The sequence below is a fragment of the Ruditapes philippinarum genome, unplaced genomic scaffold (genome assembly GCF_026571515.1).
Source record: "Ruditapes philippinarum isolate M1 unplaced genomic scaffold, ASM2657151v2 ctg8214_1_1_1_1, whole genome shotgun sequence".
Taxonomy (NCBI): Eukaryota; Metazoa; Mollusca; class Bivalvia; order Venerida; family Veneridae; genus Ruditapes; species Ruditapes philippinarum.
In genome coordinates, this window is record NW_026863322.1 from 88,422 (window position 1) to 141,490 (window position 53,069).

A 53,069-nucleotide genomic window follows, 5' to 3' on the forward strand; every position below is an offset into this window, starting at 1 on the left:
TTTTCTAGATACCAAACTAACCGATTATTTATCATTCTCTCGAATGTTTTGCAGAGGCAGCTTGTTAGTGAAATTGGACGATAGTTAATTAGTAGGGTCGGTTGAATCTTTTCCGGGTTTAGGGATAGGAATAACCAACGCATTTTTCCAAGTGTTGGGAAATTTACCAGATACCCAAATTTTGTTAAAAATTTCAAGAAGCAAGTCAAGAGATTGGGGTGGTAAATGTTTAAGAAACTGGTAGTAAATTTCGTCCGGGCCTGCAGCACTATCTTTTGCAGTTTTGATTGAATAAATTAAGTCATCAATAGAGAAAAGGGAATTATAGTCTTCATCGTTTGTTGAAGTAAAATTAATATGCTCTTTCTCAGCTTTACATTTATGTTGTTGAAATTCATTTGAATAATTGTTTGAAGAAGAGTTCTTTTCAAAAGTTTTAGCCAAAGTTTCTGCAATATCCGTTTTTGTTTTGGCATATTGGCCATCACCAGTTTTTAAGTGAACAGTTGGACTCTTTTTATACTTACCACTTATTTTTCGTACTGCATCCCAGACTTTCCTAATAGGAGTATTTGAATTAATATTTGAAACATATGATTGCCATGATTGGCGTTTAGATTGACGAATTGATCTTCTAGCTTTGGCTCTAAATATTCTATAATTTTCAAGGTTTTCTGTTGTAGGGCGATGTTCAAACTTTTTAAGTGAAGCTTTACGTATACGAACGGCTTTTTTACATTCATCGTTAAACCATGGTTTTTTATTTTGTTACTTTTATTATTTTTTGTTAATGGAATAACTTTGCAGGCAATCGTATGTAATGCTGAAGAGAACGTTTCAGCTATATCAGCAGAAGTGAAATCAAATTCATTTTTTGTTAGATCAATAGAACAGAGCCTAGTAAATGTTTCCCAATCTGCTTTCTTAAATTTAAAAATTTGACGTCTTTCATCTGGTATAGAGTCATTTGATGTTAGTAACAATGGATAATGATCACTGCCGTACTGGTCATCTAAAACTTTCCAATCGAAGTCCAAGTATATAGCAGAGTGGACAATCGAGAGGTCGATGCAAGAAAACGTACCTGTAGCTGGATGTAAATATGTAGGTGACCAGCTACAGGTACGTTTTCTTCTTATATTTCTACCGCGTTACTAACGCAGTAAGGGCTTATTTTGCTCATTTTGACCTCTTTTTGTTAATTTATGTGGATTGTAAGAGCTGTTTGAAATGTGTAAATTATTTTCTTTGTTCACTTCACAATATTTTACTTTTAAATACATTTTTGAAATTTTCATGAAAAATAGCATGAATCTGCATGGAGGCATGCTGCTTTAAATATTTCCCGCTTATATCAATTTTGAAATTCTACATGCAAACGAATTTTCGGATCATTCACCTATAAAAATTGTTTTAAAAGCAAGGTAAAGTTTAGCTATTTTTAAAGGGATTCCATTGAGTTTTTTTAAAATAACAGTACAGAAGATATTTTCCTGATGAATTTAACTAAGTCCAAGATTTGATCTAGATGTAGATGAATAAGTTTTTGATATATTTGATCTGTATATGAGCTGTTTTTAGTTAAATAATATTTTATTCTATATTTTGTACATGATAAATTTACACAATCTAACATCATTATATTTTAAAAGCATAAATATAATGTACATACAAAAGGGTTGGACAAAAAGTTATACCAACATTATCTAGGGTCCTCCCCTAAAGGTCTGTCTTGTTTGCTTAATGGTTACACAGTGAATTAATCGTAAAAAAAAGAGAAAAAACCAGCCACATTTTTTTAATGTTAACAACAATGTCAACAACATTATACTTTTTTAGTTTTTATTCACGAAAAAATTATTTTTTGTACAGGCAGTGAGCATTAAGAGGGTAAAAACAACACACAGAGCCTCTTTGAGCCCACCTGTTTTCAACGCCAGCCTTACTGTTATGATGCTAGGACCACCAATAGAAAAGGTTAATAGCTATTCCATGGTGAAAATCAGGCACAAGGAGAAACCTAGGCGTAGCCATCCCTAGGCAAAGTCATAAATTAACTGATATAATACTATACTGTTTTATATTTTTGTATGAAATATATTTTTCTGTTAAAGTTATATGAAAAGACAATAAAATTATGTAAATACTGATGTTTAAACTCTCATTAAACATGCATCAAAATACACCATTCCATTGTAAGGTTAAAAAAAATCGACACACCCATCCCCTCAAAGTTGCGCTTACAGAAATTTCTGGGGAAGGCCCTGATAAATATAAAATGCCATTGACAATTTGCCATTAGAATAAACGCACCGAACCTTGATTTGCAACATTTTCTTTTTCTTTTTGATAAACTAAATATGAAAATAAATATAGTACATGCATGTATAAGCATAATTAGGTAAATCTTCTACTACTTTTGATGAAATCGTGCACTTCATGAAATAGTCTTCTGCAAGTCCATTAATACCGTGTAATAATGTGTTACTGCTGAGAGGATGGAATGACCTGGTACTCAAAAAAGTATATGTACATACGTCTTTGCATTGTGTATAATTGACATCGGAAAAAATAGTGCTCCGCATTTTCAATGTCTGCGCCACATTGGCATATAATTAATGGACTTGAAACTAAATGGTTAATAAAAAGATTATTAGTTAAGTTGCTACAATTGCTTCGAATTCGGGTTTGGTGGACATTTAAGAAACGATCTCTGTATAAGAAAAAAGATGGAACTACTGGTGGTTCATATAACTGTTTAATCTTGTTTTTTAAATGTAGCTAGCGACTGTGATTCGCGAAGATTATTCCATAATTGAATAGCTAATGGAATAAGAGATTTTGAGTAAATTTCGGTTCGTCTAGCTAAAGAAATAAAGTCACTATTATTTCTTAACGAATAGTGGTTTTCTAACGCCATCTCGACAGATGTTGGAAAAAGTTGCATAAGATATTGTGGTAATAGATTATTAATATATTTTCCTTTATATACATTAAAAATCTGGAAACAAAGTGATCCCTCGGAAGCATTAATCACAACAAAATTACATGAAAATCTCAGAGTCGGTTTGATTGAGTCTGCACATAAAAAACTAGTTTTTGAATTTGTCGTAAGTGAAACACATCCTATCTATTTAAGTAAATTTTGAATTGATACGGATCTATTTAAACCAGTTACTACGTGAGCTGCTTCGAACTGAATTTTTCTAACGCTTTTATTTCAAACTGTGTACAGTTATCCCATACTATTAAAGATGCATATTCTAAATGTAGACGTAAATAAGATATGTAAATGCTAGTTAAAGTATTTTTTTAACTTAAATTTTAGCATTTTCGTTGAACCAAGAATTCTTGCAGCTTTGGATAGGATAAAAAGATTTTGAGCTCCACGTCCCACGTGTCTGTGACTGTACTGGGCATATTGTGACTATTGGATACTGAATAATGTGAATGAAGTAGTGCTTGTAGAGAAAACAGCAATTCATTTTGATCGTGCATCAGAGATACTTACAATATTTATCAAGAGTTGATTTTTACTTATGACAATCCTACGATTGCGATTGTTAGGTCAGGGTCTTTGATAGATTTAGATCTACACATTCAAATGTGTGTAAAACATGTTAATATGCACTTATCTTATGGGCCAATAGCTGATTGTATAAATGGTCATTTTAGTCAAGCACATTTATACAGTTCAACGATTAATAGAACTTCTATGCTTAATTAGTAATTATAGTTATTTATTAACATCATTAGTCTTTGTCAATGTGCATCCCCATGGTGGGTTAATTATTTGATGAGGCTTTTTTAAAAATTCTATTTCTTTTATGTGCTGTCATTTAAAATGCCTTTGTTGAATGCATATAGTTACTAGTCCTTTTTTTAATTGTGTTATCAAATCAGAATTAGCTTATGTTATCTTATTGTTTTGTTTATGTACATTTAATGTACCGATATTTATTTTATGTAATTGTATGCCTGAGAAGGCCCATGATTGGAAATAAACACTATTCTATTCTATTCTATTCTATTCTATTCATCAAAATTGTTTACTGTTACAAAAGGAAGAAAAAAGTCATCTCACTATATCAGTTTCTATTAAAATAAAAGATGTAATGAATACCTAAAAATAAAGGTGTTTTAAATAGTGAAAACAATTTTTTATTACAACTACACCTCAAAATAAATATTTAGTTGTATAAGACCTTAAAATATTTCACACAATTAAAAAATTCTTACGATAAAATTCCCGCGAAAAAGTTTGCGGCAATTGTCAGCTGTGCAGCAGCCGGACGAGGAAGGTTATCCAAATCACCCAATAAGTCATCCAATGCATAGGTCTACTGTTTGTAAGTGACTGTTAACTGAATATATAAAATCTACGAAGTGATGTTGGCTATTTTATTAAAATCTTTAGTGGCCGGGTAGCCTCATAATTCGGCGTCAATGGCTCGACACATTTTGTTATTTTAACAGACTTTTTCCGTACTGAGTAAATGACAAACCGTTGGAAAAAACCACCGCTCGTCCTAAATTATCTCGATGTCTCTGACAAGTGTAATAAGTTGGACTAGCGACTGGTCGTGTACCATCAATCGGACACTTTCTTAAATATTTCATACAGCTTTCACAATTTTTGAAAATTTGACACAGAAAAGCAAGGATCTTATTCAAGAGATAGCTAGTTTGTTTATATCTGATATTGTTGACACTTCTACATTTATTTGAGCCGTATTGAGGCCTCTATAGGGGGGCATCAAAATTTCCTAAATTGCCCTCACAAGCATGCATGTGTTGGGACAGATATTTATAACTTCATAATCTAATCCAGATAATGGCTTTAGTTTTAATTCTAACCTAAAATACATTATTGCATATGTTACTATAATGAGTAATAGAAATGCGTTTCTTTTTTCTGAATATGACATGCGAAAATCCCGTATTTGAGCAAGTGTGCCAATAAGCCATATTGGCGCACTTGCCAAGTGTGCCAAAATCCCATATTGAGGCTATTTCCGGTTATCACGCACCTGTTGTACAGTAACGGCAGAATGTCTGCGCGTATACACGTAACGTAATTGACAATCGCATCACAAAAAAATGGCCGTCGAAAGGACGTTGAAATCTTGAGCAAATCGCTTGATGGATTTAGATAATATAATCGAACAATACGGACAGCCAATTAATAAATATATTAGAACAATTACGTACGTTATTACTTGATTTTATTCCAGTCTGAAAAACTGCTGTGGAACGATATGCAATAAACAGGTCATAACATGGGGCAAGTGTGTCTTTAGTCCATATTGGCACACTTGGTTCAAAATTGCCCTCGGGCTAAAGCCCTTGGGCAAATACGTCACCAAGTGTGCCAATATGGCACACTTGCCCCATGTAATAACCTCTACATATTCCTGCAGCATATGCTGAAATTTTGATTATTCTATATTAGAGGTGTAACGATTCATCGTTGATCGCGATCTGCCCTGTCCTCAATGTATGCATCGTAATGAAATTACAAATTCTAATATATTGCGATGCAATACATATTTCACCTCCCAATGTATCTATATAGCGGGAAAGTATCGCAATACACTAACAATATCTTCCAGGAAAATAAGGACAAATGTATTTTTTGAAAGACTGAACAGGGTTTTACATCTCTTTGAAATTTTAGGGGTCCAGTGGATGCACAGCCTAGATAAGTAGGGGTCCAGGCCTGAATTTTAGGGGTCCAAAATTACAGTTGACTCTCGGTAACTCAAAATCCAAGGGACTGGGCATTTTACTTCGAGAGAAACGGAATTCTAGTAACATGGAACTACCGCTATTACGTTGACATTCGTACATGCATATACATGTGCCTGATTGAATGTGCACAGAAGTAGGTCTGTTATTGTTGTTAGCGGCAATGCTGCAATATTTAACCATTGAAATGACGATAAATCACTTACAACTACAAATTATAAATGAACAAAAATATATCATTCAAAATTTAATACATGTATATTAATAGTGAAACATAAACACACAATTATATTTGATTTAATTGATCATCGGACGAAAAAAAAAAATTAGCAACTATCGTGAACCGGAAGTACATATTAATGTATGTAATATGATGGAACATTAATTATACAAATGTCATTTACGTTGATAACACACATCAATACCTAGGCTATTATTTGACAAACACCCGTCAGACTGGCACGAGTCAACTGTCTTAAAGAAATGTACATTTTAGTTATCTAACTGTTAAAACCAATTAAGTCCTGAAACGGATTAAAGCCACTTTAACGACGTGTTAATAATACATGATGACCGGCAATTAAAAATTACTATGAAACGTGTAAATCACGAGTGACAACATCTCACCTTGATGTCGCCGACCTTTGATCAGTTGGCTGTTTTCACAATTCGATTAATTAAGATGAAAATATGTTGGACTTTAATTGACGGGACCAAATTTTCTTTTCGACTAAACAGGAGTCTCGGTATGTCAAAAATTGACCTAAGCGGAGTTAAAATACAAAGATAAAGAAGGAAATTTGACGGGACTTTAGAAATTATTCGACTAAGGCGGAATTTTGAGTAAAGCGATTTTGACTTATTGAGAGTCAACTGTATTTTCACTATAAAAGACTATGAAGACCACTCTATTTTGCTTAAAATCATTTATTTACCCTGTAAGAGATATGCATGTATATTGTACTGTTTTCATAAGAAGTATATGATTTCAATATCTTTTATCACTAGGTTTTTTTATAGCCCTTTAGTAGCCTTTTACAATAATATCATGTGCTATTTCCAAGGCTTATAAGTCTTTGAGTGGCTGGAATGTCAAGTTTTAGTAGCATATTTTGTTCCAACAGACTGAAAATTTGTACTGATCTATTTGTAAATATTTTAGCTGAACTAGTAAACACACTATATATAACTTTACAGACCAGTCAGCTAAATATGTTGCATTTTAAAAAATATCATATAACAAAAGGCTGACGAAACCGCTTTTGCACCTCCTCATAAGCTTGGACATACTTGATGTCCCAGTCAAGTTAAGTTCGCCGAAACCATTATATTTATAACACCAATGATAATAACATACCCAGTGACTTAATTTCTATAACACTATGAAAATAAGTTTGCAAAAAGCACTGCCTTTTTTATTATCGCCGTTCATGTACAAAATACATTCGCATCGACATTGGATACGCTAACCAATAGTAATTGCTTGTTATAAATAGTCCGTCTAAATATAGCAACAGAAAAACCAAAAACAGCTACCTAAAATAGATTTTACGGTAAACGTCATCAGTTACTGTAGCTTGCACGATAAACGTCATCAGTTTCTGCAGTGGGCACTTGCTAATAGCATGCGCAGTAGATTTCAATTATGTTAACTTCCGAAATAAACAATGCAAGCATTTTCTGCTCGCTGTATTAGATTTAAATGGAATTTTGTGAGCTTTGAGAAGAAAGAGATAAATCATGTCGGGGCCAGAAACAATAATATCTATTGTCTAGGATTATTTTTGTGCGTACACTTGAACGCAAGTGGATAACTTATATGCGTACATGTCAAAATTTATGCATATAGGGACGCAGAATTCTGCGTCCCGTAAAACCCTGGACTGAAGAAAGAAAAATAGCTCGGATGAAAACAATGAACAAGCGCGACTATTATCATATCATCGTTGTCATCTCGTTTCCCCATGTCCGCAATCATTTAACGGTAACTAACCAAGTTTTATCAATTCCATATAAATGGGCTGGTGTTCTTTGAACTTGTTCATAATAAAAAAAAATAATAATTCGAGATCTATGCGTTTTTAAGAAAAAACAACCTACAAACATGAATTTGTAATTTTATTTAGTCGCACTTGATGTCGGATTAAAATAGTGATGATGACAACATTCCCATGTGATATTCGTCACGTATTTATATTTTCATTTCCGTTGACATCATTTTCCCGTAAAATAACAACAAAACAAACAAACAGAAAACATGTAGACGGCAAAATATTTAGAAGGGGAAACTATAGTTAATCCTCCCTGGTCATACAATTCACGAGTTTTGGGAACATTGTAGTTTTTGGGGAACCAACAGACAGCGTTGTATAATGTGGAAGACCGGACGTGGAGTGTTTGCAAAATTTGCAAACTCAAAATAAAATACGAAATATTGAGAGTGAAACTGATAAACTGTTATTTACACAGTTGTTGACCTAATTGTAAATCACTTGTTACTATTTTTTCACAAGAAAAATCTTTAGTGGTGTATTGTAAGACTGAAATTGTTAAACTGCCATATTTACAGTAGCGGACGTTAGTGTTAGAATAGTAGATATCAATTTGCTGTTATGGTATAATTAACAATACCTTTAATCCTTAAGTAATCAGAAAAGTAAATTTTTGAAAGATCAAAATCGGAAACCAAGTTATAACAACAAGTTAAAGAGTTTAATGTTTTTGTTATTGTAATAGTTTTATATTATATTCGTAATTATGCTGTAAACAAATGGCCAAATTTTTATATACTTAGTCTGAAAGTCAGTATCGTGATTCGTATCGCATCGCAACATAAGAATCGCAATATGTATCGCATTTCTTCAAAGTATACAATACATATCGTGAATCGCATCGTTTTGAAAAACAAATATCGTGATACGCATCGTGACAGAAATAAATGGCAATGCACAGCCCTATTCTATATTGTTTATTCGCTAGAGAAAGAGGTCAGGTATTGCACTTTTGACAGAATTTTTCAACGTCAATATGTTTCTGTAATAGACAAAAAACTATTAGGCTAACATTTAAGAAGGATCAAATCAATTTAATTAATTAATTTTAGATGAAACTTTCATTAATTGTTGATATTAGAGCGGCTAATTTATCGCCAACCACTGGGCAAAGAAAATAATTAATTGGTGTTTTTCATTGGGCTGTCTGCGTTTGATGGTTGTCCAGTTTTGGTGTTTGAAACTAGTAAAGTACCTGTGAATTTTGCACAGGAAACTGAAATTTAAAAATGAAAATTGAAAATCACTGCTTCTGTATGCAGGGATTTACATCAGGCCATCCTTAAAAAAATGTTTGTTTGCAGTAACCCGACCCAGAATTTTCAAGGTGGGTAGGTAGGTCGATTTTTTTTTTTTTTTTTTTTTTTTTTTTTTTTCCCAAATAAACATTGAATTTCAAAATGCAGGACAATATATGCTTTGATAACCTGGTAACAATTAATAAATTGATAACTTAATTCTAATTTAATAAGAACTACATTTTATTTCTTCTATTAACCTTTAAAAGAACGAAAACAAAGCACAAGGCATAATTTTCTGATCAAAAAAAAAAAAAAAAAATTATTCAGACCATGAAAAAAAAATTTGAGTAGGGGTAAATTTTGTGAGTCGGTCGCGTTACTGCAAACAAACATTTTTTTAAGGATGGCCTCAATTTAAATTTCCAATAGATACAGGTTCTTTAATAGTATAGGGGTCCAAGGACAAATTCAAGGGGTCCAACTATTAATTCATGATGCCCAACATCTAATTTAAGCAATCCGACTCCTTTCTAAAACATTATACCTACTATATATATATATATATATACATGTATATATATCAGGTGTTGTATTGTCAGTTATGGTCAAATTATTAGTCCCCTACCGGTTTACCGGAGGGGACTTTAGGTTTACCCTCCGTCCGTCTGTCTGTCCGTCCGTCAGTCCGTCCGTCTGTCCGTCCGTCAGTCCGTCCGTCCACAAAACTGGATCCCGCGATAACGCAAAAAGTACTGAAAATATTTTAATGAAACTTGATATATGGATAGATGGCAGTATTGAGATTATGCACGTCTTTTTCTTTTCTTCCTATGTTGAAAATTCTGGTTGCTATGGCAACAAATAGACTGAAAATATGGCAAATTTTACACATAACCTGGATCCCGCGATAACGCAAAAAGTACTGAAAATATTTTTATGAAACTTGATATATGGATAGATGGCAGTATGGAGATTATGCACGTCTTTTTCTTTTCTTCCTATGTTGAAAATTCTGGTTGCTATGGCAACAAATAGACTGAAAATATGGAAGATTTTACACATAACCTGGATCCAGTGATAACACAAAAAGTACTGAATATATGTTTATGAAACTTGACATATGGGTAGATGGCAGTATGGAAATTATGCACATCCTTTTTTATCTTCTTATGTTGAAAATTCTGGTTGCTATGGCAACAAATAGACTGAATTTCAAGATTTCTGATTCAAGTTTTTAAGTTTTTTCACTATAAGTTCTTTATTTCTTAAGGTATTTTCTTCAAACTTTAAATATAAGTTGCTTGTCATCAACCACATCATATGTGACAAGGTTTACAACTCTAGCACAAAATTTATCAGAATTAGCTCCCTTGAACTTAAAATTTTCATGAAAAAAAAACATTGTTTTTTTTAATAACTTCGTTTTCTGAATGTATCTACTTCAAACTTCATGTAAATGTTTCTTATTGTCACTCAACATTTGTGAGTGTTCAATACTCTACCAAGACTATTTCCAGAATTATGCCCCTTTTGAACTTAGACTTTTTTTTGAGAAATTGGTAATTTTTACTCCAACTTCTTCAATCATGATAGGATTTTAAAAATGTTATATTTTGATAACAGGGATGTTTAAAAAATAACTTTAGAGTGTCCTTCAGTCCGTATGTCTGTACATAAAAAGTGTTTCCTGTGATCACTTTTAAAGAACTTTTTCAACAAATTTACTTAAAATAGGAACCTAAGTGAATGGCCAATGGCCGTTCAGAATGTTGCTTGGGCTCTTACCGGTAGGGGACTTATGGATTGCTTGCAATACTATGATAATTGCTTGTCATAAAATATTACTATCTGGCATTTGTTTACTGTTTAAAATATATACCTAAGGTATATTATTCAACTCGCCATAACGTATTTCCTGACACAATATTTTGCTATCGCATTTTAAAAAGAAAATAAAGACATATTTTCATACCTATGTATGCAAACATAGCACAATCTTTTAATAACAGTGAAAATACTTCAGCAATCTATCATTTACGATAAATGAAAATGTCAAACTTGAAAAATAACCTTAAAATTGCTAGGTTGGCATGTTTTGTGCCATGAAGGAAGTTTCCAATATAAACATCTCCACTTCTGGGATTTTTATCTTTAAATGGTCTTGCTGATGCTTAGACAAGAAAGTTACGGTTTCAAGCCTTTGTTTATTCTAATTTATTTTAGTTTAATTATGTTGGAAGCTATAATTTGTATAATCTTATTGAAACACTCTCGAATCTGTTCCTGGAACCAACCAGTACTAAGCAATGAGTGTACAGCTTCTTGGTCATGGAAACAATGGCATGAATATTTGTGGTCTAAGACTTTAGAAACTGAAAAAGACAGGACCATTTGTTGATGAGGGTAAAGTCAAGTTTGAAGGAAAGTAAAGATAAAACTTCAAAATTTCAAGAAAAGACAAAATAAACAACAAAAAACAGCTTTCAAGATCTATAGTAGTACATGTGTTTAGAAGTCTCTTATGTTATACACTTGTGATTTTTTAATTATTTTCTCCATGCCATCTGACATTTTAGATTGTCTCTGAAAGAAATAGTGTACAGGAAAAAGAATGGGTCGTTGGGGGTGGCCGAAAAAAAGATCCTTTGGCAGATCTCGCTTCTCCAGATACCAGTATGATCCAGAAGAAGATTCTTTACTTAATGACATACTTGCAGAACGGCTTATGATGGACTTGATAGGTAATGTTATATAGTTTACATACATTGGGGTTTTTCAGTATCCAGGTCAAGGTTATTCGATTGTGTCAGGTTTTTCAGTACAGTATTTATTATGTACATGAAACATGAAAGCATTATCAGCAAACCAACCAAAGAGTCAGAGTGTACCATTCAGAAACATCAGTTTAAAAAATATAATTGCAATGCAGGGCTCAAGCTAGGTTCAAAATTTAGGGAGAAGTCACTTCTCCCTCCAGCTGATTTAGGGAGAAGTGGGGAGACTTTAGGGAGAAGTGAGGAGATTCATTTATTGATGTTTGTTGTATGTTATCGCAATTATGTTGACTCACTGTACATATCTTATCAAATGAATTGGATTTGTGTTACAACTGAATATTCAATTTTAATTTAAAACAGAGACATAGATAGGTATTATTATAACTATTGTTATCTATGTCTCTGTTTAAAAGTAGTTTGAAACAAGTAATAAGAATGAGTATCTTGTAATGCAACCATTGCATTAAATGAAGATAAAAAAGCCATAGTTGATTCCTATCATGGATCATATCATGGGTGCATTAACAGTTATTCCCTTCTGATTTACTATTAAAAAGCTTGCGCCGGACATTATATTCATATTCACTTATGTTGTAAAGAAAATGAAAGTAGATAACAAAAGAAACAATCTTAAATTTAACTTCATTTGTAATAAATACAGTGTAATATGCCGTTAATTTTATCAAATTTAACAAAAAAGGTTATCATAACTTTCATTTAAAATTACCGTTACAGTTATATGTCGAGCGATAGTGAAAATTTAATTGACGTTTGATCCGTCAATCATAAATAATTGTTACAGGTAGTTGTATGTTAGCGATTTAATGATTGGTTAAATAATGTCGCCTCGATTAAAACGTGAATTACGATTGGTTTCTCGCACGTATCGGTAATCTCGCCGTGGGCGGAGTCTAATTGTTCCTCGAGCGTCTGTTAATTAGACTTTTATGACATGTTGGTAAACAAACGGATTAATGACATTTCGCGTTGATTGAGATGCATGGCAGTCCCTTTTTTCGGCGGCGAGGGTAAACAAAGCAAACACACACAACATGTTATTCACAGTTATTGTTATTGTTGGTAATTATCAATAATGGATCAATAAAATCGGGCGACTTCATCTTCGCTTTCATGTAGGATGTCGGCGAAGTCAGACGGAATTCGGCGACTATTTCGCCCGAATCGCCCACTAGCTCGAGCCCTGCAATGATATAAGAATGATAGTCACAAGTGGTCAGGGATTAGTTGTAGTATATGGCAGAAATAGGGTTATTCACAGTTAACTATTCTCATGTATGTTTATGTGCTGGTAGGTGAATGCATCTTGTTGTGAAATCTTCATTACTATTATGCTTGACCCTTGTTGGAACTATAAGTGTTATTAACCTTACCAGTATAAGGACAAGTCAGCATTTACATCCACACAGTCTGACCAGGCTCTCCTAACTGTTGGCTGATCCAACTTATAGTTTGAACTTGATAACCTTGATATTGATATTGGAAGGTCCTTAAAATAGAAACTTATATTAAAAGTCCATTAAAGTTATTAGAGGTAAAGGGTTAAAGATTTGAACATTACATTTACATTTTAGATAGACACAATTTATATCCCAGCCAGCCACATGGTAGTCAGTCAGTGATGATTGATGATGATGAAGATGATGATTTGATGGGGCATGATGATTTAGATGATGAAATCTGTTTTGGACATTTACGGGGAAATATTGTTGGCATTCAATATTATTCTGGAACTGTGAGTTCTTAATTTACTTTGCAAATTTTCGTTGCATATGTAATACAGTATTTTAAGTTAACCAAAAAATTCAAAACCTGTACTATTTCATCAGCAAAGAAAAATCAGAAGAAATTTTATTGTTAAACAGTTAAGATAAAAATGTAATTTATTTGTCTGTTTATTTGACTATTTCAGAAGCCTTCACATTATTCTTTGTATCAGTAAGTTTCCAAGACAACTGTTATGTGTAGTTTTCATTAAAATAATATTTTTAACTAAGAAATGTTGTTAATCTAAAAGAAAAATTTACCTCTATAAAGTAGCGTTACCTTTATGAATGAATTTTTAGCTCACCTGTCACAAAGTGACAGGGTGAGCTTTTGTGATCGCTTTTCGTCCGGCATCCGTCCGTCCGTCCGTCGTCCGTCCGTAAACTTTTGCTTTAAATGACATCTCCTCATAAACCACTGAGCCAATTTCATCCAAACTTCACAGGAATGTTCCTTTGGTGGTCACCTTTAAAAATTGTTCAAAGAATTTAATTCCATGCAGAACTCTGGTTGCCATGGCAACCGAAAGAAAAATCTTTAAATATCTTCTTTTAAACAACCCTAAGAGCTAGAGCTTAGATATTTGGCATGCAACATCTTCTAATGAGTGTCTACCAAGTTTGTTCAAATAAAAGCCCTGGGGTCAAAATTGGCCCCGCCCCGGGGGGTCATTGATTTTCCCTATATGCATATAGTAAAAACTTAAAAAATCTTCTTTTAAAGAACTGTAAGAGCTAGAGCTAAGATATTTGGCATGGAACATCTTCTAGTGAGTGTCTACCAAGTTTGTTCAAATAAAAGCCCTGGGGTCAAAATTGGCCCCGCCCCGGGGGGTCATTGATTTTCCCTATATGCATATAGTAAACACTTAAAAAATCTTCTTTTAAAGAACTGTAAGAGCTAGAGCTTAGATATTTGGCATGAAACATCTTCTAGTGAATGTCTACCAAGTTTGTTCAAATAAAAGCCCTGGGGTCAAAATTGGCCCCGCCCCCGGGGGTCATTGATTTTCCCTATATGCATATAGTAAAAACTTAAAAAATCTTCTTTTAAAGAACCCAAAGAGCTAGAGCTTAGATATTTGGCATGAAACATCTTCTAGTGAATGTCTACCAAGTTTGTTCAAATAAAAGCCCTGGGGTCAAAATTGGCCCCGCCCTGGGGGGTAATTGATTTTTGCCTATATGCATATAGTAAAAACTTAAAAAATCTTCTTTTAAAGAACCGTAAGAGCTAGAGCTTAGATATTTGGCATAAAACATCTTCTAGTAAATGTCTACCAAGTTTGTTCAAATAAAAGCCCTGGGGTCCAAATTGGCCCCGCCCCAGGGGGTCATTGATTTTCCTTATATGCATATAGTAAAAACTTATAAAATCTTCTTTTAAAGAACTCAAAGAGCTAGAGCTAAGATATTTAGCAAGAGACATGTTCTAATGGGTGTCTACCAAGTATGTTCAAATAAAAGCCCTGGGGTCAAAACTGGCCCCGCCCGGGGGTCATTGATTTTCCTTATATACATAGCAAAAACTTAAAAATCTTCTTTGAAAAAACCCAAATAACTAGAGTTTAGATATTAAGCATGAAACATCTTTAAGTAAATATCTACAATGTTTGTTCAAATAAAAGCCCAGGGGTCAAAACTGGCCCTGCCCGAGGGGTGTCATTGTTTTTAACTATATGTGTATAGTAAAAACTTAAAAAATCTTCTTTTAAAAAACCCAATGAGCTAGAACTTAGATGTTTTGCATGAAACATCTTCTTATGGGTGTCTACCAAGTCTGTTCAAATAAAGAAATAAAAGCCCTTGTGTAAAAATTGGACCGGGGGGGGGGGGGGCTATATACAGGTGAGCGACCTCAGGGCCATCATGGCCCTCTTGTTACTTTTATAGTGAATTTATTATAATTTTACCTAATTTAAAATTTTACTTTATAAGTATTATTTTATCTAAATGATTCCCCCCTGAATAACATAATTTTACCTTATTTTGCTTAGATGATATAATTTCATTGCCTGAATAATATTTGATTTTACCTGAAATGTATAATATCTTGAAAATGGAATTTTATTCATATGATGTAATTTTACATTATGTCACTCATATTTTGGTTACAGGTCAATATAAAAGAAATGGTTGCATTAGAGAGGGAGCCTGAGAATCGCTACGATATCAATGCCATCAAGGTGAAAAATGTGGGCAATGTTCAAGTAGGCCATATCAAAAGGGAGCTAGCCAGACCACTGGCTTACATTATGGACAAAGGATTGGCAAGGCTTGAAGGGTACTTTTTCTTTTCAAAGATATAGTTGAATTACGGAGAACTTCTAATCCACCATAAGAAGTATCTTGTTTTGATATTGACCCAAGGTTTTGTGTCAAAGATTTATCTTGCTGCTGTCTATTAGAAGTATTGAAATGACAAATAAAAAATGATAAATAATAACAAAAAAACGCAATTTTTCATTTGAAAAGAAGGAAAAAACACCCTACCAACTGTTTCTGTTAACACAGGAACTAGATTTAAACATTTCTTAACCTGGGATGATTTTGCTTTGAACATATCTGGTTTTTCATAAAGTTTTGTAAACTACATTTAAAGAATTTGTCATATTCTTGTGAAGATGACATACTTATTCTCGCTTTAATAGGGTTGTTCCTTTTGGTGCCACCAATATGTACTCCATGCCAGTAGACATAAGCTTGTGGGGCAAACCTGAAAACCAGAAAGAGGCCGTGGACAAGTTAAAGAAGTCTGGTTTCTATCTGACTGGTGGGACACAGCCGGTAACCAGCCCAGGAAGTGGTATGTCATCATCGTCACTTGGAGCTTCTGAATTCTCCTTGGCGGCAATTGAGCCTAGAAGAACATATCTTACTCCTGCAGAGGTCAATATTTTCTTCGTATTTATATACATGTATTTCATTATTCATCTTTCCTTTTCTTACTTTATATTTGGGTCCATGTCATACAAGCTCTGTTAAGGTCATATGGCAACTTATAAACATAAGAGCATAGAGAAAGATGGATGGGATAGGTACAATATAATAACATGGCACATCTTAAAACATATTTCAATTTTCTAGGAAAAACCACCTTTATTCTATGCAGTTTAGGGCCCTCTGTGGTCGAGTGGTTAACATTGCCGACTTTGAACCACATGCCCTTCTCAGCTAAGGGTTCGAATTGCTTCAAGAACTTTTGACTTTTTCACTTTCATGTGAGGGAGCTAACGCTTTAGCTCTTAAAAGGGTGTTTGCTCTTTTCAGGTGCCTGCTCTTTGCTAAAATAATGCTTAGAAGGGCACCTGAGGTTTTCCTTCACCAGTAAAGCTGGAAAGTTTACAGTATGGGTACTACTTTAAATCTAACGAAATAAAGAAATTAATTTATTTGGATACAATATTGTAATTTAACAGGTGTTTTAGTCATGTAGGCAGTTTGCCTTAAAATTGATGGTAATTTTGTACTTAATTTTTCTATTTCTTATAATAGGTGAAAAATGAGCTGGATAAACTGTTTGAAAACATTGAGGAGGGAGACAAAACAAGTCTGGCTGATCCTGCCCAGGTATTTGTATTGTCTAAATATTTTAATGTACATATCAGTTGCCCGCTTAATTCTTGGGTAATGAGAATGTAGTAATTTACCCTGTGAATGGAGTAGGAGATTAATGGAGGAATGAAATATACATAATGTATAATTAGATCAGGGCTGCCGATTTTCCGCGGATTCACGGATGTCGATGTAAATTCGTCATATTTTATACAGTACCCAAAAACCGGCACGCTTCGGCTTTTATTGTTACGCTAGCCGCCTATGGTACTTCTGTAAGCGCTTTTCTCATTGGTCAAATCGAGTCTTTTCCGGCATTCTATTTTAGAATAACCAATCAAATTACAGTTTACATTGTCGCTCTTGTCTGTTGTAAAATGCGTCAAAATGTCGGATATTAATATGCTGTTTGTTTGTCTCACCAGACTGATCTTTAGCAATTGATTGTAGAGGATTGTCTTGGGTACATGTTCCAAATATCATGCTGGATGGTCTGTAGGTGATTAGGTTCAGAGTAGGCTTTGTTTTGAGGGCTGATGAAAACCTGAAGTCCAACTAAAGTGTCTCTGAATGGCTTTAAAGGCAACCAAGGAAGTCAAATTTAGAGTCCAGGAAATTGATTTTAGGGCATACCAAATCATCAGAATCCAGGAGCTTCCGAGGGCTTCGCCCCCTGGGCCGCCACCAGAGCTCTGCCCTGGACCCACACAGGGGGCTTGCGCAGCCCCCTTGACCCCCGGTGTATTTTCCTCTAATTTTGCAATTTGCTGTTGGCAGCCCTGTTAGATGTATATATTTATTTACATAAATTCTAGTTGCTTATGTGATGCATAGAGCCATTCAGCCTTCATGTTGATGATGCTTGCGTGACCAGCCTCTATACTTGCAGTAGCGCAATTCCATTTATTATTTTGATTTTGAATTTTCATAAGCTTCTAACTTACTGTCAATTCAAAGCATTTTACAAGTTTGGCGAGTTCAGCATAAAAGTGGTTATTGTTGGATTATTTTACAGGCTATAGCCACACCCCTGTATCCCCACCAGAAGCAGGCATTAAACTGGATGGTAAAGAGAGAGAATAACGCCACCTTGCCGCCATTCTGGCAAGAGAAAAATGGGAAATACTTCAATACAGTGCTTAATTTTACCAGCAGCATAAGGCCGGATAGTGTAAGAGGAGGTAGGTATAGTATGCTAGTAGTGCACATGCAATTTTAAAAGCATATTATGCCTCAGAAGTGAATAAGCTTTCCTTTCTTTAGAAATGGCAATCATGAGTTTTATAATGTTTAAATAATGGTTTAAGAGCATCTTATATGCTTTTTTCAACTAAAGAAAGAGGTACTGAATATAACATAATTTGTCATAAAAGTAACAAAATGTGAACAAAGTAGTATTTTGACTTCCATATGAAATACTAAATCAATATAACTTTTGTGTTTGCTAAAAAGCAGCAGAAGCAAAAGAAAGTTCAGGTATTTTGCCTGTTAGTAATTTTTTGAAAACAACAGGACTCCAAAAATGTTTTGAGAAATTAAGTTTGACATAAAAGCATTTTTTAGACATAATGGGCCTTTAATCATTCCATTGTTTATAAATAGGTGAAATGCAAATGTTAAAAACCTGAGTCAATTTGAGTTGTTTTTCTTGTGCCGATGACAATATTTTTTGTTCTGGTCAACTTTTCCCTTCCTTGAATATATTAAAAGAACTTTACTATAGTTCTATTTTAAGAGTATGTCTTTCAATTAACATAAGTACTTTAATTATGGCGGCAATTGTTTGCCTAAGATATCTGTCTTTCAAGTTTTTAGCTCACCTGACCACGAAGTGGTCAAGGTGAGGTATAGTGATGGGGCTATGTCCGGCGTCGTGCGTCGTTTGTTGTCAACAATTGGGTTGTTAACAGTCTAGCAGTCACAGTTTTGATTGGATCATTGCCAAACTTTGTCAGAATGTTTGTCTCAATGAAATACTGATCGAGTTCGAAGATGGGTCATCTCTGGTCAAAAACTACGTCACAGGAGCTAAAAATAGAAAAAGCTTGTTAACACTCTACTGGCTGCAGTTTTGATACAAATATTCTGGAAATTTGTCAGGAAGGTTGTTTTAATGATATCTTGGTCAAGTTCGAAGATGGGTCATCTCCGGTCAAAAACTAGGTCACAGGAGCTAAAAATAGAAAAAGCTTGTTAACACTCTAGTGGCTGCAGTTTTGATCCAAATATTCTGGAAATTTGTCAGGAAGGTTGTTTTGATGATTTCTAGGTCAAGTTTGAAGATGGGTCATCTCCGGTCAAAAACTAGGTCACAGGAGCTAAAAATAGAAAAAGCTTGTTAACACTCTAGTGGCTGCAGTTTTGATCCAAATATTCTGGAAATTTGTCAGGAAGGTTGTTTTGATGATTTCTAGGTCAAGTTCGAAGATGGGTCATCTCCGGTCAAAAACTAGGTCACAGGAGCTAAAAATAGAAAAAGCTTGTTAACACTCTAGTGGCTGCAGTTTTGATCCAAATATTCTGGAAATTTGTCAGGAAGGTTGTTTTGATGATTTCTAGGTCAAGTTCGAAGATGGGTCATCTCCGGTCAAAAACTAGGTCACAGAAGCTAAAAATAGAAAAATCTTTATAACACTGTAGTGGCTGCAGTTTTGATCCAAATATTCTGGAAATTTGTCAGAAAGGTTGTTTTGATGATTTCTAGGTCAAGTTTGAATATGGGTCGTCTCCAGTCAAAAATTAGGTCGCATTGCCCAAATATGGAAAACCTTTTTAACACACTAGAGGTCACATTTTTGACTCAATTGTCATCAAACTTGGCCAGGATGCTTGTCTAAGACATTGCTTGGATGCGGTTGATGGGTCAGGGGAGCGATCCAGGGCCATCATGGCCCTCTTGTTATACCCCCAAAAACGAAGTTTGGGGGGGTATATAGGAGTCACCCGGTGGTCGGGCGGTCGGTAGGTCCAGACGTCCGTTGCATTTTCCTTGTCCGGAGCATAACTTGAAGACTAATGGTTGGAATTCAATATAACTATATACAATGGTCAAGCACATTGAGAGGAAGTGCAGTGCACAAGAAACATAACTCTATCTAGACTAATTACAGAGTTATTGCCCTTTGTTACTTTTCCTTGTCTGGGGCATAACTTGAAAACTACTGGTTGGAATTCAAAACAACTTCATACAATTGTCAAACACAATAAGGGGAAGTGCAGTGCACAAGAACCATAACTCTATCTAAAGTAATTACAGAGTTATTGCCCTTTGTTGCTTTTCCATTGCTTTTTTTTGTCCGGACCATAACTTGAAGACTAATGGTTGGAATTCAATATAACTACATACAATGGTCAAGCCCATTGAGAGGAAGTGCAGTGCATAAGAACCATAACTCTATCTAAAGTAATAACAGAGTTATTGCCCTTTGTTACTTTTCCATTGCTTTCTTTTGTCCGGACCATAACTTGAAGACTAATATTTGGAATTCATTATAACTTCATACAATGGTCCAGCACATTGAGAGGAAGTGCAGTGCACAAGAATCATAACTCCATCTTGACTTATTACAGAGTTATTGCCCTTTGTTACTTTTCCTTGTCTGGGGCATAACTTGAAAACTACTGTTTGGAATTCAAAACAACTTCATACAATGGTCAAGCACAATAAGGGGAAGTGCAGTGCACAAGAACCATAACTCCATCTTGACTAATTACAGAGTTATTGCCCTTTGTTACTTTTCCATTGCTTTTTTTTGTCCAGACCATAACTTGAAGACTAATTGTTCGAACTCATTATAACTTCATACAATGGTCAAGCACATTGAGAGGAAGTGCAGTGCATAAGAACCATAACTCCATCTTGACTAATTACAGAGTTACTGCCCTTTGTTACTTTTCCTTGTACAGAGCATGATTTGAAAACTACTGGTTGTAATTCAAAACAACTTCATACAATGGTCAAGCACAATTAGGGGAAGTGCAGTGCACAAGAACCGTAACTCCATCTTGACTAATTACAGAGTTATTGCCCTTTGTTACTTTTCCATTGCTTTTTTGTCTGGAGCATAACTTGAAGACTAATGGTTGGAATTCAATATAACTTCATACAATGGTCAAGCACATTGAGAGGAAGTGCAGTGCACAAGAACCATAACTACATCTTTACTAATTACAGAGTTATTGCCCTTTGTTACTTTTCCTTGTCCAGAGCATAACTTGAAAACTACTGTTTGGAATTCAGTACAACTTCATACAGTTGTCAAGGACATTAAAAGGAAGTGCAGTGCACAAGAGCCATAACTCCATTTGACAAAATACAGAGTTACTGCCCTTTGATACTTTTCCTTGTCCAGAGCATAACTTAAAACGTACTGGTTGGAATTCAAAACAACTTCATACAATGAACAAGCACATTAAGAGGAAGTGCAGTGCACAAGAACTATAACTCTATCTTCAGTATTTATAGAGTTATTGCCCTTTGTTCTTTTTCTTTGTCTTTCTGGACTTATTACAGGGTAATTCAATTAAACTTCATCAATGGCCAACCACATTGAAAGGAAATGCAACATACAAGAACCACAACTATCTTTAATTGCCCACAACCATAACTCTTTATTTCAATTCTTTTACAAGGTATTCTGTTACTAGTAACATCCTGATTTCTGAAGCAGTCTTGTGGGGGTATTGATCACATTTAGTGATAGTTCTAGTTTTTATAGGAATGATAGTACAATAGAAACATGGTTGATTAAAATTCAATGAAAGTCAACAAGTTCTTGCCTGATTAATTTTGTAAATTATTTATAATACAGGTATTCTAGCAGATGACATGGGACTCGGTAAAACTCTAGAGATGATTACATTAATTATAACAAACTTTGTAGACAACAAACCATTGGCCACACCTGTTGATGGTCTTGTTAGACAATCCAAATCTGAGAAAATGGCAGGCAAAAAGTCAAAGGTTCGCATAGATTTTTTTCTACCCTTTAATGATTTAACTGAAGTTACTTGATTTTAATTTACTCATAGTTTTTTTTAATAGCTTGTTTATTTCAAAGAAAATGATGAGTTATTCTGATTGCTGTATTGTCTTTGTCAGTGTTGCTGTGCAAAAATATTTATGTAGCCTAATCATTCAAACATTTTAATAGGTATCAACAAGAAACTTGGAATACTTGATTATCCTGACAAGGTGCAGTTGTTAGACAAGGGCATACTTCTAAAAGTTATATTTTTTTAGTTAAGTTGGTTTTTTATCATAGAATGTTCATGCCTTTTAAGTTGAATGATTTCAAAACTATGAAAAATATCAACACAAAACTTGGCACACTTGATTATAATGGCAATAGGCAGTATATTGCAAAGGCCATACTTATTTGATATTTGATAGTCTTTGCCATTAACAGACGAGTGTTAACACCTCATCTTGTTAGATCAGTGAGTCAAAGGTCATGTCATCTTCACATCTCTACTTTGCCTAAATGCAGTCTTAATATTTGGTAGCATGGTTTGGAAAGTGATTAATGCATGTTTAGTAGCCAATAGGAACACAAATATTCCAAAAACCTCTCTTATATGATTTTGAATTAACACAAAATAACCTTTCATTATTATAGATGCTTCCTACTAGTAGCAGTCTTCATTCTTCTATGAAGAAAACACAAATAAAGCTGGAGAAAAAGAAGTCGCTATCTTGTTATACAGAAAACAAGCTCCTGGTCTCGATAGCATCGTCTGATAACATTGAAACTCCGGCATTACCAGATCTACCGGACGACGAAGAGGTTTTGGAAATATCCGATGAAGATGATGATGATGGTATGCATTTAGTTTTAACAGTTTATACAGGGCTGCCGAGTTTCCGCGGATTCGCGGAAATCCCCGGATTTCGTGAGCTCCTGGGTCATTTTTGAGATCGATGTAAATTCGACAAAGACAATACATTCATTCGTCATATTTTATACAGTACCCAAAAACCGGCACGCTTCGGCTTTTATCGTTACGCTAGCCGCCTATGGTACGTCTGTAAGCACTTTTCTCATTGGTCAAATCTAGTCTTTTCCGGCATTCTATTTTAGAATAACCAATCAAATTACAGTTTACATTGTCGCTCTTGTCTGTTGTCAAAATGCGTCAAAATGTCGGATATTTGTTTTGAGGGCTGATGAAAACCTGAAGTCCAACTAAAGTGTCTCTGAATGGCTTTAAAGGCAACCAAGGAAGTCAAATTTAGAGTCCAGGAAATTGATTTTAGGGCATATCAAATCATCAGAATCCAGGAGCTTCCGTGGGCTGGGCCCCCACCAGGGCTCTGCCCTGGACCCGCAAAGGGGGCTTGTGCAGCCCCCTTGACCCCCAGCGAATTTTCCTCTGATTTTGCAATTTGCTGTTAGCAGCCCTGTTTATATTGGGAGCAAAGTAAATTCATTATTGAATGCCATTGAAAAGGTTTTATAGGGTATTAAGCAGTATCTAATAAAAAATGTTTTATGCATTTTATAAAGAATAAAAATATTATTTCCGAAATGTTATTGTCAAATTACAATTCTTGAAAGAGTTGTAACATAGAAATTCTTGGTTCCTTAACACATCAATCAGAATATAATGTTCTGGGACAGAATATTATGCTGCTGAAGATTTCTGATGTCTAAATCATCAAGTAATACTTTAGTATAAGAAAAGAAAAAACACTAATGCATCCAAGGTTTATGTCATGCTATGATGTGATTTTTTTCTTTGATATTTCACCAACTACCCAACTTCTTTTGCCTTCCTATCTTTTCAATATCTTATTATTTTGTCATATTTTAGAGGAAGATATTGCAGATTTGCCAGCAATAGATGACAGAACAATGCTAAAGAAAGATGATCCTGACTTTAGTCCTATGATTAAAAAGAAGGAAAAGAAGACTAAAGCAAAGGAAAATGTAACTCCTGAAGAAGCATCTGGTAGAAGACCTAGAAGGTATAAAACCCTTTTCTTTCATATTGATAGGTTTTAAAGTGAAATGAAACTGTTGAAATTATATGCCCAATGTCTTGCTTTTCACGTGAAAAAAGAGCCTGACTAGAACCACTGAACTTTACACTTAATCATTAGCTAACATAGAAAATATCAGTTAATACATTATGTCATGTTTAATTGAGTAAAAGTGGATAATGTATTCTTGCATATCAGACTGGTGTTTGTGTGAGTTTTACTTATGCTGGAAATTTTATCTGTCATAGGGGTAGCCAGATGAGTTGTTTGCTTAACAACTGCAATATTTTAGTGCATTTTATCGATGAACTGCATTAAAATAACTTCATTTCGGCGTATTTAAGAATGAACTGCATGCTTAGGATTATGTAATTTTACCGTTGTGAATGAAGTTATTATTTCATACGCTGTTGTAAGAAAATAGTTTTGGGTGACACCGTGTAATGACATGGATTTCCATGGAAAATTGTTTTATTTAGGTAAAGAATTCAATTTATGATGGAATATGGTAGAATATGCAAGAAAAAATATCTAACATAAGTTTGTGGTTCAAATTGGAATATCCGTCCCTCGTTGGGCGGGTCCCCTCGGGACAGATATTCTGATCCGAACCGCAAAATATGAAGATATTATTAGACTATTTTGCCTGTTGTTAGGACTTGAGGTTAGGACTTGAGGTATGAGTGTAAATCCAGAAATTGTAAAATACTGATATATTTTTGTAAAGGTTAAAATGTTTGCTAAATGGTTTGTTTTTATAATTGTATAGAAGTGTTAAGAGACCTGTCCGGTATGCCTACAGTAGTGAAGAAGACGAGGCCATTAATGATGAAACACCGAAGAAAAAAGGTAGGGTATTTCATATGTTTTGATTCTAATGTGCTGCCTAACAATCTGTACAATATACAGTTGACTCTCAATAAGTCAAAATCGCTTTACTCAAAATTCCGCCTTAGTCGAAAAATTTCTAAAGTCCCGTCAAATTTTCTTCTTTATCTTTGTATTTTAACTCCGCTTAGGTCAAATTTTGACTTGCCGAGACTCCTGTTTAGTCGAAAAGAAAAATTGGGTCCCTCAATTAAAGTCCAACATATTTACATCTCAATAAGTCGAAGTGTGAAAACAACCGTCTGATCAAAGGTCGGCAACATCAAGGTGAGAAGTTGTCACTCATGATTTACACGTTTCATAGTAATTTTTAATTGCCGTTCATCGTGTATTATTAACACGTCGTAAAAGTGGCTTTAATCCGTTTCAGGACTTAATTGGTTTTAACAGTTAGATAACTAAATTAAAATTTAATTACATTTCTTAAAGAAAGTTGACTCATGCCAGTCTGACGGGTGTTAGTCAAATAACAGCCTAGGTATTGATGTGTGTTATCAACGTAAAGGACATTTGTTTAATTAATTATCTGTCATATTTGTACTTCCGGTTCAGGATAGTTGCTAATTTCGTTTTCGTCCGATAATGAATTAAATCAAATGTAATTGTGTGTTTCTGTTTCACTATTAATAAACATGTATTAAATTTTGAATGATATATTTTTGTTCATTAATAATTTGCAGTTGTAAGTGATTTACCGTCATTTCAATGGTTGAATATTGCAGCATTGCCGCTAACAACAATAACAAACCTACTCCTTTGCACATTCAATCAGGTACATGTATATACATGTAATGGTGGTAGTTCCACGTTACTCGAATTCCGTTTCTCTCGAAGTTAAATGCCCAGTCCCTTGGATTTCGAGTTACCGAGAGTCAACTGTATCAACAAATAATTGTGTCTACTTGCGATAAATGTTTCTAGTATTGTGTCCTTCGAGGGAGCATTGGTCGTTTCCATTGATATCCTTGTGGCTAGCTTCCTGGTTAAGTTGAACAATTATAGAGTGCCTGCAATAATAATGAAATGCAGGAATTTTTATGCCCCCACAATGTGGGAGCATATAGCGTTGCACTTGTCCGTCCGTCAGTCCGTACGTCCCAAAATTTTGTGAACGCAACTCCTCTTAAACTGGATGGCAGATTTTGCTTAAACTTACAGGGATGAACAACCTTAATGTGTAGATGGTAGTAAAGGAAGGAATTTTCGCTGCGACCAAATTTAACAGAATTATGGCCCTTTGTTGATTTTTTCACGAGATACTATGTAGAAATTTTGTGAACGCAACTCCTCTTAAACCGGATGGCAGATTTTGCTTAAACTTACAGGGATGAACAACCTTAATGTGTAGATGGTAGTAAAGGAAGGAATTTTTGCTGCGACCAAATTTAACAGAATTATGGCCCTTTGTTGATTTTTTCACTATATACTTTGTAGAAATTTTGTGAATGCAACTCCTCTTAAACCGGATGGCAGATTTTGCTTAAACTTACAGGGATGAACAACTTTCAGGTGTAGATGGTAGTATAGGAAGGAATTTTTGCTGCGACCAAATTTAACAGAATTATGGCCCTTTGTTGATTTTTTCACTATATACTATGTAGAAATTTTGTGAATGCAACTCCTCTTAAACTGGATGGCAGATTTTGCTTAAACTTCCAGGGATGAACAACCTTAATGTGTAGATGGTAGTAAAGAAAGGAATTTTTTGCTGCAACCAAATTTAACAGAATTATGGCCCTTTTTTTATTTTTTCATTATATACTTTGTAGAAATTTTGTGAACGCAACTCCTCTTAAACCGGATGGCAGATTTTGCTTAAACTTCCAGGGATTAACAACCTTAATGTGTAGATGGTAGTGAAGGAAGGAATTTTTGCTGCGACCAAATTTAACAGAATTATGGCCCTTTGTTGATTTTTAGTTTTCAACTTGTGGCACATGTAGTCCAAAAAATATTTGACCTAGAGTCATAAGATTGACAGAACAGTGGCTGTGGGGGCATCCGTGTCCTATGGACACATTTCTAGTTTTTACTATATCACAAAGGGCCAAAATTTATTCCCATTCCAGATCTGATATAGCAACTGTAAAAAAAAACCTTAAAAGTCATGTACAATGTATAAGGTAGAATTCTGCGTTTTAAAATTTGTCAAAATGTTGAATCTTTTTTCAGAATTTATGCCTTGGACCTTTTCCAAAAATACCTGGGAAAGGCCCTGAAATCTCTATGCTAGAATATTATTATTCTGATATGTGAAAACTTCAAAACCAAAACTAAGCTATACCAAATTAAACTGACTGATCATTCTGTAAAATTTCTTTTTGTCATTTATGAACAATAATGAACTGTAATACAAAGGTCAAAGCTAGGGTTGGACACCGGTTCCCGGTATCGGTCCTATACCGAATAGTAACTTCGTAAATTACCGGTATATACCGTTTCGTAAAATACCGGTACTGGATTTGATACTTTTGTAATTTTGTAAAAAAAAATAATTTAATAGTCAAAATGTCAAAAAAATAAAAAGATTTTTAAATAAAAACAGCCTACAAACACGTAAAACAAACTATGAATTACTATTATCATGCGGCGAGTACGGCTTTCGCGGCAAACTTGAAGTTTGTGACGCGGCGATATTTTTGTAAAACTATTGTGCCGCTTATGTTCAAGATAATAATATTTTTGTACTCGGCAGGAAACTATAATTATTTAAACTGATTTTGCTAAAAGTTTGTAAGTTTTAAATGTCAAAGAAACAACGAGAAAACAAATCAAATACTTGAGTATTTTAAATCATCGGCACATCGCACACAGTCCTTCCAAACACATCGCACACAGCGTTTGCCGTAATGACAATGTAAATCCATCATATGACAATTGTTTATTCAAACAATGCTTTTAAAAAATAATTAAATCCTTTTTTCAGTTTAAGTCTCTAAACACTCATAATGAATACATATTTAATGTTTCCAGGTTCTTTTCATCCATTACCACATGTACAAATCCACACGTGAATTACGATTTTAACATAAATGAGGCCGAAATATTCCAACAAAATATGCCTCCTTTTGTTTTTAGTGTAACACTGAACTATTATTAAACATGTATACATTTTCTTAACAAAAGAATGCTGACAGAACTTCAATCAAAAAGTGTGAATGTCGGCGGCTCTTTGATGGTGATAGAGTAACAACATCAAAGGGAGGCATATTCTTTTGAATAGCCTATTATGCACCTGTCAAAGGTCCACTTGTGTGTATTACACATTTAGATCTGTGATACTTTAAACAACTGAAACATATTTCATATAGTCTTTTGTAGGATTTTTTTTGCAAATGTTGGCAAGTATTTTTGCCTATTTGAGCAGTATGGAATTATGCAATTTGGTAAGGACAATACTTTTTTTCTGTAGCAAGATGTTCACGGTGCATGCTATTGAAAAATAAAAGATGTATAAAATTGAAGGGTAAATTCAATATTAATAAATACCAAATCCTTATTATTTGTAAAGCATAGGTATTTGCTTTATGACTTCTACAAGGACTAATATTAGGTTAACATGAAAATGTAAACAAGTCATTTTGGAAACAGTCTGTGCTGACTGTGCATATACATGTATTTCAAAATTTCTAAGTTAATTACTGGTGGAAAATATGTTTGTGCTGTTGTAGTAGAACAGACTGGAAACATAAGTGACTTTGAAAAAACATCTAATGAAATTTCTTACATGTAATTCCAAATTGCAAAGTATGCCAACCAATCCAGTGATTTCATTTATTACAGTAAACAATAATGTGATTTAAAAAGAATATCAGCATCAGAATAAAATTTCTACACAGTAATAATAATAGCTGTAAGAAAATAATAGATAACCAACTGTCTTAAATTCTTTCAGATGTAGAGATATCAAGATTAAAACAATAATTTGTAGACTTCTCAGCTGCAGACTGCTGTCCTGCATAAGATATTTTGCTGTGTTTAAATTATGTCATGTTCTTTTGATGAAAAAGTAAAAGTATTTTACAATTAACATGTGTAAATGTTGTAAAAAAAATAAACACAAAACAACAAAAGAAAAGTATACTTTACAGAAAGACCAGTAATGTAACATTTTTATTTTCTATTTAAATACTACATGTTATATCTCTTCAGTCCTTATACTTGCAGCAACGGGTTTGGTATTGTAAAAGTATCAGTATCAGTATCGATAAAATACCCGTATCGTTTCGTCAGTACCGGTATCGGTATCGGACCGTTTCGTGAAGAACGATATCCAACCCTAGTCAAAGCTGTTGTCAAGTTAACATGTTTGCAGATAAATAGCTTCCATATTGAATATTCACTTTTCCAGCTAGAGAAGAAGTTGTCAACAATATTGCCGAAAGTAACTTGAGCAAAGGTAAAGGAAAAGCTCCTGCAAGTGGGAAAAAGCATGTTAAAAAAGGCAAGCCGAAGAAGGTTCTCCTTAATGACAAGGCATTACCAGAGTGCAAAAAATCTGAAGATATTCCTCAAGAAAAAATAGAAGATGACACCACACTAGTTGAAGTGAAGAAAGAGACGGATGATGGAGTAGCTGGCAAATCAGAAACTGATATTAAAAATGGTAGGGATCATGAAAATGTAGAGCTGAAAATTTTGCAAACATCTAGTTTGTGTAATTTGTTTGTGACATAATTATGGACATACTGGGTGTGAAATATTCCAGTGTGAAATAATTAATTGATCTGAGTTTTGGTGCTGTGTCCTATTAATAATAAGACTGTAGATGATATGTCACATTACACTGTGTGTAACATGCTCTTAAATGATTATCTAAACAGTTTTAGGATAAGAAACAGCATGCATTTTTATCCAGATGTCCAGAGCTGAGAATAATCAAGAGGTTTGTCCATCTGACTGCTATTGTCGCTATAAATTGATTACAAATACAGTAGAACTTCTATGAATCGAACTTCGATTTTCTCGATGTGTCGAAGTAAAATGAAAGTCCCGATTTTTCCCTTATCGTGTCGCCTTGAAAAGGTGACATATAGGGGTTACTTTTGTTGGCGTCGTTGTCGGCGTCCCCTAAAGCTTGTCCGGAGCATAACTCAGTCACTATAAGTCTGATTGACTTCAAACTTGGTATGCATGCTTCTTTCAATAACCCGAAGTGCAGTGCACAAGGACCGGTACTCTGCAGTTCTTATTTTTTGAGTTATTGCCCTTTGTTAATTTTCATACTTTAATTTTGTCCGGGCCATTTCTCTTCAACTAAAAAAGCTAAGGACTTGAAACTTCATAGGATGATACATCTCATTAAGAAGAAGTGCAGTGCACAAGAACCGGTACTCTGCACTTCCTAATTTTTGAGTTATTGCCCTTTGTTAATTTTCATACTTTATTTTTGTCCGGGCCATTTCTCCTAATGTATAAAAGCCATGGACTTGAAACTTCATAGGATGATAGGTCTCATTAAGAAGAAGTGCAGTGAACAAGAATAGTTACTCTGCATTTCTTATTTTTTAAGTTATTGCCCTTTGTTTTTTTTATGCCACCGCAGCATCTGCGATGCGGTGGCATATAGCGATTCACCTGTGTGTGTGTGTGTTTGTTTGTTTGTTTGTGTGTGTGTGTGTTATATAGATTATATAGTGAACTTAAAAAATCTTCTTGTGAAAAACCACTTGTCCAATTTCAACCAAACTTGGCAGGATTGATCCTTGGGTGAAGGGCTTCCAAACTTGTTCAAAGAATTTCATTCCATGCAGAAATCTGGTTGCCATGGCAACCAAAAGGAATTATAAGAATAAATTTAAAAAATCTTCTTGTAAAGACCCAGAAGGCCTAGAGCTTAGATATTTTGCATAAGGCATTGTCTGGTAGACCTCTACCAAGATTGTTCAAATTATAGCCCTGGGGTCAAAATCGGCTCCGCCCCGGGGGTCATTGATTTTCACTATATGTACATATAGTAAAAACTTAAAATACCTTCTTGTAAAGACCCAAAAGGCCCAGAGCTTAGATATTTTGCATAAGGCATTGTCTTGTAGACCCTTACCAAGATTGTTCAAATTATAGCCCTGGGGTCAAAATCGGCCCCGCCTGGGGGGTCATTGAATTTCACTATATGTACATATAGTAAAAACTTAAAATACCTTCTTGTAAAGACCCAAAAGGTCTAGAGCTTAGATATTTTGCATAAGGCATTGTGTAGTGAACCTCTAGCAAGATTGTTCAAATTATAGCCCTGGGGTCAAAATCGGCCCGCCCCTGGGGTCATTGGTTTTCTTTATATGTATATAGTAAAAACTTACAGTAAAAACTTTAAAAAAATTTCTTCTAGCAATTGACAAATGCTAGAGGTTAGATATTTTGCATGAAACATTGTGTAGTGAACCTCTAGCAAGATTGTTCAAATTATAGCCCTGGGGTCAAAATTGCCCCTGCCACGGGGGTCATTGATTTCCAATATATACATATAGTAAAAAATCAAAAAATCTCATTGTCTGAAGGTACAAGGCTTAGAGCTTTAATATTTGTTAAATGATATCATCTATAGGACTGGTACTCTACCAAAGTTGTTCAAATTTTGCCTCTAGTGTCAAAATTAGCCCCGCCCCGGGGCCATAGGTTTTCCTTATATGTGTATTGTAAAATCATCTTCTCTAAATTTACAAAGGCTAGAGTTAAGATATTTTTCATGAAACATTGTGTAGTGAACCTCTAGCAAGATTGTACAAATTAAAGTCCTGGTGTCAAAATTGGCCCCACCCCCAGGGGTCATTGATTTTCACTATGTACATTATAGTAAAAAATTAAAAAATCTTCTTGTCTGAAGGTACAAGGCTTAGAGCTTTGATATTTGGTATATAATATCATCTATGGGTCCTCTACTAAAGTTGTTTTAATTATGCCCCTTGTGAAAAAATTGCCCTGCCCTAGAGGCGATAGTTTTCCTTATATGTATAAAGTAAAGACTTGAAAAATCTTCTTCTCTGAATTGACAAAGGCTAGAGGTTAAATTTATGGCATGAGACTTTGGGAAGTGAACCTCTACTAAGATTGTTCAAATTATAGCCCTTGGGTCAAAATTGGGTCTGCCCCGGGTTCATTGATTTTCAATTATTTTGTCTGAAGGTACAAGGCATAGAGCTTGGATGTTTGCTATATAATATCATCTGTAGGTCCTCTACAAAAGTTGTTCAAATTTTTCCCCTGGTGTCAAAATCGGCCCTGCCTGGGGGCAGTGATTTTCATTAAGTACACATAATAAAAACAGAAAATAAAACAAATGTTTTCTGAATGGGAGAAAGCTACAGCTTAGATATTTGACTTGAAATGTTGTTTGGTGGACCTGTATCAAGATTGTTTTGAATTAAACCCTTGGGTCAATATTTTTCTTGCCCAAGGGGACAGTGACCTACTTTCTTGTCCTTTGATGTACAGCTATGAAATTTGAACCATGTGCACAGATTAAGATGTAAAGTGAACTCTGATATCAGCTGACTTAGATTTTGACAAAATGTCTTACTGTGTTGTCCTTTGATGTAGTCATGAAATTTAGGCTGTCGTCTGCTTATCTTTCTGCAAGGGAATGCTAGCAGTTTATAGTAATACGTTGGTTTTGCATTGGTACCGGCTCATCCAGACAATAATATACGAGGTTAATAAAAGACCCGTTCTTCAACAGTATTTGTTCCTACACTTCTATTTAGTGTTGTATTAATGCGGTGGCATAGCATTTTCTCAAATGCAATCTTGTTTCATACTTTAATTTTGTCCTGGCCATTTCTCCTTAAGTATAAAAGCTATGGACTTGAAACTTCATAGGATGATAGATCTCATTAAGAAGAAGTGCAGTGCACAAGAATCGGTACTCTGCATTTCTTAATTTTTGAGTTATGGCCCTTTGTTAATTTTCATACTTAATTTTTGTCCAGGCCATTTCTCAAAAGTATAAAAGTTATGGACTTGAAACTTCATAGGATGATAGATCTCATGAATAAAAAGTGCAGTGCATAAGAACTGATACTCTGCATTTCTTATTTTTTGAGTTATTGCCCTTTGTTGATTTTCTTACTTTATTTTTGTCCTGGTCATTTCTCCTCTAGTATGAAAGCTATGGACTTGAAACATCATAGAATGATAGATCTTATTGATAAGAAGTACAGTGCACAGAAACTGCTGCTCTGCACTTATTATTTTTTTAGTTATTGCCCATTGTTATTTTTCATATTTCATTTTTGTCCTGGCCATTTCTCCTAAACTACATTGTTCACAAGGCGACACATCCGACTCGCGGAGTTCTAGTATATTCCTTATAAAAACCTATTTATGAGTCGAGATTTTATGTGTCGAATTTTTCGATGTGTTGAAGTTTTTTGTGGTCCGTATAGAATAAATCTGGTACAATTTACCACAAATAAGTCCTTCGATTATTTTGACACCTTCGATCTCGAGACACTTTCACACCTTTTCTGGCCGTGAAGACGATTTCCGATCAACTTTAGTGACAGGTTGACAGGTGTTAATAGCACAGCAGAGTGTTCAAACAGCCTTTTGTATGCGTTGAAATGTGTGAAAAAATGCTTTAATCGCTACTTTTTAGCTCACCTGTCACAAAGTGACAGGGTGAGCTTTTGTGATCGCTTTTCGTCCGGCGTCCGTCCGTCCGTCGTCCGTCCGTAAACTTTTACTTTAAATGACATCTCCTCATAAACCACTAAGCCAATTTCATCCAAACTTCACAGGAATGTTCCTTTGGTGGTCACCTTTAAAAATTGTTCAAAGAATTTAATTCCATGCAGAACTCTGGTTGCCATGGCAACCGAAAGAAAAAACTTTAAATATCTTCTTTTAAAAAACCATAAGAGCTAGAGCTTAGATATTTGGCATGAAACATCTTCTAGTGAGTGTCTACCAAGTTTGTTCAAATAAAAGCCCTGGGGTCAAAATTGGCCCCGCCCCGGGGGGGTCATTGATTTTCCTTATATGTGTATAGCAAAAACTTAAAATCTTCTTTGAAAAAACCCAAATAGCTAGAGTTTAGATATTAAGCATGAAACATCTTCTAGTAAGTGTCTACAAAGTTTGTTCAAATAAAAGCCCTGGGGTCAAAACTGGCCCGGCCCCAGGGGTGTCATTGTTTTTAACTATATGTGTATAGTAAAAACTTTAAAAAAATCTTCTTTTAAAAAGCCCAATGAGCTAGAGCTTAGATGTTTAGCATGAAACATCTTCTTATGGGTGTCTACCAAGTTTGTGCAAATAAAAGCCCTAGGGTCAAAATTGGCCCCACGGGGGGTCATTGATTTTCCCTATATGCATATAGTAAAAACTTAAAAAATTCTCTTTTAAAGAACTCAAAGAGCTATGGCTAAGATATTGAGCATTAAACATGTTCTAATAGGTGTCTACCAAGTTTGTTCAAATAAAAGCCCTAGGGTCAAAATTGGCCCCACGGGGGGTCATTGATTTTCCCTATATGCATATAGTAAAAACTTAAAAAATCTTCTTTTAAAGAACTCAAAGAGCTATGGCTAAGATATTTAGCATCAAACATGTTCTAATAGGTGTCTACCAAGTTTGTTCAAATAAAAGCCCTGGGGTCAAAATTGGCACCGCCCCGGGGGTCATTGATTTTCCTTATATGTGTATAGCAAAAACTTAAAATCTTCTTTGAAAAAACCCAAATAGCTAGAGTTTAGATATTAAGCATGAAACATCTTCTAGTAAGTGTCTACAAAGTTTGTTCAAATAAAAGCCCTGGGGTCAAAACTGGCCCGGCCCCAGGGGTGTCATTGTTTTTAACTATATGTGTATAGTAAAAACTTTAAAAAAATCTTCTTTTAAAAAGCCCAATGAGCTAGAGCTTAGATGTTTAGCATGAAACATCTTCTTATGGGTGTCTACCAAGTTTGTGCAAATAAAAGCCCTTGGGTTAAATTGGCCCTGCAACGTTGGGGGGGGTGGGGGTTTGGGGGCCTATAAACAGGTGAGCGACCTCAGGGCCATCATGGCCCTCTTGTTTAATTGCCGTAGCGGTATTTGAAAGTACATGTGAACAGTAAGAACTATCATTTGAGTACTTCCGTGACCCGGTGTCGCGTCATAATCACATGCGAAATATTTACTATATTCTGGTTTAGTTATTGCCCTTTCGTATTGTTACTTCTTTTGTTTCTTCATTATATACGTCAACAGGTAGTCCAAATCAATTTAGCCTTGAAAAGTTACTTAACATGTCATATTTATCATTGTATAATGTAAAATATCAGATGAAAGAATGAAAGAAAAACATGAAAAAGGTTACGTTATAGATCTTATAATTAGGGCTAGTCATGGGTTGAAATTTTGTCATGAAATTCAGACCGATTCCTGAGTCGAAGTCCCGATGTGTCGAAGTTTTTACGAAAGTCCCTCCAACTTCGACTTACCGAAGTTCTACTGTAGTATGATTTATATCAGAGAACCTGAATTCGTTTTGTGAATTAAGTATGTTAGTGAAAGGGAAAATAGATTTTTTTATGCATTTCAGTACAAAACCAAGAAGTTGCACCTGTTGAAATGATGAGTGGACAGGTGTTTGACAATTTGCAACCTGAAGCAGCAGGTATTATTTTATTCAGACCTAACATATGACTTGTAAGATTCTGTTGATTGGCTTCTTAAATGGTAGATCAAAGTTGAATGTGTTGATTTAACAATACAATCACAGTGTTTTTTCCCACAGAGTTTTGGGGCCAAAATAAGAGCTCCATTCACAAATCTTAAAAGTTTCTATCTTTTCACAATTGTGGATGTAAATCAGACCTGTAGTCATTGACATAATTTTCAATTACCTTGTAACATATTGCAACATTTCAAAAGTCAAAATTTATTATTCAAACAAAAGAACATGAGAAAAGAACAGAGACATTTTACTATTAGACATTATTCAATAAGTTGTGTATCATGAATCAAAGCAATTTTATTTTATCCCATTTAATATTTATATTTTACCAGTATGAATCATAAACAATATGATTCAGTCCATATGTGTTACAGTCTATTTCTTTTCTTAAACCTTAAAACTACATATATATGCCTGTGATGGTGACTTTTATGTATATTAAAATATGTTTCATTGTTCAGAAGCAGTAAAAAAGATGTCAGACAGAATTAAAGAACTGGAAGCCCTGCTGTCTAGCCAGCAGGTACCTGGCTCACAACCTGTCGGTAAGGAGACTAAAACCGAGTGTACTCAACCAGTGAAATTAGAGAGTTCTAACCTAATCTCACGAACACAAGCAGATGTTAAGAGTACTCCATTGTCAAGCCAGGTTAAACAAGAACCTATAGGAAATAATCCTACTGATAAAACTGGAGACCATGTCAAGAAAGGTAATTCTGTTATCTTATTTGTTAATTAGCTTTTGGAAAGTGAATAGTCTTTGCAGGCTGCCTAGTATCCCAAAAATTCCTAAAATATCCTAATTTTTTTCAGTTTGGCTAAAATTCCTAAAAAAAGTGAAAAATTCAAAGCGAATTCCTTAAAATGTCCAATTTTACCACTGAAATTCTTATTTTTTAGCTCAACAGAGCCGAAGGCTCAGGGTGAGCTATTAGTATCAAAGGGGGATGCTCTGGCGTCCGTCGTCCGTAATATTATTTTGATTGGCCCCTTTTAGGGGTCTCTAGGGCTAAAAATAGAAAAACCTTTAAACATCTTCTCCTACAGAACTAATTGATGGATGATCACCTAACTTTGTCGATAGCATTCTCGGGTAGTGTTTTATCAAGTTTGCTCATATTAATTTGATTGGCCCCTTTTAGGGGCCACTAAAGCAAAAAATAGAAATACCGTTAAATGTCTATTTTTAGAGAACTAATTGATGGATGATCACCAAACTTTGTCTGTAGCATTCTTGGGTAGTCTTTTATAAAGTTCGCTGATATTTTGTTTGGCCCCTTTTAGGGGCCGCAAAAGCTAAGAATAGAAATACCTTTAAATGTCTATTTCTAGAGAACTTATAGATGGATGATCACCAAACTTTGTCTGTAGCATTATTGGGTAGTCTTTTATCAAGTTTGCTCATATTAATATGATTAGCCCCGTTTAAGCTAAAGCTTAAATGGCCCAGGTCATGGCATTTCTTCAAATTATTGTTTAAACATCTTCTATGCTCAAATTTAATATTAGAATATATTGACATTCCAACACTGAAAAGCAGTTGTTTCTGGTGAGCGACTCAGGGCCGTCATGGCCCTCTTGGGCCCTCTTGATTTATCTTTTGTTATGAACATACTTATAACTTTGAAAATGTTTTCATTCTAATTATGTTTTTTTTTTATGTAGTTTTTCAGTTTTCTTATTCAGAGTAGGGAGTTAAAGCAGTTGATCAGTTGACGTGTGGTTTCTTTGTCTTCTTTCTTTTTAACCACTTTGATTTCATTGTGTTCAAGGTTGTCACCATGTACAGAGTTGTTTCAACTTAAGTGAATTAATGTATCATTGTGGTTTATACGTATGATTCTTATGTTACTGATTTCAAAACCATTTACCCCAGTATTGCAGTGGGTCCAAATCGTAATTTGTTCTTAAGATATTTTTTTTTGAGAATAGGATAGGTGTCAAACAGTAATATATGGAAACAAAAACATTTATTTTACAGAAATGATTGATGATCTCCCAGACTTGGATGAAAACATTGTAACAACCGGTGTGTTTCATACAATAGTATTGAAATAGAAATGTAGCATGGGGCTTTAATATATTTAATAGTTTCCAAATAATTATCTTTTTTTGCTGAATGCATGCTAACAAACTTCTTTACAAACAGTTTTATATGGAGTGGGTTTTATTGACACTAAAATATCGAGGAATTTTCATACTAAATCGTTAAAGGCTCAAGATGGCTCAGAAATGCTATCATTTTTATTTCTTAAAAACTTCTTACTTTTGGTTTCTTGTTAGAGTTTCCAAAAAATAGTCATTTGCCATATAGATTAATTTTCTTTGTTTCTTTTGCTTGTTTAGGACTTTGTATAATTATAGTGAATAAGTATTTTGTATGAAAGTCAAAATACTATTTTGTTTACATTTCACTACCTTTACAACACATTATTGCATTTTCAGGGCTACCTCTGCTGTTAAACATCTAGCATGCTCTAAATCCATTATTGAAACATTATTGAACACATGTTTGACATAATACTCATTTTGGTATTTCAAGTTTGTTTTAGTCAAGATATAGTCACTGCCATGCTAGTAATAATACATAATAAACAGATATAAAAAAACAACAGATATAGTGGATATTAATTTGTAATTTGTTAAAGTCTTCAACTTTATAAACTGCATTCCTTTTGTCGAAATGTACAAATCATGATACTGCATCATGATATACAACCAAGATGTTATGATAATTTTTTAATACATATTTAGCACAATATCTAACTCACCATTTTTATTTGCAACCTGTTATATAAGCTATTGATAAAGGACATGTGCACTTTACTAACAACATACACCAAGCACAGGGATATCCTAGGCACCAAATCTTTATATATGACCTTTGCTGTGTTGGTGTGACCTAAAATCCAACATAAACAAGCCTTGTTTATTGGTGTGACTTAATATCCAACAAAAACAACCACATTTAGTTGTACTTCTATCTGTAAAAATATATTGTCATCATTATAGCGTCCTTACAACATGCACATCATTCGATCTTGTAAACTGTGTACTGCTTGCTGCATAGTTTTACCATCTTGCTTTAAGTATCTCTCAAAATATTCAGCTTTACCCCCTGCTGATGTTTCCTGCTTTGAATTTGGAACAGTCCATTTGTTGTTGAAGGGAATTCAATCTCACATATTTAAATTCAACAGTCAACTCTATATAGATCCTAGCCAAATTTGCCTGATTAATTCTATATTGGAAGTGAAGGTCTTGTCACCACATCCCTCAATTTGTTGTTCCAAATTCAAAGCATGGTAAGATCATATAGGGTAAAGGTTAATGCTTATGTCACTGCTTAAATAACTAGAAAATTTAGTATGTTTATGTATATAATATTGTATAATCATGCCTTAATTTATTTTTAAGAAAATTTTGAACAGAAAATAATGTCTATAGAATTTTGTTGAAATTTATAAAATTTCAAAAAGTCCTGTATATAAATTCAGTAGGGTTAAGTTTATTGAATAAATTTTTCAGAAATAGATGATATAATATTAAGTATACCTTATGAGATGTAATTTCTTATTATCACTCACTTTTGTTTCTTTTATTTAAAGAAGAATTACCAGACATACCAGCAGTTACGTGTTATGGGGACTCCAGCAACAGTAAGTTGAGCATCCTTAAATTTCCAAATATCAAGTACATGTACTGATAAACCCTTTATAGTAACAAACATAATTTATCAGAAACATGTAGAATATAAGAAATACTTCCGAAATCATGATTTGTAGAAGTAAGGTCAGTTGATAATTTATTAGTCCCCTACCGGTTTACCGGAGGGGACTTTAGGTTTACCCTCCGTCCGTCTGTCCGTCTGTCCGTCCGTCCGTCCGTCAGTCCGTCTGTCCGTCCGTCAGTCCGTCCGTCCACAAAACTGGATCCCGCGATAACGCAAAAAGTACTGAAAATATTTTAATGAAACTTGATATATGGATTGATGGCAGTATGGAGATTATGCACGTCTTTTTCTTTTCTTCCTATGTTGAAAATTCTGGTTGCTATGGCAACAAATAGACTGAAAATATGGCAAATTTTACACATAACCTGGATCCCGCGATAACGCAAAAAGTACTGAAAATATTTTTATGAAACTTGATATATGGATAGATGGCAGTATGAAGATTATGCACGTCTTTTTCTTTTCTTCCTATGTTGAAAATTCTGGTTGCTATGGCAACAAATAGACTGAAAATATGGCAAATTTTACACATAACCTGGATCCAGTGATAACACAAAAAAGTACTGAAAATATGTTTATGAAACTTGACATATGCGTAGATGGCAGTATGGAAATTATGCACATCCTTTTTTATCTTCCTATGTAGAAAATCCTGGTTGCTATGGCAACAAATAGACTGAATTTCAAGATTTCTGATTCTAGTTTTTTAGTTTTTTCACTATAAGTTCTTTATTTCTTGAGGTATTTTCTTCAAACTTTAAATATAAGTTGCTTGTCATCAACCACATCATATGTAACAAGGTTTACAACTCTAGCACAAAATTTATCAGAATAACCTCCCTTGAACTTAAAATTTTCATGAAAAAAACATTGTTTTTTTTTAATAACTTCTTTTTCTGAATGTATCTACTTCAAACTTCATATAAATGTTTCTTATTGTCACTCAACATTTGTGAGTGTTCAATACTCTAGCAAGACTATTTCCAGAATTATGCCCCTTTTGAACTTAGACTCTTTTTTGAGAAATTGGTAATTTTTACTCCAACTTCTTCAATCATGATAGGATTTTGAAAATGTTATATTGTGATAACAGGGATGTTTAAAAAATAACTTTAGAGTGTCCTTCAGTACGTCTGTCTACATAAAAACTGTTTCCTGTGATCACTTTTAAAGAACTTTTTCAACAAATTTACTTAAAATAGGAACCTAAGTGAATGGCAAATGGCCCTTCAGAATGTTGCTTGGGCTCTTACCGTTAGGGGACTTATGGATTGCTTGCAATACTATGATAATTGCTTGTTTAGAATAGTTTGGGTTTGTACTCTATAGAGTGATATACAGTCCTTGTTCTGTATGTGTATTGAAATGAAAAGTTGAGTCCTATAACTGCTTCAAATTGTCAGTTTTGTCATATCTTGTTTTGGGCGAATGTAACACAAGCTATGGTAACAAGATTCTATTTTGAACATAACTTGCCTAATATAACTAAAAAAATGTAATTTGCCTAATAACTTAAAAAAAATGTATTTGGCATTTATACACTTTAATAAATTGTGACAATAATTATTTGTACCAATTGAATGCATCATACATGTGAACTTTTTTCGATGATCAAGTGAGAGATTTTTCTTCAAAAAGAGGAGATTTTAGAATTAGCAATAAACAAAGAAGGAAGTTCTGACATCAAAAATAGGGAGATTTATTTAATTTGTTAAAATTATATGTATTATAAGAAAAATCTTTGAAAATATGGCTGCAGAAAAAGAGAGTCTCCCACTAAAAGTTGGAGAGTTCACATGTATGCTGCATATGTGATTGCTTTATGGCTTAAATATATGCCAATATATTCTGTAAAATTTGTGATAATGGCCTTTATTTTAAGCTTATGTGTTATATATATGAAATGAATTATTACTTTCAGGTTTTTCATCCGACAAGGTTGTTACATCTAACTATACTAAAGCAGGTAGAAGTTTATTCATATATTATCTATATTACTATTATAGGGGTCCTAAGTTGTTTGACCAGACAATACTGTCAGCTGCATAACATTAGTACAGAAAACTCAACTTGTAACAATGCTGTTAGTTGCATCTCGGATATAACAGTATAAATTCAGCAGTCCCTTGAATATTGTTATAATCGAAGTTTACTGTATTTCAAAATTATTATCTTTTGAGTTAACAAAGCACATTTTTGGAATAAAAAAGATTTTCCATAAGTATTGATCTATGAGGTAATTACAATAGTTTAACAATTCAAGTTAAAGTTGAATTGAAGACTGTTCAGTGTGGTTCAAGCAAGCATTATTTATTTAAAGGCGCATCCCTGCAGATTAATGCTTATTTTTATGAACATTTTGAAAAAGTATTAAAAAGTGAAATATTTTCAATTAAGCAAAGTAATTTTTACATTGCAAATGACAGATTCAGTTATGACAGATTCAGTTCCATGTAAATAACCAAAAAATTGTCAAAATATGCAATAAAAAGCCTGAACTGGGTTAATCAGGCAGGAGAATATGGTTATAAATACAGCAAATTTAGACAGTCATTTATTTCATGTCACATGAATTATTACTTGAATTATAAATTATTATTATTATTTTTATAAATCTTAGTATATTTTTCTGATTAATAATGGTTGTTACTTTAAAAAAAATGGCTCATCTTAAGGCATGCAGCTTTAACACAAATCTGGACGCATGCTGCTTTAAGCCCAATTGTTTAGAAAGCTTGGAAGTTTATTTGAAGCTCTCTCAAGTCCACCCAGATTTTGCATGATAAAAGAAAAAATAGCTGTGATCTCACTAGGGCTCGAACCTAAAATCCCTTGGTTGAGAGGCAGACACCTTATCCACCAGGCCACCACTCCTTCAGAGAAAACATGTGACAAACTGTAAGGAGAAGTTATTTATATAGTGGACTTGACATTTATTTCTTGCATATGAGACAGGAGTATCTACTGTTTACACTGTTGCTAGAAAAAAAGTGTCTTACACCCCCAATGTAAGACAAGTCTTGTGTTTTAAATGGTGACATTCCAAGGCACCTGAATGAAGTACATTCAAAGATTGTCGTCTTTTTGCCGTCATGAATGAAGTTGTAATTTATACACTACTATACTTCTTTTCGAAATATCATTTATTTGTAATATGTAAGGAATAGAATTAGACACCGGCTGTTGTCACAGACACAAGTACCTACCTTTCTGGTAAACGTCTGGTAGAAACTCAGCAGGGCCTTGTTGCCGCCGTAAAGGATGGATGTTTCGGTCTGTACTGGCAGTCCGTGTAAGACCCTTAATATCTGTTTATGACCTATACAGTCGTGTATGTTTGGATATTTACAGAAGTAAGAGAACTAGGGGAGAGCACTGGACGAACATTTACAACAGGGCCAAGATGTACATTGATAGTCTGCCCATTATCTGTTCTTAGCAACTGGCTTGTAAGTGACTTTCAAATTAAACTTCTGTTATAGGCAAAGTATGAAAAATGTGTGTTTTTTCTTAATCTTAGTCAATTTCTTTATAAGTAATGATTTGCAAAAAACTGTAAGAGTTGATTTTGAACGATATTTAATTAAAATAAGTAAACAGGGTCCATTAAGGTCAAAGTTTTCATATTTGTCCTTTCCCTTCTTGAATTGAAAATGTTCGAAAACCAACAACTACTTTATGTGCCTGTTTGTGCCTGAAATAATGCAGGGAAGGGCGCCTTCGGTCTTCACGGTCGCCAGAAGACCTGTACTGTGTTGATCCGAAAATATGGAATTACTTCCCTTTTATATTACATTTCAAATATAAATATGATTATTGCAAAAATGAATAGTCTGTCAATTTTTCCCTGTTTTGTATACATTAGGGTAGATCTTTACAATTTCAATTTCACCTGACAGATAAAATTTAGAAGAAATTTAAGCAATTATATTAACATAATTATGCATAAAGCTTAATTAGGTGATATCATTTGTTGATATTTTTTACTTGTTTAAAAAAAAAAGCAAAAAAGTAATTGGACACATTTTGCATTTGAAAACATTTTGAAAATTAGCATCACCTAAGAAAATTGCAAAATGACATGTTGATCTTTATCGAGTTATATGATTTTCTTGAAATTTCTGTTAACTTTGCATTCAAGTCTTATCTCTCCTGACTGATTTCATATAATATGCGTTGATACATATTTTGAAAATTTCAGGACTGATTGTTAACTAAAACTTCATAGCTGTGAATATTTTTGAGCAAAAAACTTGGAAACATAAAGAAAAACAACTGAAAAACTGAAAGCAAGAGTTAGAATGTTTGTAAAAATAAAAAATCTTTCGATTTTTTTTTTTGATTGATGAAAAGGACATTAAAATATTTTTTTTTATGAAAAGAACCTGATTAAGTTTAAGCATGTATGAATTTGTAAACCACTTGCTCATGTATGAATTTACACATGTGAACTCTTATAATTTAACAGCAATATATAGCTATTAGAGATACTTGATTAATAAAGGGAGGTAATTCAAACCTTCAAATTCTGTATTTATTACATTTTTGCTGCATATTTCTCATACATTTTTGTCCTAAATACTCATCTATATAAGTTAATAAATATTTATGCATAAATTTTCATATCAAAACAAAAATTAAAACCCAGTATAGCTTAATAATTGATTTATATATAATGGTAAAAATCCTTTGTAAAAATTGTCAACGGTAAGGTTTCTACTTTACCTGTGGACCTTGTGTCCATAGACAAATGATGAACAGTGGTAATGATCTCTTTGATTAAACCACACGGACCTGTTAAGTTTGACGACCTTTCAGGTGCCATTTCTGACTGTCTATGGTCATTTATACTTCTCCTTAAATGTTATCATTATACATGAAGAGGGTGCGAAGTGTCTGACAAGAATTTTGAAATTGCTCATTAACCACTAAGTGGAAGTGAAGTGTTTGAGACGTACTACATTAATCAGAAGTTTATATTTGTTTTTACATTTTACAAGAATGTTTTGATGTTATGTTGTTTGATTGGAGGGGGAGGGGGGGGGGGGCAGCAGGGGGACCCAAAAAGTTTTAAATTATATAATTGACCAATATCTCCCTGTTAAGATGTTGAAAACTAAATGACATTTATCAAGGTAAAGAAATTAAAAATTATATAAAAAACAAACAATTTTTCATCAAGTGATTTTGTTGCATCAAAATGTTGTTGTGTTTCTATAATAACTATTTAGTTAACCCACTAGGTTTTATCTTTCTTTCTTTCTCTAGGACCAGTTGGAAGACCATGTACACCGAAATGTACATCTGAGTATTTATCTGTACTATGGCAGTGGTAGGACAAAGAACAGTCACTTACTAGAGAGCCAGGATGTTGTGATAACAACTTATTCTACAGTCTCGGCAGATTTTAAGGTATTCTTTAAAAATATTTCACTCGAGCAGCAATGATTTGTATTTTTTGACTGAGAGTTGACAGGTGATCAATTAGACCAAGCATACATTCACACACAAATAAAAATGAAGAATATAGAATGTTGGTTATTAAAAGTCATATTTTTATTCTCGAAATTAAAGGATTTAGCTGCTCTGGCTTAAAACTTTCTCTGTAGGTAAAGTATATAATCAGACTTTAGTACTTTATTTGATTAATTATGTATTTAATCACAATGGTAAAAAAAGTTCATAAGATTTTGTATTTTAACACTTCTCTGTGGATACTCTAAGGGTAGCTTGTTAAGGTGGATTTTTAAGTTGCATCTTTTATTTAGGCAAAATAAGCCAACTGTGTGAAATGTTTGACCTGAGTTATCTGTTAAAATTTGATTTGATGCAAGTAACAGTCATGTATATTCATTTTTTCAAATGTTTTCAGAAGGGGGCCAGAAATCCATTAAAGAAGGTCAAGTGGTTGAGGATCGTTCTTGATGAGGGTCATGCCATAAAGAACCCCCTGGCCCAGCAAACAAAAGCCATATTAGAATTAGATGCTCAGAGAAAATGGGTGCTTACAGGTCAGACTGAATAACTTGTATTTATTATTTTTAGAAATATAATGTTGTCCAAGGATTATACAGTTTAATCATAGGTTATGTCCATTGTATAGTCATACATCATTCACCATCTTCAAAAAATTCAGCATATTTTGGGTCCATCTAGGTGTGATAAAGAATAAAGGATGTATGACCCAGAGTAGAATTTTTTTTGTCAGATTGCTTCATTCTAATGTAGTTGGGTTGTTTCCCTATGATCGGGGTGTTATTTTTTTTCCCTGGATTATATTAAGTGGAAGTAAAAAATTGTTCTAATTTTCATGCATATATGATAAACTGCTATCATCTTGGTATTGCAAGTTTTCTTCGTCAAAAAAGAGGTCTTACGTTAACAATTAAAAGTTTGGCGCGGTATGGCCAGTAATGTGTCATGTGCTGTTAAACCTAAACAAGAAAACAAAAAATGAGGAAGGGGGGGGGGGACATTTCAATTTATTCAGATGGCATCCCTTTTCTAAAAGTTTTTAGATTTGATAAAGATATGAAGAAATAATATTATTTGCAGGAACACCAATCCAGAATTCTATGAAGGATCTTTGGAGTTTGATTAACTTCCTGAAGGTGAATCCTTTCACTGACAAACAGTGGTGGCGGAGAACCATTGAGAGACCTCTGGAGAAAGGAGATGAAAGTGCTCTCAAGTATGAATTTATATTTAACATTTTGACAAGAGTCATGGCCCCTTTTGGAATTCAGAAAATTCTTCTTTATTCAGGCTCTTTTACTATCAAGCACTGTGAATAGTGAAGCATGCAGACAGCTCTTGTCTGAGTGAGTCATAGCTATAGGCTATCTGGTCATTGTCAGTGTTCAATGTTCATATAATTTTGCGTGCCTTATAATGATACCTGAACAAAAATTATAGCTATTTGTAGAAAGATTGGTGCTTTCACAGTACTAATTTACTGTGGAACATAAAATGTCTCCTTTCATCAGTAAAAGCTAAACCGTAACCCTGCTGGAATAATAAATGCCACCAGTAAATGAGTATAGAGCCAGGCCAGCCTGTTCATCCGTGGTTAAGGAAATCTTTTAAGCATACTGTAAAGGCTCCTTAGATATAATCCTAATCTTGTATCTTATTTCACAGGAGAGTTCAACATTTGATGGGCCATCTGGCGTTAAGAAGAACAAAGACACAGGAAGTAAATGGGAAACCACTGGTACAGTTACCGGAGAGAAAAGTTTTTATTGAGCATGTGAAGCTGTCAGAGGAAGAGAGAAAGACATATGATTCCATGCAGAACGAGGGCAGGCTGATAGTTAGCAAGTAAGCTTGGGTTCTGTATTTCTATTTTTAAATACACATGTACTTAAAGCTGAATTGGGAAACAAGTTCATGCAACTTTCATTTATCACTTTGAAGTCCTCGCTGGAACAATCCACTACTTGTATCATAGGAAGAAACATGGTTTTGAACCCAAGATCCCCAGGTTGAGGGGCAGACACCTTAAGCTTTATGTTATTTACTGAACATCCTTATGTATTAAAACAACATAAAGCAGAGAAAAGGTTATATCTGTTTAATTTGTAAGTAGTGTAAATGCATATTACTTGTAAACATATTGAAGAATGTTCATGAATATCATCTCTCAGCATATAAAATTTTAAACATTAGTAGTGATGAAAATCCATTCAACAGTTCCCCTTTTAGGACACCCTGTACAAAGCGCAGCATAGAATGAGTTAAACATTTATTCCCCAATTTGTTTGTTTTGTAGGTATTTTAAACAAGGGACATTGTTACACCATTACGGTGATGTACTAGCCATTCTAATGAGATTAAGACAGCTGTGTTGTCACCCATTCCTGGTAGCCAAAGCTGCAGCAGCAGTTAAAGATACTATAGGTGAGAACTCTGTTTAATATTATGTACAGTTTTTGAGAACTATGTTTAAAGGGACTCCACTGAGATTTTTTGACATAACAGGGCTGGAAATATATTTTCGAGATTAATGTTCCAATTGATGAAGATCTAAACCAGAAGCTTGTGTGCAAAATTTCAGATCAATCGCTCACTCAGTTTTTCCAGAATAATTATTCTAATTGTGAAAACATAAGCCAAAAGTTCGCTTTCACAGTAATCTTGCTAAGAACAGCACAAAAATACAATTTTCATTTTATTTCTAAGAATATTTCCTACTAATCGTTTGAATATCTAACTGTTTTAAGAACCTTTCCTGATATATGAAAAGAATTTAAATTTCATATTTTAAGGCTTTTAGAACTCAGTGGAGTTCCTTTAATATTGTGTACAGTTTGTATTTTAAAGGGACTCGACTGAGGTTTTATGACATGACAAGACTGGAATATTTTTTCAAGACATTTAAACCATTTGATAAAGGTCTATACCTATAATTTTTGTGCAAAATTTTTGATCACTTTGTATACTCATTTTTCCCAAAGAACCATTTTTATTGTGCAAAATGACTAACAAATGAAAGCGTTCAAAATGCTTTCCTAAACTTGCTACATTCTAGCCGAGATAGATCTAGCTATATTCCTTTTTCTGAACTTGCTTCATTCCAGCTGAGATAGATCGTAATGGTGGAGTGATCAACGAGGAACTACGTAAGAAATTGATTGACACGTTAATCATGGTATTAAGTTCGGGTACCGATGAGGAGTGTGCCATATGCCTTGACTCACTTAAAACCCCGGTAATAACACACTGTGCTCACGTGTTCTGCCGACCCTGCATAGAAACTGTGATCAGAAATGAAAGGGTGAGTAGGAGTAGATACCATCCTATACACAATCGATAATTATAATAATAATAATAACTTTATTTACAGAAGATAACACATTAAGACATATACAGATTGTAACACCTTATTTACAATGCAGCCTTCTAAATTAAAAAAAGAAAAAAACAAAAACATGCACACACAAAAGAACACATATCAATCGAACAAAATATAGAAATTATTAAATGGCAATCACAATTTAAACATTTATCTTATCACACATACTGAACATTCATACAATTCATTTTATCTTACCTTAACTATCATTAAGCATAATACTTTCATCATGGAGTACATTGTAAAACTATTCATTCCACTGCAGGGGCTATATCAAAATTACATAGCTGTTGAAAAAAAAAAACAGTAAAAAAGTATTGACCTTTCAGTAAAAAAAAAATCCTTAACCATACAACTTAGTAAGTAAAAAGAAAGAAATAAAGCCTTAAATGCACTGATATGTTTTAAGACATACATTATAACATATGAAAAGATTATTATATAATAAATGCTTATATACACGGCAAAAATTACTAATTTGATGCATGGTTTAAGTAGAAATTGCTAAGATAAGTATTAATCTTTCAATAAGAATGCTTATTTGATTAATGACAGGTTTTAAGACTCCTATAGTTCCTTTTATGTACTGGTATATTTTAAGACAAACATGCTACCTATCAATCATAGAGCAGAACGCCTTAGATTCATGATATTTTCATGAAAATTTTGAAAATGTTTTTAGAAATAAAATAACAAATTACCAAAAAGAGGTCAAAATATGCAAAAAACAGCTATAACTGTATGCTGCGTAAGTCAAGCAGAAGAACTGTGTTAGTCACACATTAGAAATATGTTGATAAATACAGCAAATTCAGTCTTTAATCGCATGTAACATGTAAATTATTACTTGAATGAAGAATCTTTACCTCATATAAAATCAAAGTTAATTTTTCTCAAGTTGGATTTTCTTGAAAAATCTGGCTCATCTGGAGGCATGCAGCTTTAAGCAGAATTTTTAAAGCACTGCATTGTTCACCCACTAATGGGAAGCATGAGACTGGGAAATTCAGCGTCCTTTGCAAATGGGTATCAAGGAAATTGATTCAGAAGTTTTAGCAGTCCAGCATTATAAAGATTCGTAATGTATTTTTGTGACCAAAGTTGCTGTACAGTATAAATTAAGAGCTTTCAAATTTTGCTGTTAATTTAAAAATTTATAAAAAAAGGATCTTTCAAATTATCATATGAAACATTAATGAATTGTGCTCATTGTCATTTTAGCCACACCCGAAGTGCCCTTTATGTAGAGGTGCTATAGAAGATGATAAGTTGTTGGAGGTTCCTCCAGAGAAGATTCAAGATGAGAAGACAGATGATAACTCCATAGTTGCTGATACCTGGAAATCCAGTGCTAAAGTTAGTTCTTGTTTAATTAGTTATTGTTCTTCTCCATGTGATTTAAAATCTTACAATACTTGTGTGTGGGGAAGCTATCCATTGTCTATTCTAGGAGGGGGGATTGGGGGGATTCACACCTATTTATTCAGAGGCAGAGGGAAAATTTTACATAGAGAAAGAAAGAAGATCAACAAATGTAATAAATTTTTCACTTTTCAAATAAAAATCCCCCACCCCCTTTTTTTTCGAATCCTAGAATAAACACTGGCTATAGAGCTAGGTAATGGGAAGTTGGTTTAACTTTCATACATTTGCTAATACCTGCTTTTGTCTTTAAAAAACTTTTGCCTATAGATCTCTACCTGTGCTTGTAATAATACATTGGGTTTGCTCTTCCAGTTACAATAGAGGAGAAAAAAGGTAAAGTGGTGATAAAATCTCTCAAGAATTTGATTCATTGAAACCTGCTGTTTATTAGGTCATGTCTGTTCTGATAAGGAAATCATGCGACCTGATCGAACAACAATTCAGAAAACAAACAATTTTATATTCAATACATCCAATTGTATATAAACTTAGATAATGTTCTACTTTAACTGTGTTATAGTTATAATACTATGTTTCTCAAAGGTGGGTGAAATGTTTATTTAAAAATAAAAATTTTTGTCATTGACTAGGTTGATGCATTGATGAATGCCTTGTTGAAGTTGAGATCCGAGGACGGCAGTATTAAGAGTATAGTAGTCTCCCAGTTCACTAGTCTTCTGACATTGCTCGAGACTCCACTGAGCACTAACGGCTTCAACTTTGTGCGCCTAGATGGTACGATGAGCTCCAAGGCTCGCTCTCAGGCCATTGAAGAATTTTCCGACCCTACTTCAGGATCACCAACTATATTTCTGTTGTCACTGAAAGCAGGAGGTGTAGGTATAAATCTGACAGCAGCTTCCAGAGTCTTCCTGATTGATCCGGTAAGTTTGAATAATCTTGTGAATGAAAAGAATGTTGACTTATGTTGTCTTATCTATTTTTATTTATAAAAAATCTAGTGATATGTTCAAAAATTTGTATTGACTAAGTTTTATGCATTTTCTGCCCCTAAAACATACTATCAATTCTAATTTCTTTCTACTTAAAGTATTGCTCACTTATTTTGAAAAATATAGTATTTATGTTATGCACTCTATCTTTTTCTAAGGCCTGGAACCCTGCATCAGAGGAACAGTGCTTTGATAGGTGTCACAGACTGGGACAGACCAAAGACGTGATCATAACAAAAGTAAGATATATGTAATAATATGATAGGAGTCAAAAGATGATTTCTTTTTCTCAGTTCATTTGTTAGCTTAAAGAAGTTTTTAGAAGTTTTCATATAGACATATAAGCAATATTAAAACTGTCATCAAATTCTAACAACATGCCAAGTTTAAAGAAATTCTATTGACCAGTTTCAATTCTACCTATATGTTTCTATTAAAACTCCTGAAAATGTTCTTTTTTTTTAATGTTCTATTTTTAGCTCACCTGTCACAAAGTGACAGGGTGAGCTTTGTGATCGCTTTTCGTGCGGGAAAAACTTTAAAAATCTTCTTTTAAAGAACCTGTTGAAAGAATTTAATTCCATAAAAAAGAGTTAGAGCTAAAAATATTTAGCAATGAAACATGTTCTAATAAGTGTCCTACCAAGTTTGTTCAAATAAAAGCCCGGGGGGTCAAAATTGGCCCCGCCCAGGGGGTCATTGGATTTTCCCTATATGCATTAATAGTAAAAACTTAAAAAATCTTTTTGAAGAATCAAAGAGCTATGGCTAAGATATTTAGCATCAAAACATCAGTAAAAACTTTAAAAATCTTCTTTTAAAGAACCAAAGAGTTCTATAGGTTTATGTCTCTACCAAGTTTGTTCAAATAAAAGCCCTGGGGGTCAAAATTGGCCCCGCCCGGGGGTTGTGTATAAGCAAAAACTTAAAAAATCTTCTTTTTGAAAAAACCCAAATAGCTAGAGTTAAGATATATAAAGCATGAAACTTGTTTTAGTGAGTGTCTACAAAGTTTGTTCAAAAATAAAAGACCTGGCGTCAAAACCTGGCCCGGCCCAGGGGTGTTCATTGTTTTTTAACTATATGTGTATAGTAAAAACTCTAAAAAAAATCTTCTTTTAGAAAGTCCAATGAGCTAGAGCTTAGATGTTTAGGCAATGAAACATCTTCTAATGGGTGTCCCTACCAAGTTTGTGGCAAAATAAAGCCTCAGGGCCATCATGGCCCTCTTGTTATACATGTAGCAAAAGTTTCAGAAATGACTAACAAAAACTGCTTATGGTAACCAAATGGTTTTAGATAAAATTGTTTTGCTTCCTGAATACTTTCAACTAGCTATCCAGCTATTTATAGAAGATTTGTGGTTTTATTCCTGTGCCTGTTGGTGCCTGAAATACTTTGTACATAAACAGCTGTTTAGCCCTTCTTCTACCATTGAAACTGGAAATTGGCTGTATGGCATTTACAGTACCCAAGTGAGGTAAAATCTAACCTTTAAGATAAATTCCTCACTTGTTTTAATGAACAGTGATGTACCATGAATTCAAGAAGTGGTTTTGATTAATTTTAATCTACCGCCTCTAATTTTACAATTTTTTCACACAGTTTATTGTTGAGGATTCAGTTGAAGAAAGGATGATGGAACTTCAGGAAAAGAAGCGAAAATTAATGCAGGGCGCCTTTGGTCAGAAACAGAGTGCTGAACAGAAGCGACAAGCCAGAATAAAAGACATCAAAACATTGTTTGCCTTTTAGGGCACATCTGACCATAATGTTTCACCACATATGACCATAATGTTTCACTATATCTGACCATAATGTTTCACCACATATGACCATAATGTTTCACCATATCTGGCCATATCTCACCATAATGTTTCACCATATACTGACCATAATGTTTCACCATATATCTGACCATGTTTCATCATATCTCACCATAATGTTTCACCATATATCTCACCATAATGTTTCACCATATATCTCACCACCATATATCTCACCATGTTTCACCATATATCTCACCATAATGTTTAATCATATCTGATCATGTCACCATCATATCTCACCATAATGTTTCACCATATATCTCACCATAATGTTTCACCATATATCTCACCATGATGTCTCACCATAATGTTTCACCATATATCTGACCATAATGTTTAATCATATTTATGACCATAATATTTAAAATATTTCTCACCATAAGGTTATAGTATATATGACCATAGTTAAATAGTTTAAGTTGGTGAAAAGTGCCTTGACAATATCTATATGATATCTCGAAGTTATATCAAAGGTTGTGATTGAAGTTTTGTGTGAAAAGTTGGTATTTATCGTAGAAATCTAGAATAAAATTTGTTAAACAAAACAAAAAAATCAAATTTTGGTTATGAAATCACATAGATTTTGCCACCT

General features: G+C 33.9%; 1 protein-coding gene across 1 annotated transcript; it reads left to right on the top strand.

Moving 5' to 3' along the window:
- The first annotated feature begins 4,251 nt into the window (after positions 1-4,251).
- Positions 4,252-52,505, top strand: LOC132721818 (helicase-like transcription factor). Its single transcript, XM_060706188.1, has 28 exons — positions 4,252-4,349; positions 11,617-11,781; positions 13,410-13,570; positions 15,719-15,885; positions 16,253-16,490; positions 17,097-17,171; positions 18,172-18,337; positions 21,968-22,119; positions 22,775-22,976; positions 23,970-24,123; positions 24,908-24,987; positions 29,378-29,632; positions 35,549-35,623; positions 36,145-36,393; positions 37,665-37,712; positions 39,292-39,342; positions 41,326-41,382; positions 42,768-42,865; positions 44,685-44,828; positions 45,289-45,427; positions 45,972-46,107; positions 46,557-46,736; positions 47,188-47,315; positions 47,996-48,192; positions 49,492-49,626; positions 50,286-50,579; positions 50,807-50,887; positions 52,254-52,505. Exons 2-28 carry the CDS (start codon positions 11,652-11,654, stop codon positions 52,401-52,403), a joined length of 3,942 nt encoding a protein of 1,313 aa, XP_060562171.1. The 5' UTR covers positions 4,252-4,349; positions 11,617-11,651; the 3' UTR covers positions 52,404-52,505.
- The last annotated feature ends 564 nt before the right edge of the window (positions 52,506-53,069 follow it).

Excerpts from the sequence above, each read along its gene's own strand:
- LOC132721818 (XM_060706188.1), top strand. The coding sequence starts at position 11,652 with ATGGGTCGTTGGGGGTGGCCGAAAAAAAGATCCTTTGGCAGATCTCGC. Across the intron at positions 22,977-23,969 it reads CGATGAAGATGATGATGATG|AGGAAGATATTGCAGATTTG; the intron begins GTATGCATTTAG and ends GTCATATTTTAG. Across the intron at positions 50,888-52,253 it reads AAGACGTGATCATAACAAAA|TTTATTGTTGAGGATTCAGT; the intron begins GTAAGATATATG and ends TTTTTCACACAG.